This window comes from Camarhynchus parvulus, chromosome 1 (assembly GCF_901933205.1).
Source record: "Camarhynchus parvulus chromosome 1, STF_HiC, whole genome shotgun sequence".
NCBI lineage: Eukaryota > Metazoa > Chordata > Aves > Passeriformes > Thraupidae > Camarhynchus > Camarhynchus parvulus.
This window is the reverse complement of record NC_044571.1, coordinates 90,796,391-90,861,131: the sequence shown is the minus strand read 5'-3', so window position 1 is coordinate 90,861,131 and position 64,741 is coordinate 90,796,391. Positions and strand designations below refer to the sequence as shown.

At 45.4% G+C, this 64,741-nt stretch overlaps 1 protein-coding gene across 1 annotated transcript; it reads right to left on the bottom strand.

Moving 5' to 3' along the window:
- Nucleotides 1-37,241: 37,241 nt before the first annotated feature.
- On the bottom strand, nucleotides 37,242-63,797 carry LOC115905029 (T-cell surface antigen CD2-like). Its single transcript, XM_030951075.1, has 10 exons — nucleotides 63,727-63,797; nucleotides 53,936-54,229; nucleotides 52,973-53,227; nucleotides 50,903-50,998; nucleotides 48,559-48,615; nucleotides 48,328-48,384; nucleotides 44,093-44,140; nucleotides 42,621-42,692; nucleotides 41,641-41,706; nucleotides 37,242-39,443 (listed from the first exon to the last, which is right to left on the bottom strand). Exons 1-10 carry the CDS (start codon nucleotides 63,767-63,769, stop codon nucleotides 39,430-39,432), a joined length of 1,002 nt encoding a protein of 333 aa, XP_030806935.1. The 5' UTR covers nucleotides 63,770-63,797; the 3' UTR covers nucleotides 37,242-39,429.
- Nucleotides 63,798-64,741: the final 944 nt, after the last annotated feature.

The window sequence follows — 64,741 nt, the reverse complement described above, 5'->3', positions numbered from 1 at the left end:
ATTAGGCCTCTGAATCAGCTGATTAGCCAAAGTAGAAAGCAGATTAACCCCAATTAGGTGAAAATGTATAAACAATTATATTCAGTAAAGCTCTGTGGATAGGCTTCCCAGGAGTCTGGCTTTGAACATGCATCCCAGGGACCTTCCATAGCTTACACTCACAGCTTCTTACTCCATCACCTCCTAAATTGTACCAATCCTTACAGCCCCTTCTGTGCTCTCCCACAGCTCACTGCTGCAGGCTTGCTCAGATCCTGCCTGCACTTGCTTCACATGTTGCTTTGTTCCTCTACCTCTCCTCTCCTCCAGTCTCTGCAGCCCTTCTTCTCTTCCCCATCACTCCATGTGCCATCCCAAGGGCCTCTGGACTCCTGGGCTTTGATGATGAAAAGGATGGCAGAAGGTCTGTGTCTATGGAAAGTTTTTACTGCCTATATGGAAGGATAGAAATCTCTCTCATCACACTCATCTTTGCTCCCATGAGATCATCTATCTCCCTGGTTCTTCCATCTGGCTTTCCAAGCACAGTAACTTCTTCACTTGGGTGAACCTTTATGCTCTCTGACTCTTCAGAAGGCTGGAAAGAAATATGGATGATTTGCACAGCTCGGATAACAGCAGCTGTACAATCTTGCATTTATGTGCTTCTTTTCCCTTTAGGAAGTCCCACACTTTCCTGCATGGTGCACAGAACTTTCCCTCTGCCTCTGGGAGGCTTATGCTGCTGTCCGGCAAAGAGCCAGTTCAAACAGCCCAGCGGGGAGATCTGATCAGGAAGGAGATACTGAAATACCCCTGGTGAAATGCCACCAGAACTTTCCAACTATAGCTGGAAAACAGCTGTGCTTCCTAGGCACGCCTGGGAAGGTCGGTGTCACCTCCCAGAGGTTTGCCTAGCCAGCACCCCCATGTCCTATGTGCTCACTTAACTGGATCCCTGGTGTGCTGGAATAAGCCAGAAAGTCAGGGATGGCAAGAAAATTGTCACCCACAAGAATGGGAAACCTCTCCACAGGCACAGCAGCTCACCTTTTCCCTTTACAGCGGCAGAGGACACTGAACAGCCAGCAGAAGAAAACCCCACAGCTGTTTTTTAAATGTTAAAGGGTAAAAAACAGGGATTCTTGACAGCGTGTCACATTCATGGCCTGGGACCCACAGCTGACAGGAATCAGGGCTAAAAATAGACATCAGTGCTAATGGGCTCGGAGGAGCCTTTGGCAAATGAGTCCCAAGGTGAATTATGAAATCTAACACTCATTCTGTCCCTAACAAGTGTGGTTTCTATTGAGGCTTATTTACTCTGGGCTTCATACCTGCTGGACATAGGATACGAGGGTCGGGTTTCACAGCTAAACGGATGGGGAGACAGCCAAGAAGTCAACAGGAGCACTGTTGTGGAGGATGCAGCTCCACACAGCTCAGCAACAGCGCTGGCCAAAGGAGTTCTGGTGGTGACCCTTGCTCAGACAAACGGACCCAGCTCAGTTGTGACTCCCCTTGGTGACTTGGCTTTCACACAACCTCCTGAAACGCTTCATTCATACAACACCTGCCAGCCTATCCACACATATCTTCGGTGACAGGTATTCTGTGGTGACCATCTGATAGTTTTCACCCAGCCAATGCCCTGCATTACCCATCCCTATAAATCTGGTCTGGCTGAGGCGTGGTGACAGGGCTCCTTTCTGTTGAATAAACATTGTGTGGTGCTCTTCACAGCTTCATCCCATGTGTGGGAGAACGAGCAGCACCTGACCCAGAGGAAAAACAGAGCAGCACAGGCATGAAGCTTGGCTGTGCAAGAACTATTGTCTCAAAAACTCAGAAAGTATTTTGAAGCAACAAGTTTATACTTATCTGCCCTGTGTATGGCATGGCTGGGGTGTGCTTGATCTGATGGCAGGAGGTTTACCACATTGTCAAGCTACAACCTGAAATGGCTGAGAACGGTCTTCCCACAGCTCCGTGCTGCCCCAGCAGACAAAGCTGGGCCCATGGGCAGAGGAGAAGGGAAAGGGAGTGCTCAGCAGACAGCTGGGCTTTTTCTTTCCAGTTAGGGTATTTTCTGCTGTTTTTAAAAGTTATATCTACAGCTAGTCATGCACGAACGTTTTTCCGTTCCTTTTTAATGTTTTTTTTCCCTTTTACAAAATACTTTCTAAAAGCAAGTCTGTACAACAGCCAGTCTGAAACATGGCTGCCCCCAGCCTATCCTTATCACACGTGCTTGCCTGCATGCTCTTACTTCTCTGCTCTTCCAGGTTTTTTTTTAGGAGGAAATTAATCCCCAGAGAGATTAAAATAGAAATGAAGGGAGTTTTTTCTTGGAGCGAACATTTCCAAGTGACCTTCCTTCTCCTCCACAGTGAAAATTGACCATCTTGGACAAATCACTCCCAAAGCAACAGATACCACTTGAAGGCTTCCTGCAAAGCCTTCTAATTACCATAGGCCAGGAGTCAGGAACAGCTCAGCTGCAGTTGGAACAAGCTAGTGGGAACAGTGTGATCACCTGGAAATAATGAAGGTATGATAGGAAAGAAAACTTAATACTGAGATGACCACCCTCAGGATCTGCTGGGGAAGGTCTATTTTGGTCACAGACAGAGCAGTCAGGGCAGAGTCCTCACTACCTCCTCTGGAAGCAGTCACATAGCTACAGCTTGCCCGAGCCTTCCTCTTTTTCATTCTGGATTTCAGCGTGGTTTTTGTAACCAGCTGCCTGAACTCATCCATGCGTCATTACTGGAATCAAGGAACTTGCACTGGTGTCAGCAGGGTCATGCCACGGGTGAGATCCCCAAATTACAACCAAATTTAGAAGAAGCACCCAGAACCTCTTCCTGCCCTTGGTGCCTTATCCATGAGTTACCCCCCACATGAAGCTCTCCACCCAGTGCTGCATGCACGAGGTTGCTGGATTCTCAGCTGACATCCATGAGCCCCCCTCCCCAGAACACACACATGGTGTGTAACAGCCATGTCAGGAGTTTTCTGTTGGTGTTGTCCTGAAGGACTGTCCTGTATTCACTCATATCAGTGGAATATTAACACCTGAACACTCAGGCAAGATCTAGCTGTTTAAACACATGCCCACAGGTGTCTTACAGCTACAGCTGTATAAATACAGCTACATAAATACTCTTTTGCCTGACCACCTTTCAGGGTTGAATAGGCTTGTCCTGCTGTCTAGGGAGAGCTCAGCAATGCTATTGCTCCCAGGGTGTCACTGGGGCTTGAGTTCCAGCAGCTCAGCATGCCAGCTGTGCCCTACGGGGAACAGGGAGCTGGCTCTGGATACCCTGCAGCAGCAGTCTGGGAAGGCTGAAGCAGTTCCCAGGGACAGGGATTCCATTGTATGTCCAACAACACAGGGAGAGACATGTATTCTACTCAGGGTTCCACAGAATTGACTGAATTGCCAGCTGATCTGAGCAGCAGTTTAGGACATGCCTGGTTGGGCCATAAGTATGTGATGGATCACAAGGGGTGGAGAAGCAAAGCCTCCCAAGCCAGTCTTAGGAAAGACACCCTGCTACAGTCAACCTTGAGAAAGGAAGGAGTAAATAAAGGCGTTTTCTTTCACAACTTCATGCCTCTCAAAACTTAAGCATGAAAAGGGAGGTCAATCCCTCTGAATTTCAAGCTAACATTAGTGATTCCATCCTAACAAGGCCTGTCCCACCTTACCAAGGAACAAAAGTATCTTCAGATGCCATGTGTGTGCTACTGTTAGAAAAACAGCTCTTCACACATCTGTGGGATGAGCTTCTGCACCTGCTGGATGTGCTGGTGACACAGGTCTCCAGTCCTGCAGAGGTGAGGGGTAGGTTTGATGGAAGGAGATGTAGCACGGGCAGGAGAAGAAAAGCCCTTGAGCTCCTGTGCAGTGTGTCCCACCTCAGTCTGTTGGTTCCCCTTGAAGCTGTTCCTCCCCCTGGTGCCTGTTCTGACATCTCCTGTGTACCCTGGACAGTCATGGTGTAGGCTGAGGCTGTTCAGCAACACACAGCTCATATCCTCTTTCTTGCCAAAATAAGTGAGGAAGGGGATTTTTGCTTTGCTTCACTGTGAAGAACTTGGGAGAAGATAGATTTTGCCATAAATGGCAACCTTTTTCTGCTCTGTGGGGAAAGCTTGGCACAGGAGTACAGAGCTAGACAGATTAGAGGTATTCCTCTGTACTCACATCATTCCCAGCTCCCCAGACCTCCCATCACCAGCCAAGGCCATGCATTAGGGAGCACGGGTCAGGAGGTGAGAGGCAGGAGGGGAAGGGGTTCTTAGAAGAAGATCAAATCTCAAAACATCATATTTGCATTCATTAGGAAGCAGTAAAGAAGCTAGGCAAGCAGGGCAATTAGAGATAAGGGTGAGCAACACACTGTTCCCAGACCAATGTCCTGCCTGCTGGTAAAAGTGGGGGTGCAGTGTGATGCATTCTTGACATTTTGTTCTCCCAGCTGATGCCAGCCCAGTTCTTATCAGATATCTCCACGGCCAATGATTTTTCATAGTGGATAATACAACTGAGCTGCATAGAATATATCATAGACCTCTGTCCAGGCATCTGAGCAGAATGTTCCCTTCCTGGCTTTCAAATATTTGTGGCTTTACCTTTTCCACTCTTCTCACTTAATCTCTTTCCTGCCCTGCACATTCAAGGCTCTGACCCACACCCTGAGTTACATGAAGGTAATGAACTTCAGACGAGATCTTTCCTCCACTCCTTGGATCCAGTCTGATCTCCTCTTCCACAAACAATACAGTCTTGTCTTTATCTTGAACACACTCTTTGGTGGTTCCCTGCTGGTCAAACAAACCTTAAATTGCAGGGACAGCACAGCGAGCATGCAGACTTGGAGCTGTGGCAGAAGGGCACAGCCAGAGAAGGTTGCCATCAGTGACCAGCATGGCAACAGGAGAGGCCCTGTTTTCCTCCTGACTCCCCAACTCTCCACAGCAAAAGAATGCCTCCATCCACCCTCTCTAGTGAGGAAAGCTATTTCCATGCTCAAGGATGCTCCCAGCTTGATAGTTCCCATGAGAAAATATTCCACACTCTAGGCAGTGCTGGATGAGGTGGAGGTGCCTCCACTGCCCATCAGCAGCATTTCAGACTCAGTGTGGAGATCATCTTGCAGCCAGCAGAGCCGCCTCTGACAGGAATCTGACCTTGAGCACGCTGGCCTGACCTCCCAGCAGCAGTGGCACCTGAAGTTCCCTCTTGGGCGGATTTTGGCTGAGGCTCAAGGATGCTTTTGCTGCTATTCTTCCTTTATGCTGAACCTTGTGAAGCTGGGCTCTGTGTCACCGAGTGCAATAGACACCCTCCTTGTTCTGCTCTGTGTCCAACTCTCTGCTAAAGCAATATTTGGGGAGCTCACTTATGTGTGCCAAAGCCAGGGGAGCTGAGGATGCAATCCCACTGCTTCCCTTTAGATTCTGCACTCCAGGGTAAGGAAGTTTTCCAGTAAGCACTCACACCCTGGTGATAACAGTGACAGAAGCACACTCCTGCCCAGGTTAACACGTGATGGTACTGTTAACTCAAGCAAGGTACTGCTCTGCCCTCCTCATGTGCATAACACAGCTCTCTCAGAACTCCCTGGGATGAGTCCTACAGATTAGGCAACAAGGAGCATGTTAATTTTGGCCAGGAAGTGCTGGCTTCAGCTTACCCTGGGCTGCTCTGCCCTTGGCTATGCGCCCCAGGGGCTCCCCTTTTGCAGTGCCCTCACTGCCAGGGCACAGAGCACACCCCGCTGGGGCTGCCAGTGGTTCTGGGGCTGTTCAGAGCCCAAAGCTCTGTGAAAGAGATTTCTGTGTGCCACGCATACATGCAGACATACACATTCGTACAGACATGCATATATCTATGTAATCTGGGTCTGTATTCACACACATGACATTACCCTGTCACATCATAATTGCCCTGCATTGGAAAGCTTCTTGACACTGTGATAGCCAGGTTTCTGGGACATGAGCTGTGTAGCAAGTTTCTGAGCCAGTGTAGGCCCTTTTTGGGGTCTTTTTCAGAATAAGCAGGATAATTTCCCATTTTGTCCATTCCTCCGTTTTGCTGGCAATGATAGCCATCAGCAGCCATCAAACTGAATCTCTTCTATGCCGTGTGCTCTACCACAGCCCCACTGAACTGGAGCTAGTCTCATGCACGATCATATTATGGCATCAGCTGTATCCAGCCATGTTCCGATTTTTGTGGCTTGCGTGGCTTCTGCAGGGCCCACAGGTTTGTGTGCAGTCATCCTTTGTCAACACACTCTGCTCTGCAGGTCCTAGCTCCCTTTCTTGCAGTGCTGTGGATTCCCAGCTCTGCAAACAGTTTCAGGACACTATTCACCCAGGCATAGCCGTGTTTTTAGGGGGGATGCACTGTGTTGCTTGGCACAGCCAGGGTTAGTTCTGGCTCTCCAGCAGTCCTTGTTTTCAGTTCCAGCCATGGGCTGGTCTCTTCTAAGGGAGCTGGCTATGCTCCTCTTTTCCTTTCTCCTCCCCTAAAACTACCAAACTAACAAGCACATCAGAGCCAGCCAGTGTAAGAAATAAGACTATTTCTGGAGATCTTTTTATTTGCTCACATTTCGTGCAGGCACTGACTAAAGCAGTCTTTGACCTTCCTCTGCTGCTTCCCATAGCCCCAGAGCTCCTCTGGAGCTTTAAGACCTCCATCCTTCTGCTCTGATGTTTTCTTGGTATGTCTGGCACTGTGTGACCATCAGAGATTACTCAATAATTCAGTTATTAATTTGCAGGACAGAGGCTTGCCTGTGGTCAATAAGGAGGCACCTTTGTGTTTATTACATGCAAACTCTGCCCGTTCTCTGTCTCAAGAAATCCTTCCCAGCACCTCTAACTGATGGGCACTTTTCCAAACAAAAGCCTGTAAGCACAGGAGTGCCAGTTCCCAGCTCCTTGCAATAGCAGGACTATATCTGCCAGATGAAATCCTGGGCAACCAAGTCACATTCACACAATTCTTCCCTACCCGACCAGAACAAAGATTTTTTTCCTGTCTTTAGTCTGGATACTGGTTTACCCTTGAATTCATGAACAAGAGAGATCCTTGAGAGGTTTCCCAGCTCAAGCTGTACACATCTCAGCTCGTCCCTCTATCTGTGGCCAATCCCTAGAACTCCAGAGAGTCAGCCAGAACTGCCCTGATTTTACAGGAATATTCACCAATGGGAAACAGTTAAGCAAGTTTTTTACAGACAAAGACAAAATCTAGGCCAACAGCATGTCTTCCTCTGGAGCATGCAGACAGCAGGCACATCTGTGATGGCGAGGAAACTTCAGAGTGATCTTCACACCTGGATAGAGTTCAAGAGAAAAGGGAAGCTGTAGCTCAGCACGGGCTTCTGTGCACCAAGTGTGCACTGCCACAGGTGCCACAAGGACACTGGCAGTCAGTCCCACGACCCGGTGACCTGTCCCCTCTCCCTCACCCACCAGCTGCCTGGGGCCTTGCAAGTGGGAGCCACAGGGTCAGGACTGCATTTTTCAGCAGGCAGGGGAAGGCACCCTTTTGCCCAGTGTGGATGGGTGGCATGGGCAGGGACAGCTCACCTCAGCTAGCTCCTGCACATGGAGCTCCTGGCTGGCTTTTGTTCCAGGGGTTATCTAATGGCAACACAAGGTCACCAGCTGCCAACCAAGCGTCACTCCACAGGCTGGCTTCCTGGCTTGTGCTCCCTGCCAAGGCCAGCCCCCAGCAGGGACTGGCTGTGGCCTCTCTCCCAACCTCAGAGGAAACTTACTGGAAGACCCTGATCCAGTGTCCAGCCAAGATCCTGGCAGCCTGAAGGAGCGAGGTGCACTGTCCCACTCATTTGGGTGGATATGACACAGCTGATGCACACCAGTGGTGGTTTCAGTGGTTAACATTGTTTGTTTCTCTGAGAGCTGTGTTGGAAAAACATTTGATCTCTCTAGCAAGATAAATACGCAGCTGTTTCCTCCAAAATAGGAGCTAAATAGAAGGGAGAGGAGTGAAAGTGTGTGTGTGCATTTGTGGTGCTTGTGCTTACAGAGAAAAAGGGGGAGGAAATGAGGCTTAGTGCAAAATACAGGAAGTGGAAGAAAAACAGCACAAAGCAAACGTTGCATCCATTGAACGGGACTTGAATTGCTATCTTGGCTGCTGTTTGACTAACTTATGGTATCACTAAATCCCATTCTCCTCACAGGGAGAGAAACCCTGCGACTGTGCATTGTCAGTGTGACGGAAGAAACAGCGGCAGCTGATGCTGGTTGGGTCAGCATTGCCCTGGGGCTCACAGACCAGCCTTTGTTCCCAGGCGGTGACAAAGGGCTCCCTTCTTTCCTTCACCTCCTGCAAGTTGTTCATGGGCATGTTGGAACAGGGCATGTTTTAACTATATCAGCTATGGCTGACATGCCTTGGCCAGCTCCCATCAGGACCTCAGCCACCTCTGCCCCATGGGAGGTGTCCCTCTCGTGCACCAGAGCCCTCCACGCAGGGTTCAGCCAAAGGCTCATTTCCTTATCACCTGGTGGAGCTGTGTGCTCCCAAGTCTGTTGGTACGAAACACGACCACAAGCCCTGAGCCAGCAGGTCCACAGGACACCAGGAGCACACACAGTGCTCCTATCACTTCCTTGGTGACCTCTCTGGTTACCCTCAGCACTCCTAGACTTGTCCCTTGAGCACTCTGCTCCCCCATCTTTCTTGGCAGATGAGGACTGGGGAAAAGGAGCTGGTGTTGGTGAGTCTTAGCTGGTGTTCATCAGGGTGACCTCCTTCTCCCTCCACCTGGAAGAAGAGATTTTAGAAGGTTTGACCAGTGCCTGAAAAGGGGCAAATTCTGGCTGTTAGTGTAACCCCAGCCTGTGGTGCATCCCTTTTCTAGAAGAGGTAGCCTCTCAGCCAGTGACTTTTTGGCAAGTGAACGTGCCCAACCTCTGGCAGAAAGAAAGGATGCAAGGCATTGTGCTGGATGGCAGAGCTCTCCCGACAAGGAACTCAGCTGGAAAACACACTTCCCACATTCAGCCACCCTCTGACTGGTGGGTTCTCTGCCAACTCACCGCCAGGGTGTGAAGGTCTCCCCTCCCAGCATCTCCCTATTGCAAAGGGAGAGCATGCACAGTGGTGCAGTACCTGAAGACCTGAGATGTGATATTGCACTTGCATGACCATTTGATGTGATCCCTGCATTCCCCACCTCTGCACTCTGAACAGTTCTAGTCTGGGCTATTAGAACGGCAGGATTATTATTTATTATTATTATTATTATTCACATTTCTAGTGCTCTTTAACTTGACAGCATAAGGATTTTGCCCTCATCACCTTTCTAAGGTCCTTGGAACAGAGGGTTGAACCTGCACAGAGACACAGAGAGATACAAAATAGGACCCATGTCCTGATGCACGCAGGTCCTGACATGCAAAAAGACATATTTAGAGACAGAGACACAGACACCCACTTGCAAAGTGATTCTGTGATCTTGCATGGGCATGCAGAATAGTACATGGAGATAATGACACAGGCAGACATCTTCTCGTGCTCTACAAGGAATCAGAAGTGTCATTGTCCCCTAAGGGAACCCGGAAAAGGCAGCATAGTACATTAGTTTAGAAGCTGGACTTTCAGTGTCTCCCTTTTAGAAAACAGGGAAATAATTTTCAACTTCTGAGAGCATCAAACAGCAGCATATGGAGAAGTCAACACAGCAGCCACTGCTTCAGCTGGAGTTCTGGTGCAAGAAAAGGCCTCATCAGGAGCACCATGTGCTGGCCACCATGCCTGCACACAGGTCCCACCACTGGGAGATGCCTGCAGTCAACTGATTCCAAATCTTTTTTTGGAAATTGTGTTTCCAGGTCCCGTTAGCACAACCACAAGGAGCAGTTCCTTGAACAAAAGAAGAACATTTCTGAGCGGCAGCTGAACAGGTGGAGTTGACCACATCAGTCACGGGTTCAAGGGGTTTGTGACCAATGTTCTCCTCTATCCTTCTACTTCCTGGGAGCTTATTTTTCCCCTTAGGGCTTTGTCTGATGCCAAGCAACACAACTCAGTCATGAGGCCTCCACAGGCAGCCCAGAAACACAGCTCAGACTCTCCTATGGCGTTTGGATCATAGAGTGCTGATTTTTGACAGCCGGGATTAGCCAGGTGACTCTGTATATAAGTAGTGTAAGTTCAGGAGAAAAATGAAAAGGCAAGATAAAAGTTGTTTAGGGGTGCAAGACATCCTGCTTAACTCATATGTGTTTATTTCCCTTACCCCGTGTAACACTGTCTGGAGGAGCTGTGGTAACATCCCCACTTGTGTCAGGGACTGCTCAGTGGTGAAAGCTGTGCCAAAGATGCACACTTTTGGGAAAGTCAGCACAGAAGCTTCTTCTGTATGCTAACAGGAGCCACTTATGCATTCAAATCCCAGGAGCAATGAGACCAGGGATTGTACTCCATAGCTCATGTGAAGCTGGGCAAAAAACCATGACCTTGAATCTGTGATGTTTAAAGAGGAGGTGGGGATTGACCTGCGGCAGGAATTACGAGTTGCCTACAGCTTGGCTTAGCTAACATTTCCCACAACAGAGCAGACAGAAGGGCTTGAGCTTGTTTGAGATTTTTTGAGGGTGAGAGAGAGCTTGTCTCCAGGGCTGTTTTTAATGGCATACGTATGAAAACAGTTTACATGTGGCTAGAAGGAAGCCTCTTTGTTATTGTGGTTCAAATGACCTCCTAGTATCTAGCCTCTATTTTAAGCAGGTGATGCATGTGTGTTCTCATGCCAGTACTCTTCAGCCTTTTAGCTGAAATAGCAGCTCCCTTCATTGGGATTTACCCATCTGATGTATTAATAGGCAGAAATCATATGCCCTCTTAACATTCCTTTTGCTAGGCTATAAAAAGCAAAGACTGTTTAGACTTCTACCATCACCTCTCTTTTTGTCCAGAACACTCTAGTGCCATTCTTTCCACTTGTCAGAAATTTCTCTCTCCTTCTCCAACTTTTTTGGAAGGCATTTTTCCCTTTCTCTGTATCAGCGATACTTCTTTGTTTTGTCTCTTCAGCTAACATTTACATTTCTTCTCCAAGGTCATCAGTGAAGATACGGAATTAGCTCGTGACAAAACCAGTCCCTAAGGAATGTCATTAGCCCACAACTTTATATTTCAGGATCTCTTCATTAAGCAATTTGTTACCCTCTTTTGAGTTAAAGTGTGTATCCCTGCACTCCCCTGCCTTCACAACTTTCCAGCCCCCCTCTGTGAAACTCAGATATCTTTCATATATCACATAACCAGTGCTTTAAAATTATTTATTCTCCTATCCAAATATAGAAATAATAAAAATACTCTGCCTGTCATACAGCCACATCAATTTTTGTCTGATTGTCTGTGTACTTCCATACCTTTAATTATTCCTATTTTGTTCTAGGATAAAAAGAAAAGCTGTTCTAAGCTCTTGGATCTGTAAGTAACTACCTCCTTCTTTTTGTTCCTTAATTAAATTCAGGTAAAATTGTGGATACTAGGCAACTGTCTGGTCCCCATCCAACCTCCATCTGTACAGACTGATTGTACATCAGTGCTATTGGATTTACCACTTGATCTGTCTCCAGGAACCTTCTGATCTGAAAAAACCTTGCAAATTTTGCCTTGACCTCTGATGAGATTCTTTCTGTGTCCAGAAACTTTTAACCATCAACTTGTAATCCCCTTCTTCTGCACCATCTTTTCAGCAAAATGAAGCAAAACTTCTGGCTCCTGAAACATGCCTTGATCTTCTCTGCGCTGCACAGAAGTGTGATGCCTTCCCTGTTCTTTTTACCTCTACAAAGAACTTAATTCTGCAACTCTGCCAGCTATATCTCACCTGGATTTCTGCTGACTGACGTGTCTCTTTCTCTGAACTTTGTGACCTCTGCAACATAGATTTCTTTGCTGACCACTCCCATTTTTCACTGAGGAATTTTTTTCCCCAGTCAGCCACATTTTCTATACAGTCTCCTCCTGCTCTTTGTTTGGGAAAGTAAGTTAGCTATTGCCATAGTGAGCCTGAATGCCTTCCACATACAAATACTTAAGAATTTTAACTCAAATTGCTTCATCACTTCAGTCTTACAACTTCTCTGACCATTAATGTTTGGAGGCTGAAAAATCTTAGCTGTGGCCCCACGATATTTACTCTTCCATTTAATTGAAACCGATTCAGCCTGTGCACAGTCAAGGTTAAAAGTTATCTTCTGCACATTGTTCTGCAATATCTCACTGGCTGTCAAGACCAGGTCAAACACAACAGCAGCTGTGGTTCGTTTGCTGCCTCTTTAGTGAAGGAATGTCAGGCAGTGCATCCTAGAAATCCAAGGCCCAGCCAGTGTTAGTAGTAATTTTTTCTCCATGTATGAAGTTAAAACTTGTAGTAATGGCAACCCCTGGTTCTGCATATCATTCTAAAACCATAAGGGACCATCATCAATACCCAGACACAACCTTGGATAACAGCAGCAGAATTACAGCTGTCTTTCCTCAAGGTGATTTGAACCCAAACAAAATCTGTTTTATCACTTCTGCTCCTGCTTTTGCCTTCACACTCAACAATGTCATGCATAGGCAATTCTACCACATGCTCCACTGGTCTTTGCTCCTCTGAGCAGCACAAATGTTTCAGTCTCAGAGGTCCAGCCATTCCAATTGTCTCTCCAGCCCCTGAAAGTCCTAGCACACACAATCTGCATAGTGCTTATGAGGTCCTTGTCTTAGCAGTCAGGTACTTCCATTGCTTCTCCTAGTTTCCCATATACATTGGTAATATAATCTTGGACTGAGTACTGGTTTCCTGCTCAGATTAGTATTACACTCCTGCTCTCATATGTTCTTTTAGTCATCATTGTATCTTAATATCTATGCTCTCCCTTCAACTAAATATGAAAAGCCAGGATGGAAACCACACAAGTCTCACCTGAAAAGCCCAGACAAAATCCCAAGCCCTCCTCCTTATGTGTTAGTCCAAAGCCTGTCTGGGATGTCTCGCTCCCAGCAGGCTGTGCTCTTCCACATGCACACTCGAGCTGCCAAGGAGGGTCCTCTTTCTCTGGATGACTTCAAAGAGAAAACACACTGCTGGCAGGAGTTCCCAAAGAATCTGTAATGTCTGAGCCATGGATTTGCCCTTCTTCTCTTAGGACATGGTTTATTGAGGTATGTAAAGCGCCTTGAGCAGTATCTGCAGTCATCCTTCTTCCATTTCAGTGGGAATCTAGCTCCCTCATTTGTCTCAACATGAAAGGAATCACTGGATTACTCTTTTTCCTGACAAGAGCCTTTTCAATTCCAGATCCCCTTGGTTACAGAATTTGTTTTAAAATGTTCCCACTCACATAGGCCTGTTTTTCCTGGTGCTCCTCCTGGTCTCTATAGCTTTGTTTTGTCTCTTCCCCTTGCCCTTTGCAGTGCTTCCTACAGCCTCTTCTTCTTTCCAGGTTTATGCTTCCCTGGCATCTGACCTCAAGCCATCCCTATCTCTTCTTTTCATTTTCGTCTAGGTTCAGTTTTTCTCTTCTTCTTGTTGCTATTCCACGAGCTTTTTCTTGAACTCCATATGAAGAAGCTGCAGGGAAGAACTTGCATGTGCCTGATAAACTCCGCTCTGTTTGCTCAGAAGGTATGGTAGAGATGACCTGAGTGCATTCCTGTCTACACTGAAAACCTGAAATCTTGAAAAGAGATCTCAGATTTCAGCAGTACAGAAGTTGTAATCCTAGTTTAGATTTACCCAGGTCCTAGCTCTGAAGTGGCCTGCTGATTTAAAGTAGAAAAGCAGGCTGTAGCAGCACAAGGCCAGAACATACAACAGCCTTTGCTTCAAGGCAGCAATTACAAGTTTGAATGGAGAATCTCATTTCTTCAGGAAGTGGGCAGCTACTACTACTTGCATCGTACATCACAGTGACAGAGGTTAAATAACCTGCGTGTTGTTGTTGACAGAAGCCAGCTCCAGGCACCTCTGCTGCCTGCCCCTTGGCACCAGGTAAGAGCTGCCAGGAAGATGGGGAGTGTAGTTAATGTGCCTCCTTTGTAGATATCTCAGCCTAACTGTGCTGCCTTAGACAACACAGGTGGAGGCAGAAATGATGGACATAACTTCAGCACTGTCATCCAAGAGTTTGAGCTTCCCATGAGAACTACAGTCCTGCCCACAGCTTGGGTACAGCACTGTTTGGCACAGCACCATTGGGTAGCATTCCTTAGGTGGAAAATGTGTGTTTCCTCCACAAAGTTTCCATCCCAGATCGATAGGGTTGTGTTGTCCAAGGTGAGTGACATGATGGGCTGAGGAGCAAATTGTCACAGCACAGCAAAGGACATTCTTGTCACAGACCCATCTCCCCTCACCTCCTGTCGGCCTTGCTCAAGGTCATGCTGCATGGCAGCAACAGGAATAGAGCTTGTGAATTCTAACTCCTTATCCCACTTGACCCAGAGCCAGGCTCAGCCGGGAAAAAGCAATATCCGTCCAAGCGCAGCGGCGGCGGTGCCCGGGTGTTGTTGTGCAGCTCGGGAACAGGTTAACACTCGTGCTGAAACCCCCGCCGTGCACACAATAGGCAGTGAGAGGTGCCAGCTCTGCAAGCTGGAGACCTGGGGACACGCTGTGCTGGAAGCGCTGGGGCCCCATCCAGCTGCACCAGCACTCCCTTGCCCGTGGGACTGCGAGTTCCTCCCTGGGAAAGCAGCAACGCCCATCTGCCTGCACTCCAGCCCTGGCAGGAAAATGCTGATTTTATGGACGGTGCCCAGCTGGGGTGATTAAGGCTGCTCAGCAATCATGGCCCCACGGGTGAGCGGTGTGCACACCTCGGAGCACACCTGCACTCCAGGATGTTTTTTGTGCTTCTTTTTCACTAGGTTCTGTGCATTAGGGATGCTTTTTCCTAGAGAGGCAAGGCAGTAGCAGAGTGTGCTACCCCACTACCCACCAAGCAGTTTCAGCTCTGCCCCAGAGGCCTCCTGGAGGAGGATGTGGGTTGTTCCCCCTCAATGAGAGCTAACAAATCTGTTAGCATGGACCTTGGACAGCCTGAGGGATTTGGGCACCCAACCACTAGGGAGTAAAATGTGCTGCTTTGACTTCGGTGGAAAAGGTCAAGCATCACAGGCTAGTGCCAGCTAATGAGAAATGAGCCTGGACAATTAATCAATACACAATCTCCTCCGCTAATCATATTGATGGAAGATGAGCTCCATCCCCCAGGAAGGGCAAAGGCCATTGAGCTAAGCCATTTAGCAGCATTTATTTATATCCTTGGTGGTTCAATAATTTGAGTCTTGCCCAATAGCATCAGGGCCCTGAGGGCTGGGTAATATTGTCCAGCTGGAAAAAAAACCACAACACAACAGGTATTACTTAGCAGAAAAATAGCCTTTTAATGGAAATGAACACTTTTAAGGGGAAATATACATTCCTTTTCTCTACATTTCAACGACACACGTACATACAAAAGAAATTCTGAAATATTCCATGTAAATGGTCATAAAAATATTTTCTAGAGGGAATACATAAAAGAGTTGTCAAGGTCTCAGGACATGTATTACTCTCAGTTGCACCAGAATGCCTTTCTGTAGAAGCCTACCTGTTCTATTAAAATAGAATTTGTCCCCCTCTCATCCATCCTAAATCCATGCCTTTCTTCTGGCAGGCATAACCTATTTTGTAAAAATGCTGGCCCCGTAGGTAAGGTGAGTTCACACTTGTGTAACTAAAGCCTATGTTGAAACACACATACACACCGAGGGACAAAGATGATGTCATGGCACAGCTGTTTCTGCGACACAGCTGGTTTCCTAGCTTCCCCATACAAATCCTGCTCTTCCTGAGCTGCAGCGAAGAGGGTGGGAAAACTGTCAATTGGGAGCTGCAGCTTGTCCCTGCCTGGTGTGTGGTGCTTGGGCTGTCCCTGCAAAAGCTGACAGAGCCCTTCCGCTGCACTACGTAAACTGTGGAGAAAGGCACTGGTGCTCCCAGAGAAGCTGTTTACTTACACAGTTGCCTGCTGGTACTTATTTACAGAGTACTACTGACAGCCACCAAATCTGCTTGTATAGCTCTGGAGACAGTTCAAACTCTCTGTTCCCAGGCAAGTGATTAATGGTGTATGGAGAGAAGTTGGGACTGAGGATAAAACTGAGCTTTCAAAACAAGAGCCTCTGATCTCAAACTGAACAAACATTTCCCCTTGCCTGTGTCAGCTAGTTTGATTTCCAACAAAAGAGCAGATTGCTTGGGAAACCGCAGTCATGCCAATGAATTACTTTCCTACAAGCCAGAGAGAGTTCTCCCAAGCACCCTGCCCGGCTCTCTCAAATGAGGTTGAAGGCAGAGCTCCCTCTGCAAGCAGCTAGGGCAAATGACGCTCAGAGGAAGGTGTCCCAGCTCAGACTTTGTAAGGAGCAAGACAAAACTCTTCAGAGCCCCACCTCCTTATTAACCCTTAATTTATAAATAGCCATAGGGCCAACTTGTGCTCAGAAGATGCACCCAATCCTGCCAGCAGCAGATCCAAACATGAGGGCACCAAGGGAACAGTTAACTCACCCTTTGAAAGGACTACAGAAGCCAGAACAGTATTTTCTCACAGTTTGAAAACATTTCTGAACAGGAAAGAATTAATGGCATTGGCCAAGAGGTGCTCCATGCAAACAGGTCTGTGGCAGCAGCACAGAGGGCACTGAGATAGCAGGAGCCCAAGGCACAGTGTCTGGATGGAGTGGTCAGACAAGGCCAGCTTTCCCCTGTGCCCCATCCACAGAATGTATGAAATGTGCTGGGTGATTAATAACAGCTCTGAAAGCCTGTGGGTTTCAGCCTGCATGTACAGAGCACACATGCAATATAGACTCATATATGTGCGCACACACACACACACACACACACACACACACACACACACACACACACACAGACACCATTGTTCACATACTCCTGCTGTGGAAAATGCATCCAGCCCGAAGCCATTGCCTCAGGCTCTGCCAATAACTGATGGGATCTTGCTGAAAAGTGCTCTAAGCACAGGTTTAACTCTGTGTGAGCCTCTTCCAGCTGAGCCCACAGAGAACACTGCTATTGTGAGGGCCAGAGCCCTGCTGCCATGCCAGCACACGCAAAGGCTGACGTTTCATAAGCCGCCTGCCATCGGGAGGACAAAGTCCCGTTGAGTGGGCATTGGCTCTGCCTCCCCTTGCAGATAGCAAGGGATCAGCTGAACTCGAGCTTGGCAGCCTCCCAGGGTATGGCACAAAGCTAGCCAAGCATGTGAGGCAGAGCCATCATCAGTGCCCTGCTCCTAACAAAGTGAAGACATTCTCTTTCATCTCAAAGTAATATTTGTCCCGGTTCTTTCCAAGTAGAGGAAAAAAGACTGGATGCTGTGCCAGATCCCCTGCTGTGATACATATCTCCTAATCTCTGGCTTGTATGGTTACAGGGAGGCTGCAGGCATGGGAAAACACTTAAACATCCGAATCCAGGATAACATCCTGAAATCAAGGTGTACAGTAGAAACAATAAATAAAGGTTCTTCGGGAAGGAGGGAAGATAAAATCACTTAATTCTGTATGTTTTCCCACCACAATGGCTAAGGAAGCTAAGGTTTACAGAGGGCAAGTGAAGAAGGCTGGTCCAGTCCCTTTTAGGAGAAAGGTGCTGATTGCCCAGATTCCATATCTTGCTATCTCCTCAGTCGCCGTTATCACCAGAGGCAGGAAAGATGAAGTTCTAGGACTTTTCTCAGCACTTTAGTCCTGATTTAGGGCACAGACAAATCAGCCTCATGAGTTAGCCAAGATGCTGAGCGCTGAAGGAACTTCTTTCTGCACAGAGTAATCCTAATTCTGCATGAGCATTGTGTATTTTCTTTATAACTTGAACCTATCCATGAACTAGATTCACCTGAATTTCTACTTAAAAATAATCCACCTGTAAACACTGACTAAGAGCTAAGCTGAACCTAAGTGATGTGACATGTACTAGAGACACCCTTTTCCTGCTAGGATGCTGAATATTTTACACAGAGCAGTTCTGGGAAGCTGCTTGCATGTCTACTGGCCATGATGCAGTGGAGATGCTGAGAGTCCACAAAGCACTGAGCTGCAAGGTCCTGGTTCCAGGCAGGCAAAACAGGATGCCTGGTTACAGAGGGGTGTCTGTTCCTCTGCAAAGGTTAGACCAAGACTCTAACAAGCAGGGAGGCAGGAGAGAGGCACAACTCCGGGGGGTCACTGGGAACTGGTTCAGAACGACCTGAGGATGACCAGACTGCCCTCGTATCTTCAATCATGTGAGCTCCCAAGAAATCCCAATGGAGAACGGCACAAGAGAAGATTTTGCTCTGTGTGATTGCAGCTCCCTGAGTCAGCCAATTATGGAAATAGAGGACTAACATTAATTTAACACATTTTGCAGTTAGCTCTTGTCCAGAACCAGTTGATGACATATGGCCTCTGAACTGCTCAGAGAGGCAGAGAGGAAAAAGAGAGGAAAGTTCCTGTATGGCTCATGCCAGCACTAAACAAACAGAAGTGGAAAGATGCCAAGAACCTAACCACCAAAGTGGACTACAGATACCAAGAGACAGGTTTCAAATCAGTCTCAGGTCTTTTGCACCTATGTCTCCCCTGAACTGGACCTATTTCGCATCCAGTCAATGCAGAGCACAGGCAAGGAGATGGGCTTTGCCCCCACTCCCTGTGGAAGGATGTGCCCTTGCTTGCTTCAGGAAGGAATGAAAAAGTGCAGTGAGCCTGAAGCAGGTCAGGCTTTTGGCTTTGCCTTTTATTCATGTCCAGGCTTTCCCCAGTCTTTGCAGATATGGGCCCCTTCATACCATCTCCCCGTGATGCTGTCTGGAGGAGGGGAGGACGGGGAACAGAGTGAAGGAGAGCTGGTGATAAAATGGACCACACAGCCCTGGAGTGCCAGGTGCCCTTTACTCACCAGCTTTTCTTTCCCTTAGCAGCCTGCTGAACTTTGATCTTTGCAGGATACCACAGACCTCTGACACAGCACCTGCACCCCTGAAGCAAAGGCAGTGTTTGGCTGTGTGACTCTGGAGGTGTGAGCAGGTGCCTCATCAAAGGATACATCAGGAGTGCAGAGACACCCAGCATCACATGGGGAGTGAAGTCCAGCATCACAGCCAAGAGGTTACAGGGCAGGCTGGGTAGTTGTATGCAGCCCCTGGGGTCACCACAGGAAGTGACCACAGCACAGCATTGCTGTGGTGTGTAGTACACGACAGGGAGTGGGACAGGCCCTCATCACACATCTCACATCCAGCTGTGGCTGGGCATCCGCAGGCCTGCAAAACACAGCTAGCCAGCATGGAGCATGCACATTTCTTGACTCCTCAGTCCATTCCAGGCACTCCTTCTGCATCCAGGGGACAAGGGTCACTGCAGTCCTTTCACAGGGTGCCAGTGAAGCAGTAGGGAAAGAGCCAAGGTAAACTCTTGAAGAAAAGCAAAAGCCACCACAAACACAACTGACTGAGCCCAGCAGGAGCAGGCGTGTGCTCTCTGTTGTCCCTTTAAACAACATTCAGAGAAGTAGTATTATAAGCCAGTGGCTGCCTCCCAGGAGGCAGGAGTCCTGGCTGCCATGGCCAGCCTTGCCAGTCCCTTTGCTTTTTGGCTTTGCCTAGGGCACATGACCTCTATGTTTCTCTTTCCTTGCTATTACAGCATGTGGCAAAGCAGAGGGACTCCTTCCAAAACCTTCGCCCTCTTTGAGAGAGCAGCAAAGGACCAACTCAGCTTGGCACTGGCCAGCAAAGACAAGGACAGCAAAACACCAGCGTCAAGTACTCAGGCTGCCTGCAGAAGTGCTTGGAGCACAGATCCTCAGGAATTAAATCCCCAGGGAAACAGCCACTGTTGCCCATCTATTTACTTCTAGCCACAGAGCTGCCTCCACAGGGCCACTACGCTGAGTGGTGAAAAGCAGAGACTTGGGCATCTCTCTCCACATGGTAGCTGGACATGATGGACAAAAGCCAAATATTTAGGATACCCTGAGACCCATGGCCTGACCCACCCTCTGCCAATATCTCAGCTTCTACCCCTCAGCCAGGGCACTTCTGCAGCTGTGGACCCTCATCTGCTGGGGTCTCAGCCCATGCACCCTGTTTACCACAGCACATGCCCTTCATGGGCCTCCCACGTCTGCCAGGGTGAGCAGCCACAGAGGAGAGACCCTTTCCCCTCTTGTAAGAGAAAAAGCTTCAGAAAGGCTTCAGAGCAGAGAAACCAGACTGGCTCTCTTCTGTCCCCTCCCAGGGCTGAGATGACTGGCTGTTTCAGCTAAGGGGACCCTTTTCTGGGTGGCTGGCATTTGGGGATCTCACCTGTAAGTCTTCATTTTTTCCTGTATGTCAGTCAAGTGAAACTATTCACAGATGCTTTTTAAAGTACTGGATGCTATCTCACCAGAGACTGTCTTCTTAATTATGTTCCTGGTTGGCAGCCTGCCAGGGCCTCTGCACCCTGTCCAGGAGTCAATATTTTATCTAGAAGTGCAAGGGAAGCTCGGTGGAAATTGTGCTAGCCTTGAAATGCCAAAGGTATCTCGTAAAGATTTCCTTCCTTTCCTTCCTGAAATGTTGCTAGTAGAAATGTATTTTCTGAAAGGAAATGGCTCCAGACCTAGGCTAGCAGCTGGGGAGATTATTCATGGAAATCAGTGCCCTGAGGCTCTGTATCACTTTCATCTGTCTTTCCAAAATCCCCCACCTTTATGGAGACCAAATGCATCACTCTTCCAGGGAGGTGAAGGGAGAGCAGCTCTCCAGCAGAGGAAAATGTGCTCATCCTGAAAAGTTTTCTTTGTTCTCATTGCACGGGATCGTTTTTCTACTGTGCAGCAGATTTATGTGAGGAACAGCAGTGGCACAGGGCATAATGATTCCATTTTGTTTAATAATTAACTCACATGGTCTCCGGGTGGCACGCGTTCCAGCGGACGCTGCAAGGCTGTGCCAGGGAGAGAGCCAAGCAGCAGGTGGGCAATAAGGAAAAACCCATTTCTCCTCCTGCTCACTGATGTTGTGCCCTGAGCAGTTCTGGGGTCCTGTTACCTGAAGTGTGCTGTCCCAACAGCTCTTAGAACTCTGCAGGCTCAGAGAATTTTACCAAAACAACTGATATTGCGGTGAATTTTTTCAATGGGGAGCATACAGCAACTATTTCAAAGAGCAAAGCCAAACTACGCAGCAAGAGTGAATGGAAGCCAAAATTCAGCTCATTGCATTTTCCAGCTGCCATCAAGAAGCTCTGTCTTTCAACCCATCACTGCTTGGCTTGCAAATGGCCAGGAAGTGCTTTACAGTGAAAAGATACATGTTTCAGGAGAATTTGCTGGGAATTTTTCACCAAACTTTTCTCAAATGTATTGCTGGTTCCTCAGAACCAGAAAATTTTTGGAGAAAAGATGTTTTCAAAAAACTTGTCAGCTTGAAATACTGGTGAAGGAATCCCTTTTCTAGGTTTTATCATAACATTTAGATATTTTTTTAAGAAAAAAAAATACTACAGATATACAATACTTATACAATACTTAGTTGTTAATACAATACTTAGTTGTTAAAAGCCAAAAGGTTAGATATAGTAAGATGGTTCTAAAAAGACCATTTTAAGGTTACTGAAATGAAATATTTCAAAAAGGGCTTCCTTTCCCCTAGAAAAATATCAATTATTTGAAATGTTAGAGATTTGAACTTTTTCTTTAAATATAAGGTAGACCTCTTTCCACAATATTTCAAACATTTGGGAAAGGGGAAATCTATTTCAGCTCAGCTTGGCTTTTAGAAAGCCAGAAAACAATAAGTAGAATGGAATTTGGCTGGAAAAACCCAAAAATCTCAACCAGAATCCTTTCCTTGAGTGAAAGCAGCCCTAAGGTTATCAGACACACTTGCAGTCAAGGTTGAAGCAGCTGTAGTTTCAGCAGCACTTCCCTTCCTGACCAAGCGCCTGAGATGCCATTGAGTCCACATTGCCTGGGACCTGAATTCTGTTCCTCCATCTCTGTCTATTTTAAGGCATATCCCATACACGGTCCTTTCAGCTTCTCACAGTCAGGAATGTGGCTCTTCCTGGAAGCCACCTGCTCGGGGAGCCAGCTGGGCTTTTCCTGAGGGCCGGACCTACGCCGCAGCCCCTCCCGGGTGGGTTAAGGTGTCCTCCTCTCAGGGCTTCACAGCCTCAGCACTCAGCAAATGTGGGAGGCACTTTGGTTTACACAGTTACAACTTGTGACCAGCCCTCAGGCATGAGATCACAGTACAGGTACAACCTGGCACCCACACTCTCCCCACCTGCCCAACACGAGTTTCCTCTGCACTCATCAGGCCGTGAGCGCTGCTGATGGCTGGAGCCAGGTGACTGCTGCTCCATGTCCTGTGGAGACTGCCAGCCAAGCTTTGTGACCCTGCCTCTCCAATGGTCTGAAATGACCTTCAAGAGATTGGCTGCAAGGTGAAAGTACACTAGCAGGTTGAAGCCGGTCACTCAACATCCAGGGATTAGAGCAAATGAGCAAACAAAGCTGGTTTGACTTGTCTGCAAGACATCCTTGTCTAAAAGTCAGAGCTGCAAGCCCCAAAGAAGAAGCTAAGAGCCAAGGGCCAAGGTAATCCAAATTCAGAGGACTGGAGGACTCTTGACTGGACTGCCTGGGACAAGGATGAGAGCTGGTGAGAAGTGGGAGAATATTATTGCAGACCGTGTTTAACTGGGTACTGAAGTCTGTATGCCAGTCAGTGCCCTATCTTCTCTCCTACAGTCAGTCCCACGGAAATTCTGTATAATGGCATCATCCTTGGTTCAAAGAAGGAGAGAAATAGTCCAGACCACTTCAGTAATGGAAAAGTTCCAGAGGAGATCCTTGAAAATCCTCTCCCAGCTGAATGTCCTAATAATGTTCTAGTGGTTCCTGAGAGCCCTCATACAGATTTTATCTGCCCTGTGACTTCTGAATTGAATCATGTTCCTTACCCTCTGAGTACCCAGTCAAGAGCAGACTGGCTGGGGGGATGCACAACTGCACACTGGCACCCCAAGATCATCAGGTAGTTTATTAATTCCTTCAGAGGACGGTTGAGTGATCTGGGAAGAGGAAAACGTGGAGGATCTCAAGAGACCTCAAATCCCTGCTTTTTTGCTCAGCAGCACCACATGCCTCCTGCAATGCCAGGTCTGTAAAGGTGGTGCCCAAGCTCAGGGCATAGTGAGGAATTACAGCTAAAGTTCTCCCTCTTCAGTCCTTGAACATGCAAAGGGTGGCTCCACAATTCCTCCCAGGGCCATCCAGCTCAATGATGTGTGACTAACTCTTTCATTGACCAAAGACCAACCACTTCCCTCATGTGACCTTACATAACTGTTCATCTATTCCATTAATGAATGGAGCTTGAGAAAATTTCCATTGCCTAAGGCCCTTAGGGGAAAATGTGCGAGCACTGTCTCCACCTTTTGTGCGCCGATGTGGGATTTTCCTATGGATTAACTGAGTACAGTAGTATTATTTTTTGATTGCTGTCATTGGTGACTGAAATGGTAAGCTAACTGTCGGGTGCCAAGGGGGTAGGGGAAAAAAAAAAAAAGGAGTCTCTGCCTGAGCCAGAGGAAACAGGAGACTCCCCCTGCCAGGAGGAGCAACAGGGACGTCATTGCGTCACCAGTGTGCTCAGGGACTGCACCTATTCCCAGGCAAAAGCTGCTCTGTTTATTCAGCCCTGAGCAGAGCCGAAACACCTCCCAGCTTCTCCTCACTCCCTGCAAAGATCCAGCCAACCTGGCACCAAAATGCCAACCTGCTGGTATCCTGGGGGCCAGACCCAGTCCTGGGGCTGGCAAACAGCTCTCTCTGGCCTGCCATGGTCAGGATGGAGCAGTCTGATGCTGGGCAGCAGCAGAGAGGGGTGATACATTCCTCTTGGGTATATTGGCATAGGTACCCCCTATTGGTCAGAGGTACCCCCCTCCCAGCATTTACAGCAGTAGGAACTTGAAGGAAGATGGGAATACCCCAGTATTTCTAAAAGCCCCTACCAATGCTTCAGATTTTCTCATTTTTACCACTTCACTGTGGTGCTGCCTAAGATAGAAATTATTTCTATTGTAAAAGTCTTTCTGCCAGTGGAAGACTGGGTAGGGGAGAGCTCAAATTCTCCCCAAGCAATGTCATGCAAAGGTGCTTGCAAATGTTGGAGACACATGATTTTCAGAAATAGGATTCATGTTGTTGTCTGAGGATGTACCTTGGAAGCAAGGTGTGGGCTACAAATCTCCCATGGTGTGGGCTACAAATCTCATGGTTTAGGAATGTTGCTGAAGCTAAGAAGGCAGCTAGGTTGAACAGGACATGACTGGACTACCCTAATGGATAGGAGTGGCAGCAATGAAATAATGAAGGATGCTCCTTTTTCAGTTTATGGGGAGAAAATGCAAATGTTGCTCAGGCTCCTGTAATGCCTGGTCCATGCGCAATGATAAGTAAATATTTAACTGCACAAAGAACATTGCCTTCCAGAGACTGAAGCAGTCAAGTTAATCAGTTCCAGAATATATTCAAGTCATGGGTGTCAAGAGGACAATACAGGTTCAAAAGCCTTGAGGATGTTCAAAGTCTGCTATTACACCTCAGCAGTTGCCATGTCTTCCCTGGGATGCTAAAAAGGAGGGTAATTTCACCTGCTGAGAAAGCAGGATGATGAACTCACTCAAAGCCATGCTTCATAGGGCGGGGGAAGGGCTGAAGATGTGGCAAACAGGAGTTTGAAGATCCTCTTGTTGCATCCAGATGGTGTTTCAGAAGCCTGGGAGAGGAGGCTGCTGCAGCAGCTGGACTGGGAAAGCCCTCAGGCAGGTCTGGAGACATTCCCTGCCCTGGCAGCCCATGGGATGTTCGCCATCAGAAATGACAGAAGTTGCCACTGGTAGGAGTTCTCAGGCTTTGGAAAGTGCTCAGTTTCTGCCAGACCCTCCTCTTACACAACATATTTCCAGTTGTTCTTTTATCCAAGTATAGTTTGTTCTCATCTGTATCCCCCTTACAAAGCCAGTCTGTTTCTTCCAGAGATTATGCAGAGAAGGTTGTTAGTACTCATGTCCCTAATAAAACAAGTTTCTACAGATACGATGTAGTTCATATTTTCATATAATGTCTGTAGGGCTTGTGCTGCACTCCTGGAGCATTGGAAAGAGGCTTGGCTTTCAGCACCCTTTCTCCCACCAGTATGAGCAGTTGATGAGCTGGGATCTTGGCTGCTCTTGACTGCTAATTCACCTCTGACTGCTGCTGCTGCTTTTGGAGTTGAGACATCTCTGTGGAGAAAAAACACTTCAAGAATATATTTATCAAGAATATATTTATCTTTGGGTCCATCTGTCCTCTGATGTATTCCCCACAAAACCCCCTGAGGTTCAAGGCACATATTTTCAGTCCCCTGCTCCAGACACAATTCTCTAGAGCCCATTTTGCTTTAAAGGGCTTCATTTAAAGCTGGGAGGAGAAAGGAGGAAAAGGATCCAGTATCCTAGCCCATTTGGATGACTGAATGTCTCTTAAATGCTTCAGCTAAAGCACTCAACATTTACTATTTGGGGTGGTTTTTTGTTAATAGTCAAGTGTCCTGTATTTTATCATGAAATTGCAGTCTTTGTGTACTATTCAAAGCTCAACTCCTCTTACAGAAATGACAAATCAGAATAATGGTAAACTCAATTCTGGCTACAAAACAAAAAAGCAAAAGTCTGTGTTGCTATTTCTCACTTTGGATTTAAATCCTCTGGACTGAACGGCCCTTACCAGGCACTGTGTAAAGTTTTTTCCTAAAATAAGATGACAGGGGTCAGGGGCCCAAGCTAAGCTGATTAGCACAGCTAAAGCCGTATCACATTGCTACAGTGGGGTCATATGATTGATCACTGGGATAAATATTTAGGAAGCTTCCCAAGGGAAGGGGAATAGATGGGACTGGACATAAAAAACAGCCAAAATGGGCAATTGGATTGTAGCTAACGATGGGTCTGATACCATTCACCTGTCATAATACAGATAAAAAAGCAGGGGTAGCTCTGCCATGGGCATTACCTCTGCCTTCAGCTTCTCCTTTGAACACGTGTTCTGCTCCGCAGGACTGCATCACCTTCACTGACATGCAGCTTTTTCAGCAGGTGGGACAGAGAGCTCTCCCTGCAGGCACACAGTCCCCATCCTGCCAGGCTCTGCTGGCTCAGGTCACTCGTGCTCCCCTTTCCCTGCAGCCAGGCACAGCCCAGTGCTCATCAGCAGAAGGACAAGTGGCCTTTCCGTGGGCTCTGACCTTCCCAAAGGCAGCAAGGGGCCCTCCATGAAAGGCAGGTGGGCCAGGACGTATCAAAGGGGCTCTGACAGACCCCAGACCATGGCAGTATGTGGGGGAGAGTGGAAGCCAGCTTGACTTAGCCCCTGGTTCTCCTCTAGGGCCAGGTTGTGCCCCTTGTTGTGCTGGGTCTCCGTTAGGAGGGAGCGGACTGCCCTCAGGAGCCACCGAGGCCTCTGGGCCCCTCTTCCTACCATCAATGCTGGGCAACATCCTGGCCTGAGCCCAGGCCTCCACAGGCACAGCCAGGGTCTGACTCAGCCATAAACCCTCTCACCATGAGGCACTCAGAGCCCTGACATGAAGAGTTTCCCAAACTCCCTCCATAACTCACAGCAACCAAAATTGTCACCGGGAGGGCTGAAAGACAGGAGGGAGGGAGGCCCTGCCCCAGTGACCGCCTTGGGGCCCTGCTGCAGCCCCAGGGAGGCTCCTTCATCCTGCTGAGACATGGGTACCTAAAAGACACAGGAGCAAAAGCAAGGCACAGGAATTTAGAAGGATAAACATGAAGACAAGGAAGTTGTGGGCAATGGAAAGTGAGCACATGGCCGCCCTGGAGAACCTGTATTATTAAACAGGTTTGAATGCCAGCTGCCAGCTGCTCTGGAGGGGATGGAGGGCATTCGTTTTCCATACGTGTGGTGCTTTTACAAAACCTTTCCCCCATCAAACTTAAAAAATGAAGCTGCCAGAAGTTAACCTTCTCCTCTAACCTTAGTTTTGCCAGCTCTCATTTCTTCACTGTTTGCCTTTCCTGCCTTGTTGCAGACTGAGGTTGTTTGCCAGAAAACAAGACAAAGGCTTGTTGCTGCCAGAATCTGCCCTTCCAACAACAAGGAATAGCAGTAAGCGAGCAAGTAGGAACACACAGAGCTGTACAGAGAGCAGAAGAGAATGGCTCCTATTATTTTGGTAAGTTGCTGTTGACTTTGAGGCAGGACTCTCAGGGAAAGGTAACAGCTGGTGTTAGACAAATGATACAGCTAGAAAAAACAGAAGATCTTTTAGACACACAAATCCTTCTTCTGAGCTGAAGCAAAAGGTTGCAAACATTAGCCTAAGCACAGATTGGAAAAGTTTCTTCTAAGTCTCTCTCTTTGGGGAAAAAGGAAGCTTCACAGGGAAAGAATTTGCCTTTCTTCAGGGAGCAAAATGGACTGGATCCTCAATCCCAGCTCTTCTGCATTGGGATGGTGCTTCTCCATCTGTAGAAACCATGGCTGTTGCTGAATCCACCAAACAAAACCTGTTAAGCTACTGCAACAGCACCCCAGTACTTGTGAAGCATTGGCAGATGCTCTGCCCCACTGCATCGCTGCACACGAGCAGTTTGCAAGTGCCACTCAGACACAGACTTGTGGAGCTGAGCTGTGATTTACACTGGCCCCAGACATTTCAGGTCAGCTTATGCAATTGCCTAATTCAGTCTTTGGTGCAAACATTCATTGTATTTTACAAAAAAAACAGAAAAGAGCAGTTTTTAAGGAGAAGCACCACAGTTGAGCAGAGCTCAGGAACTTTGTTAGCACTAGAAGAAGCAGGTGAATTATGGAGGCACAGCATGAAAATGCTTTTGAGCTGAGACGTGATGGTGGTCAAAGAAGCAAACTATGCTCTGCCAGGTTGCAGGGTCAAGCAGCAGCAGTAAATTGACTAATGATGTTAAAATGGCCAAAGGACTGGTCTCAGGAACAGCAGACAGTTCTGGGATCTGTACATCTGCTTGATTTGAACCGCAGCGCTATTTGTCCTTGGGCACATGCCTTGGCTTTGACAGAGTGCAGTGGGGTTCACACAGGAGACTGCACTCAAGTGTGATCACGTTGTGTGTCACGGACGAAACCCAGCAGCCTGTGGGTGGCAAACTCTCTCCCTGGTGCTGAGCCACACAATTTTCCTATTGCACAGCACAGACACTTTCCGACTTGCTGTCTCACACCTGCCTCACCCTCTGCCTTCCCTCTGCCACAAAACTCTAGAAGTGCTTCTCCAGAAACAATATTATTTTGTTCAGGAGGGAAAAACCTAGGGCTGATCCACCCTGCTATCAGCAAGCAGGTGTCTCAGATAGTAACAAAAGAACCAGCATCAATAATGGAGAGGGGAGAGAGAGATAGAGGTGCAATGAAGTGGAGAGAGGGAAGCCAATCAACCTAATGAAATAAGGTACAAGGTTAGTGAAGGGCTATTTATAGACTCCAACTGGTTCAGCCTCGTGCACTTAGAGGCTGGTTCAAACTGGCTTCTTAACAGCAGTAATAATCATTACCGAAAAGAAAGAGGAAAAAAAAAAGTGAAAGCTTGGAAAATTCACTGCCGGAGGTAAGGCTTTAGAGCTGGGTCTGGCTGGAGTCAGAAGTAACTGCATTACTGAGAGATTGAAAGGTTAATAGGAAACCAGCTGACACTGAAAGGGAACAATTAGAGAGGTTAAGGGGCTTAATATTAGATTAATGGTTGCCTGGAGGAGCAAAAGCAGAGATTTCAGGAAAATGAGAGAATGGTGTGCAGAAAACTGGTTTTTTTCACAGATGAAGAGCCCCAGGTCTGCTCCTGCCACTCTCTGGATAAACTGGAAGAAGGTGGCTCTGTCATCCATTGCCTGTCTTGCTCAGTCTTCTGTTTCCATCTTTCTTCCTCTTCTCCTATCTGTTTTTCTCTTGAAGTTTCTTTGAGTTTGTTCTCCCCAGCGTAAGCACCGTTTGTGTGGTCTTATCATAGTGTTTTCTTTGTGTTCCTCCTCTGTCGCCACTCTGTCTCCGTAATAAAATAATGCTTAGTATTCCCATGGCCCTTCATTCCTCTCCAGTATGCTGCTCTCTGGAGTCAGGGGTGGTGGGAATTGACACTTTTATTTGCATTCCTTGTAGCCAGGACTCAACACTTTATAAGAGAAGAAAAACAAAAGGGTTGACAAAGATCAGGTGACATATCTGTTCCCCAGCATATTCTCCACAACTAGATGGACAATAATAACACTGGTGAGGTCCCTGACTACAAAAGATGAACCGTTCTCCCTTTCTCCTCATTATGAGATGAGTAGCAAAGGATTTAGGATGGACTCATTGCATCTGTTCAGTGCAGACTCCCCATCCATGACATGTCCTGTTCCATTTCCCCACGGTCACCGCAGGGACACAGTCAGTCCCCTGACAGTCCCTGTACCTCAATGCCACGGGAGCCCTGTCACACAGCACCACCAAATGCTGCTTAGGACTGTGGTGGGAGCACTGAACTGCCTGCACCACCCTGAGGGACTCCTGAGGTACAGGGAAAGATTGGAAAGATTCTTCCCTCCCGCACCTTCAGTGGCTGCTGCACTCAAGGACCTTCCCAAATGCATGTGCTCCTCCCACAGGACAGGGAGAACTTTCCCCAAGTGCCTGGCCCTTGATGGCTGCCTCTGTAGTCAAACAAGTGCATGCTGGCTGGATCCATTTTAATCTTCCACTGCTTCCCACAGTAAAGCCTCCCCTTTGAAAACCTCCGCTGCAAGATTAGAAAGCAATGCTCTCAGCACTTCCTTCTAGGGCTGTAAAAGCTAGATTGGCACTCCAACACTTTGCAGACATCTGACAGAAAAGTTTCCTCATTTGTGATAATGACAGAAAATGTCCCAGCCTAGAGAAGTTGCGGTTATTCATGGAATATTAGCCCCAAAGACTTGAAATGCAGTGTTCTGGCTTAATGCAAACCCATGGGGTCCTGAGGAGAAAAGACCAAGGAAGCTCTGGCTGGCATCAGAATGGAGCTCAAGCTGTTTGCTTCTTATATCCATGACAGCTGAGCACTGACTTCTTACCATCTGGGACACTGCTAATCAGCAGAAAGACCAGAAAGATGGCTAGAGAAGCATTCACTGGATGTGTTTATCCTCAAGTCCCCCTTTCAAGCAGCCTCACCTACTTAAAAGAAATGAGCCTGAAGGGACAGGTCCTCCCTGTCACCTTCCCATTCTACATAGGAGCACTTTTCAGATCTACAATAAACCTCCCCTATGAGCCTGGCTGGCCACATCCCTGGAGCTGCATGTCTGCTTCAAAAGACGTGATATACTCTGAGTACTGGCCTCTGCCAGAGCCTGGGGGTACCCATCACCTGCAGCCTGAAATGCCCCAGAGTTCAAAGCAGATTTCAGCTAAAGATCTTGAAGTGCTGTACAAACAGCCATTAATCCTCAATACATCCCTGGGAGCCAGGCCTGTAATTATTTAGCTCACCATTTATCTCTGGAACTCTCTGTGCCTGTTCTCCCAGCCTGGGGATGAAGAGAGGTAAAACAATACCTACCATTTCATAACAAACTGCAAATTAAATCGACCACAGCTGAGCCGTTAAGGGAAATGTTACCTTTTCCATAATCACCTCCTGCAGGCAAGTGCAACAGCTATTCTTTAACAGCTAGGTAAACTTTGACAAAAAAAAATTGCAATCTCTGAGTGAGACTGCCAACAAGTGGCAAAAGATTTCCAAGAGCAGAAATCAGGAATCCTACCTCTTGGTTTCTTGATTTATCAACTGAATTGTCTCTGCTCCACCCCTGGCCCCCCTTAAAGAAGACCACCAAAGAAAAAAAATGCTGCCTATGCCCTTTATGCGACTTTGTAATAGATTAAGGAGCCTGTAGGATTTCAGTCCAATGGAAAAAGATTAAGCGTTTTTCCACTTGTTTTCTTACATTAGCAACGCAGGTCTTCTGGAGCCTAGAAGTCTCCAGTCTGTCTAGATCATGACAAAACTGGGACCAAACAAAGACAAGAGGGCAAGAATGGGGTGGATAAGGGGAGAGGGGAGAGAAGATGGAGCCAAACTCACGACGTGCTGTTTGCAAGCAACAACTGCATAAACACAGTAACAAAATGACGCACAAAATATCAGTAAGAAATTATGTGCTATTCAAGAGTTGACTTTCCTGTAGCTCCAGACAGGGTGTGAGAATCCACAGAGGTCAAACTGAGTGCCCCAGGAGATCAGCAGAGCAAGAAGAAGAGGAAAAAAAAGAAAGAGATCCTCATACCTCTTTTTTTCCTTCTCAAACAGAAACCTTAAGTGGCCTGAGATCTCAAAGACAGACCCAACATAGAGGAAGGAGGAGAACTGGGTAATAAAAGCAGATCAATGGCTGTCCTTTCTCTGCCTGCTGTGTTGGCCAGATTCATGCAGAGGAATCCCTGGAGAGGAGAAGTTGAAGGGAAGGAGCATGGGGATGGGTGGAGTAAACCAGTAAAACAAAAGGCAATTACAAAGTGAAGCGGAGATGAAGAAAGCGACAGAAGGACAGGGCTGGAGCAAATGTCAGCACACAGAGGAAATGGTCCCACTTCAGTGCAAAAAGCAGAAAGGTCACTCAGATGGTGACAAAGCTGTCTCTTCTCTGCCCTCTCCCTACAGCTCCCTCCCCTACCTGTTCCAAGGAGGCAGCAGGATCCCTGCTCTGATCTAAGCCCAGAAGACAGTAAAGGAAAAATTCAGTCCGTTCGAGCTGTACCTGTTTAAACTACCTCTGTGGATGGGAGGTTTAATTAGAGCTAGACTTCAATATTCAGGGTTTGCACTGCTTTAATAGCCTGGGATCAAATCCTGTTTGACCAGAGGGTGGAGGGAAGGGCAGTGAGGGGTGGGAGGGGGGGACAGGGGGGCAGGGGGTGTTGCAGCAGTATTGAAAGAAGTGCAGTTGAACAGGTCCTGTCTAGATGTGACTGAGGAGTACACAGGCCACGTCTGTTTGCACAAGGGCATTTTGTTGCAAGTCACTGAGTACTTCAGGAGCTAAAATCCAATTCATGAGGCAGAAGCCTTTCCTCAGGAAATCTGTTTTTCTAGTTCTTTGCAGGTAGCTCCTCCAGAAACCTCCAAGAACAGAGCATTAAATAATCACCCATTAAAATTACCTCCCTCCTGTTCAACTACCTGCCAGCAATGCTTCATGGCTATCTCTATGTATCCTGAAACCCAGGAGAAGTCCAAGAATTTCCTGCAGTAACCAAGTGTAAATCTTGTGTCAAGCCCTTCCCTATGTGAGGGAGCAGGTAAATACACTCCAGACTGGTGCCTTGAGCTATAAGGACACCATTCCCCCATAAAAGGAAACTGGAGGGGATTGTGACGAGCTCTTGGTCAAGTGCCACAGCAGCCAAGCAATTGCTGATCTTAGAGCGGTGCCTGCTGGCTAGTCATATCAGAAGCACTTGGAAATATTTCCACAGTGGACAAAGTTGCAGTCAAGTTCAGGAAAACATTTCTAGGGAAGAGGTGCATGTCCTGCTCTGCTGTGCTCCTGCCAGAATCTGCCATCCAAGTTCCCACCTGCTGCAAACAAGCTGTCCTAATTTTGTGAATCAGTCTGGTATTTACTTCTATCAGATCCCCAGCTGCACACTGTTTCTTGTCTTTACTAATTAAGGTTTTATGATTTTCAAGCCAATCACAACATAAGTGATGAGTTTATTATTTCTGTATAACAGATGTTATCTTGATAATGCAATTCCCTGTAAAAGTTCAGCTTCTCAACAGTGTCATCTCAACAAGATCCTTGACCTGTTTGGTGCTGGATGCTGAGAACATAAGGCACTTCACATCACTTCGACCTTTTGAAAATTCTGACATTTTACATACCTTTGCCCTACAGAAACATGCTCAAAACAGCAACAATGCCACTTGCTGTGTGAAACAGCTGCCAAAGCCACTGTTCTTTTACTGTCCTTATGACATGCTGATCAAAGAAATGATATTGTGTGTGAAACAGCTCTGATCACAGAGGTACTGTCTTGCATACTTACAAATAGAAAAATACAAAAAAGATGAAATTAGAAAGTAATTATGTCCAGAGATATAATGTAGCGCTCTTATGCCACCGTCACACATGTATAACAATATTAAACTGGAATTCCTCCTCAGACTGAGGATCTGGAGACAATTTAGATATGAACAAAAGAAAATAGACAGTGTATCCTGTGATTCCTGAACTTATATTATGAGGGAAAATAGAGTTCCATCAGAAGATTGGAATTATGTCCCCCCAAGCCCACAGCTCTTTCAGGTAATGGCACACACCTCTCCATACACAGACACAGAGCTCTACTCCTAAGGCAGGAGTTTAAAATGGCTGATATTGGTAATGGCAGAGGGTTGCATCCATCTTCATGGGTGTTCCAGGGGCTGAGACAGTACAGCAAACTCTCTCTTGGACCATGTTTTCCCACTGATGGCAGGTGGGGCAGCCTCAGGTAGAGATTTCCCATTACTCACATTTGTTTGCTGTTTTGCTGCACTTGAATTGTCAGTTTGACATTTTACATCCTTAACATGAGCAGGGCAGATATAGGTGGGAGGTGGGCAGGCAAACAAAAACAACAAGAAAGCTGCTAAATGCCTTTCTGAAGAACCGGCTGTTACCTGTATATCTGTTTGGGCTCCCCCATGCTGTACATAAACCCAAACATTCAGCTGAATATGTATTTAAGGTAAACACTGGCCAAATGTCTGTGTTGAACTGGAAACTGCACTAATTTGAGCTGTCCTATCTCAGAAGATAAAAGGACTCTCTCCTCACATGCACTCCAGTTTGGGAGACGGTCAGATGCTATGATGTGAACATTATAACTCGAAAACATCTGAGAGAAAGTGAATTACTTAAAAGTACATCTCCAATAGCCCGTGGGTTACACAAGTTAATGCAAAAAAATTAAAATAAATGTTGAAGCAGATTATTTTTCTACCCACAACAGGAATCTGCTGAAAATAAAAGTCTATTTTCAGAACTGGGGGAGTAAGGGAAGACTGCAGAAAATACTGAATTCAGCAATCTTTAGTCTTTCAGTGTTTGACTTTGCTGCTGCAATGAACTTCTGTCCTAATTTATTTGGCTGCAGAAAGACAGAACTGAAAAACAACCAAATGATAAATAATTATTAATGTGGAGCACATTACTAGTGATTACAGTGCTCCAAATCAACATATGCATGTTACCACTGTGACAGTGTAGTGATTAGAAAAAGCATGTTATGAGATCTGGTTGATATACTCCAGAGTTGACCAGAGGACTTTCATCCTTAATCAGCGCTGTTCAGCAAAACTCATGGTTCAGAGCCATGATGGAGCCTGAGAACTGTAGTCTGACTGCATTCCATACAGTTATTTACTTGGAGATCATCTAACAGTGATCCCAAATTAAGTATTGTTTCCCATGACCTTTTTGCCTGCTAGGTTGGCCACAGGCACCAACCAGGTCCACACCACTGGAAGCCAGTGCAGCTTTTCCCAGGACCCTGGCACACTTCAGAGTAGATGTAAAGGGAGATGTGATATGCAGCATCCCTGAGTCACAACACCTTTTCACAGGGAACAAGTCCCCCATCCCTGTGGGCTGGCTCTCAACTTCAAAGTCCCACTATGAGGCAGTTCCTCATAGTTTTCTTATTAAATCTAAGCTTTGGCTTATCCTGCCTGCTGGCTTTGCATTACCCTGAGTCCTGATGATATTGGTGAGATCCGTTCCCCAAGGGTACAGGCCCCTCTTTCAGATGTCCTAAAGATAAGTTAAAATATTGAATGTCTTCACCAATTTCCAATCTCTAGGAAAAAACAGCAACTATATTGGTCCTTGAAAACATCTACAACAACCATCCCACATGGCAAATCACCCTCACACTCACCAAATGCCCATTGAGTAAGTGGACAGCAACCTGCCTCCTACAGCTTTTAATGCAAAACAGCTAATCTACAGGTGATAAATCTCAAGGAACCTTTTTCTCTCCCTCTGAATCAATGGCCTTCCTTGGGAAGCTTCACACTCCACACAGCAGAGGGAAGCTGGGAATAATTTCCTGCGCTGCTGGGTCTAAGTGCTGCCCCAGCAGAGCAATGTCACGCAGACACACAGAGCTCCAGGCTGCCATTCTGGCACTTAAAGCTTCTTGCCTCTTTTTCAAGTGTTGTCCCTCTGAGACAATCCTCTGGCTTAAATGAGAGACACCAGCACCAACATCAAGGTGATTAGTTTAGTTAAATTAGTTGTTTATTTACTTTAATATTTACTTAAAACTGAGAATTTGCAACTGGAAGTGAAACATCTGAAAATGTAATTCTCAACCAGACCTAGAGGAAAAACTGATATCAATGGAAAATGCTGATATCTGTTGTCAGGACTGCAAGACAGCTTATTGCAGTATAAGGTCAGCATTAAAAAAGGTTATTCTGGAATTAATTTATCTTTGTAGCCCTAAAATTGTCTGGCTTGCAGTACTCTGCACAGAATTTCTGGACTTTCTTTGCACTTAGCCCCACCAATCACTGACTGTTCCATTCACTTCCATTCCATCTTCCTGCTCCAGCTCTACTCTCTCTTCTCCCCTCTCTTCCCCAGGAAGCAAAAGAGGATCCAAACTGCATACTTGAAGTGCACTGATACTCCCCAGTGAAAAGCAATGGTAAACAAATATAACTGGGTATGATAGAAGAGGAAAACATGTTCTAAATTGGGAAGAAACTTGCAACTTATAAGGCTAGGAATTATTTTTTTTTCTAGGTAAAGAGGCACAGCTGATGGAAAAAATTAATAAGCTTTGTGACCCACAAGCATCTCCTCAGACATCCAACAGGGATAAAGAAGCAGCTGCATTTTTCATATAAAACTTCATAGATTAGAAATTTAAATGTGTCCTTGAGCACAGGATACACGGTTTCTCCCATGACTGCACTTGTTAAGCCACACTGGCCAACATGATGCCCCACAATCAACCCTATTCATCACCTTTTAAGGAGGAAAATTCCCTTGAGGTCATGCCTAAGGCAAAGTTCCTCAGAATTTTGCTACATGCTCATTAGGGTCCCTAGAAATGTTTCATGTCCTTGTACCTGCCCCACAGTTCAAACTGCACCCAGAGACGGTCGAGCAGACACGCTCACCTCTCCCTTTTGCTTTGGGTGTCCCTAAATTACTGCTCGAAGAGGATGGCAAACCTGTGTTCCAGCAGCAGGATGCCACACACGGTGTGTGCCACCTCCTTGCAGTCTGCCAGGCAAAATCATTCCCTGGTTTTAAGGCACAGATACAAGTCAGCTCACAAGGCAACCACGCTGCCTTCTGGTGCTCCTGCTGCCCCAAGCTTTAGCTGCAGTCCTGCTGCTGGAAGCCAATCCTCTCACCTCTGCTTGTGCAGCTCCATATGAAGCTATCTCTTAGGCACTGATAAAGGCTGTCTCAACTCACAGGACTGCTTTCCCACTGGAATCTGTAAGAGATTGTTCCCAACGGTTGTGCAGCCGATGCTAATGCATGGAAGATGCAACTTTTCAACAAGCACAGAGAGAACCAGCACAGTGTGTTTGCAAACAACTGACAGCTGGGCATGTCAGCACAACACAAAGCTGCCTGCACAACTGTGGGTTGAGTTTTGTGACCAAAATTCACACTTTCAGCTCTGCAGCAGATGTCGAGCTCTGATCTCATTTATTCTGGGATTAAAAAGGAGCAACATCTCCTGTAGGCACTGCTTTCATAGGTTAAAGCCAGTATAAAGCAAGGAGAGTCAGGACCAAGGAATCAGTCAGGCTGTGTCTTGTGAGCACAACTACTTAGCAGCAGCTTCTACTCACTGTGAGTTTGCTTATCAACAAAAACAGGTTTTACCACCAGCATCAGGGATGTCAGAGAGCAGATTCACTTCCTGGAATACGATCAGCATTTCCTGGGTTCAAGTTGCTCACAGGCCAAAAATAGCTGCATTTCAAGTGAGCTTCTACTCTCTGCTATTGAAAACTGTCTGGTTTTCCATTTACTGCAAAGTAAGATCAGACACAAGCTTTCCACAGAAAAACAAAGTTTATTCTTGTTTAGTTACTGAGGAGACATTTGAGGAGAAGGACACAGGGGATGGCACTGCAAATACTGTCACCAAAACCAGCAGGAAGTGAGGTGAATTTATTCTCCCAAATGTCTGACTTCACATCCTTATAGGAAAAGAAAACCCAAAATCTACCCCTCATAAAACCCAAAGAAACAACAATACCAATTAAAAAACCAAAAAGCTTCACTGTTGCTTTGAAAACTGCAGTTTGCAGTTCTACCAGAAGTTCCTCATGCACAGAAGAACCTGTGCAAGGTAAAAGGGTGAAAGCTGGTAGTGAGAGACTGTCAAGCTTGTAGTTCTTGGTCTTATGTCAGCCTCCCATGTAAATGGGTTTTTCTACTTCTGATCAAGCTCCAAAATCCCACAAACTATTCTGAAGACTTCCAGCAACTGAGGTTAATTAACCACAACTGCTTACTATTTTTGAAGGCTGTTGCTTCTTGCTTTGGAAACAATGTCAGTTATAACCAGGAGCCAAAGAATTTTCAAAACCACACTATATGAGACTCTTCTGTGTTGCTTAGTATGAAATTGCATGGGATGAATGGAGACCATGACACAAAGTGGTATAGTTTCTGGGAGTAGTTTCAGCCAGTTTCACCAATAATTTTTTTACTATTATTTCTCACATTAATAACAATAAATAAGACTTTGCCTAAGCAGGCAAACAAGCTACAGGTTTACTTTTACCATGATAACCACAACAAAGGGTATCTTTGTGTGGAGACTTGTTAAAAAGTTATTAACAAGCAGACAGCATTATCCTGATAAATTTATTGAAAGTGGAACAGAAAAGGACATTTGGGTCAGGAATACTGACCCCCCCCAAAACACAGCAACCAAACAAACAAATAAAAAACCCGTATAAAATACATCACTTTGGTTAAGATTATTTTGGGGATCAGTTAGTAACTTTTAAGATTAAATTAAAAAATGCATGTATATGTTACAAAAAGACATGACAAAGTTTTTTACATCTTGAATTTTTTTAAATAAATTACAAATATTTACAGAGAGAAGTAGACATAAAAGGTCTAGTCCTATCAAAAGTGACTTTTGAACATTTGCACAGTGTAAAGTATACAAGTTGCACACTCATGCAGTACAGCTGCAAATAGAAGAAGAAATTGTGGGAGTGGAAAGGGCAAAAGTCAAAACAAAGGGAAAGCTGAAGGTTACCAGTGTCTTCTGATCTTCAGTTACCAGTGTCAAACCTTCATGATTCTTTACACAAGCCATGTTCAAAATGAACTAAACTGGCTTTCAACTTTCATAAACAGTCAGCATGTAAACATAATGAAAAGCACTCCATAGCTTGATGTTCTGAAAACAGTAATGCATGGTGGTTTTCTTTTTGATTCTTTTAAAAGTTCATTATATACACTACTTCAGTTTTCAAGTTTTTGTTCTAGTCTCAAGCAACTTAAAAACATACTATTATTTCCTAGGAATGAGTAGAAGTGAGATAACATTCTTCAAAAAATATTAAGAGCAAAGGCTTAAGAAGTCCTAAAAGTTTAAAAAATATAAAAAGTTTTAGGAAAAGCCCGAATCTGCTGATAATAACAGCTTAGTTACAGAGCAACAACAAGCTGAAGTGTAGTTTTATCACAGAATGAACCACTGTCAGGAGATGATCCATTTGCCAGGCATCTGGCAAATCTAAGACATAGCTTTGTCTAGAACCAAGACTAGAAAATGCAAACTTCCACTCATCTGGGCCTGCTGAAGGATGAAGTTTTTTTCTGACTGTAAAAAGGTACTGATAAAAAAGTGAAAGCGGATCAGTTTTTGATTTGTTCACATTCATGCAAATATATAAAACTTTGTAAATCTCTAAATGTTAACTACAAAGAGGCTTTAGTGTGTTAGTAAAAAAAAACCCCTATACAAAAAACCATATACAAAACAATTAAAAAGATTTTGTACATGATTTGGCCTATTTGTCTTCACATAGTAGCACTAGAAAATGAAGCTGTTTTTCCTGAGGAAAGAAAAATAGGCACTGGAAACAGTTCAGCCTGTCTTCAAAGGGCTTCTTGATGAACCTCTGACAATTTCATTGCTTGTGGAAGGGAAAAGGTAGCACCTCCTTCATCACTGAATTCTCCTGTTTCTCTTCCATGTTTGTTTGGGCAAGAAAGCAATTATTTGCTTATGCTTTAAGATCTGAAACAAAAGAATAAGAAAAGCACACAGGTAAATTACTATGTCTTTTCTTCTAGAAATTGAACTAGGTGCATGAGAATACTGCAGGCTTTAGATACTAATGAGGGTTGTGAAGATGCACCAAGACACTGTCACATGATTTGTTAACAATCCAGTCAGAGCAGGTACATGACCAATGGTAGCTGATAGCCTCTAAACATTTTACCCAAATTTTCTGTTTATGATTAAGCACATTCCTCTGCAACTGGACCACATTTAGAACATTTATTACTTACTGCCAGCCACCTGCTAAGCAGCTGGTAACCTGTGAAGTTGTTCTGACTCCATGACTTTGGATCACATAATCAGGCAATTAAGACACCACTTCTATTCAAATGTTTTATGTCCATGATCTCAATATCAGCTGTGCATCGCACATGCTTGTGTTGCTGCTGCTATTTCTTCCACACAATAATGCCAGGTGCTTTTGGAGTTTCCTCTTTTGAGGATGGAAAATACAGCTCTTATTTGACAAGGAGACTGAAGGCCAAGGGAAATTACAGTGCAGGAAGTTCAAGACTACATGCCCAGCCTAACTCACAGCATGAAACATGCATCAGCCTCTAACCAGGCTGGCTTCCAACAAAGCACCCACAAGCCCACTTACATCAGTGTTTCCACCTTGTTGCACACATAGCAACTCTGTAAGGGGAGCCACCTGGATGTGCCAGGACACGTCCTTTGGTCGTTGCTCCCATTTTGATAGCACTACCTGTCCCTTCCACTAATCTCTAGCTCAGCATCACTCCAGGATAAGATGTCAGGAGACAGTGTAGGAGAGCAGAGGATGGCGACATGGTACACAACTCTGTAGATGATGACAAAAAGAAAGCTGTCCCTAGTCTGGTTCTCACAAGGCCCCTGGATAGGCTTGAAGTATTTTTATGAGTCATGTGTTTAAAATCCAAGCAGATTTACTGCTTTACCTTAGTGATGATACTAAAGAACACGACCAAAAAGCCAGTTGTGTGCGTGTGTGTGCTATTTCCTTGTGTCTGTGCAGTGAGAGGGTCTGAATATGAAATAGGATTCTGTCACTTTATAGCTTCAAGGATAAGCATCAGGTCTCATAACCACCTCCTACCCCCAGAACACACAAAATGCTCTGTTCTCATCTCACATGGTTTGCAAACAGAACCGAAGCAAGCACAGCTGCATCTGGTGCCTCAGCATGACGTAAGAACAGAGCAGTTTCAGATGCTAAACCTTTAAGGGTGACTCAGGAGCACAGTTGTTTAGCCCAGCAAAGCAGCACGTCACATGGACCAGGAATGATACACTGAGTTGCTTCATTTGGCTTTCAGTATTACTCATTGTCAACTAACAGGATCTTAGTTATTACAACACCACACCTTCCTCTGCAGCTATGCAGACTGTTCCAAGTCCATTTCCTGGTTTCATGACAAGTTCATCAGCAGTTTTGTCTGCATCACAGTCAGGTTTTATATACTCAGTCCTAACTCCCTCCCAGCCTCCCATTCATCCATGTTTTCTCACATTCAGAGATTTTTTCACCCCTCTTTTCAACATTGTCTTCAGCAAATACCAGAATTTATAGATGCAATTGTTTGGCTGGCAATTCAATAGAAGTATCAAACTTGGCAGATAAAAAAACCCTGCAGCAGTAAGGTGCCACTTGCTTCCACACTGTTGTACATTTTGAGAATGTTTAAATGGATTACCTGCACCAGCAGACTCCAAAGTGGGTGTGCACAACGCAATCCATTGTGGTGCAGGAAAAAAAGTATTTTTGCACCAGTCATAAAATTTTAAAAATATAAGTCATAAAATTTTAAAAATAAATACTATTTATTTCATCATTATAATTTTTAAACCTTTATTTTGTGCATGTTTTATAATGTATGTCATACTTGAGTATGGTAATAATTGTATATAACTTATAAATACACATAAACTGGGTGTGCATGTTCAAAGCATTTTACTGATGTGGTAGACAATCACAAAAGGATTGGTGACCACTCACCTACAATACAAATATCAGAAATTAGTATAAGAGGCCCACAGTTACACCACTCAAGTAAGGACTGTATAACAGACAAAATGACATTTTTCTTTTTTTTTCCAAGAAAGGAAAATTATTCACAGTCAACCTCATTGTCAGTCAGCACACAAGACAGAGAGCTTCACCCCCACATACCTTTAGTGCAGTTGGAGGAGTTGTCTGGGTGCCCCCCATTTTCACCTTCTGCATCCTGGGTCACTTCTGCAAGGACAAAGGCAATACTCAGACAATCCTGGACCTCACAACGCTCTGCCTCTCTGCCCCAGATGGATCAAGAACAATTTGATTGAAATCTGGACCATTTGTTTGGCAACAATAGTAACCCTGACCAGCATGTCTCACTCCCATGGGATCACCATCCAACACCTCCCTTCTCTCCTCCATTCCTGACTCTACACTGGCTTCACAATCCCTCACCCACCCTGTGAAGGCCAAGCACAGGAAATGCTCAGTGCCTGTGGTGCCACCCATTAGGTGGCATGAGGCCAAAGTCACACAGAACAAAGACTGCTCCCCAGTCCAGGCACTACCTCCTTCATTCATATCACAGCCATCTGCATGGTTACTGTGTGCATACACAATATCAAAAGGCTCCTGGAGAGCATCCAAAGGAGGGCCATGAGAACAGTGAAGGGTCTGGAGGGGAAGCCTTATGAGGAGTGGCTGAGGTCACTTGGTCTGTTCAGCCTGGAGGAGACTGAAGAGAGACCTCACCACAGTCTATAACTTCCTCGTGTGGGGAAGAGAAGAGACAGGTACGATCTCCTCACTCTCATGACCAGTGACAGGACTCAAGGAAACAGCATGAAACTGAGTCAGGGGAACTTTAGGCCAGATATCAAGAAAGGTTCTTTCACCCAGAGGGTGGCTGGGCACTGGAATGGGCTCCCCAGGGCAGTGGTCACAGCACCCAGCCTGACAGAGTTCAAGAAGCATTTGAACAACACTCTCAGGCATATGGTGTGATTTTTGGGGTGTCATCTGAAGGGCAGGAGCTGGAGTCAGTCCTGATGTGTCCCTTCCAACTCACCAGATTCTATGATTCTATGAAGGGATCATGGCCAGTTTGCCCGCTGGGTCAGTAGCACTGACTGCTCCATAGAACAGGCACTTACCTTCCTGACTTACACCATTCTTAACTATCTGCTTGTCTTTCGGGGCCCCGTCATTCCCATTCAATGCTCTGTCTGAAAAGAGATCAGAGAGCAATAAGAGATCAGGGAACTGCAGTCCCTCAGGAGCACAGTCCATGGCTTCTGCCCTCCCCACCACAGGTCATACCTTCCCCTCTGCATGTCCAGTACTGCTGTGCTATCAGCAAAAGCCCTGCTTGAAATTGCTTTGTTCAGAGGACATCATAGCCTTGCCTGCTATTTCCCACCCCTAGAGCAGTGACTGCCTGCTCCCCTGGTGCTGCTGGCTGCACTGCACAGGGGTGCACTGACTCCCCTGCCTGATGTTCCCATTTTACTCTGCAACAAAATAAAGGATTTTATTTTCTGCATCTCATGTCCAAACGGACAACCTTTATCTATGGACCTGATTTCTCTTGCCTGAACTGTGTTTTCCCTCCTTTCTACTTTAACTCAGGTGTAAAATAAGCCTTCTTTTCCTATACCCATGTCTATGTATATGGAAACAGTTACACAAGTGATGCCACAATCCTGCAATGCACCACACCTTCACCATCAACTACACAATCCCTGTTTCTTTAGATGAAAGAAAGCTGTTCCATACCCACTACAATACATGCAGGAAGAATAAACAGCAAACCCCAGGGGCTTCTGATTTTTTTAGTTTCTTTTTCCTTATTGTCATCATTGGTGATTATTTTTCCTTTATAGGAAATACTTCTGCTTTCACCAATCCCTTATTATCAGCCACTTGTGGAAATGGTGGAGAAGTTAATGAGTGAATGAATCACTAGTGCAAAAGACTGGGGAAAAAACTGACAATTTTTCTCAAGTTGAGCAATAATGTTCAATTTCACTAGCCCTTTGGGTTAAAAGAACTTCTAGAAAAAATACAGGTCCCAGAACTTCCTTGAAATTTACACTGACTGGACTAAGAAAACAAAACTGGGGCTTTGCTTAACTGCCTGACAAATGCAGTCAAAAGACTTTCCTAAAGCATAAAGCAAGAGGAAGACACAGCAGGCTTTGTTCCTTAGAGAACCACATTTCTGGATGCAGTATCTCCCAAATATGAATTTTGCAAGCTGATAAGCATCCCATGTCTAGATTGGCGTGCTAAGGCTCTTATCTTTCCTCCATGCTTAGTTCTTCTCCCCACAGATGGCAAAAGCAGCATCATTCTCATCATGTCAAGAAGGAAGGTGAAGCCCCAAGAAGGTGTTTGCTCTGTGCTGTTTACCAAACCCAGCCTCCAGGTCTTTCTGATTTCTCCTCTACTGATCTACTCATCAACATTTACTGTTCCTAAGGCAACAGGTTCTTCTAGGCCAACAGGGGAATGGAAAACCCTATACTCAGGACATGTTACTATGGCTTGGACTACAAAAGGCCATGTGCAAAAGTACTTTCCCCCTTCATATTCTTCTGTTTTAGAGCTCCATCTCACTTGTTACCTGCTTCAGGCTCTTCATTATCATCATGAACAGTGTGTGAAAATGCAGCTGCAAGAAAACAGAAATCCTTTTCCAGAAACATGTATGGAGGTGGCACAATAGTCTGCAAAATATGCAACTCAGCCCTAAAGTGACAACTTCATTATAACACTTTTTAAAGATATTCCTGAGAACCATTATGTTATGCCACTTTAAGGACTCACAATTAATTTCAACTTCAGCTTCCCTCCAGCAACCACTTAAGGTCCCAGAATATGACCAACACTGTTTATATTTGTGCCTACAACTTCACAAAAGTGTTGCCCATGCAGATCTATTGGTAAAGCTGCACAGATCTGCCAAAAAGAGCCAGCGTTAGCTGAGAATCAGCATCTACTTTTTTTACTTCATCTGTGTTGCACTAACGTTGTAACTTTAAACCCTTGCTCTTTGCAGACCTTAAAGAATCTTTAATAGAAACATTATAAAGCAAATTTAAGTGCAGTACCAATATGAGTTTTTGGGGGGTTTATTGGGGTTTTTTTCCTACCCATCCTCCTCATTTTCTCACTTTCAGATTCATCCATAGTCTCAACCTCAGCAGGCTCTGAACCATGGCCTAGAACCACAGCTTTAACAAATGTAAGGTACCAGACTGAGCACCCACATGAAGGCACTGTGAGCTCAACACCAGAACAGTCCGAGAGGGCACTGAGCCTGTCACCTGATGGCAGGAGTTCTGGCCATTCCCCACTGAAACACTGTTTGGGCTGGGAATAGAACGTTTCTTAAGAATCTTCCCCTGGTTTCCCCCATCTGCTTGACTGTCTTGGGGGTTAATTTTGTTTGGTTCTGTCATGGTTTGACACTGGCACAATGCCAGTGCCCTATGAAAATATACTTCTCTGGTGTTCGCTGTGAGATGTGACTAGGAAATAAGCAAAGCAGGCTTCTACTTTAGAAAAAAAGTTTATTAACTAAACTACAAAAGGAAAAAAAACTACACACACACACACACACACACACACACACACATTTGGAAAATGAAAACTTTACAAAAAGCATTTCCTCCTGCCCCCCCCCACATTTCTAATACATCTTCTAAATTTCAAATCTCTATCTATCACTTTGTAAATACTCAATTCTAGTCTATCAAGAGGAGAGGAGTCTTTCTTGGGGCCATGGTGACTTCTTCTTTGCATGCTCAGCGCTCTTACTACTGGACAAGGAACAGAGCTGCTTCAAGGGTTATCTTTTTAAGGGTGCTTTGACTAGTTCTGAAAAAAAGCACAGTTTCTTCATCACCTCGGACTTCTTGTCCCCCATACTGTCTACCCCTGGGGCCGGGAGTCTCTAAAACTGAACCCTCTCAGTTCTGAGCCATCGCCTCCCCCCTGCATGCAGCTTCTGTGTCGCGAGGAAGCACGATTCTGTCTATAGCTGTACTAAAAAGAGTCTAGCAACTAGCTACTCCATCATCTTTTTCTGGCTTCTTCTTTACTCTTCTAGCTTCACTCACTACTCCGACTGTCATTTACTTGCTCATTTCTTCTTTATCATCTACTCCATCTCCCCTCTGGGAAAGGTCTAAATGCTTTGTGAGGTCTTCATTGTCCAGAAAGGGGTTAACAAACTCTTGCACTCGGCCAGGCTCCTTCCCTGCTGCACTCCCCCCTTCCCCCTCTTTCTCCACAGGCCGATATCACTTCAAGGCCACAGGCCCGTACCAGCTTTCTCTCTCTTGTCTTCTGGCTGGGGGCCGCCCAAATCTTCTCGGGGGCCTCTCTCTCCCTCTGTCTCCAGGGGCTGCCCAACACCTCCTGGTGCCCCCCACCACCCTTCCATCTTGAGGGGTCAGGCCTACCTCTGCCAGGCGCAGGTTTCCCCTCTCCGCCCAGCTCGAAGCCGGGCAGGGGAGGCCTTGCCTCTTTGCTGGCCGGAAATCAAAGAGAGAGCCCAAGAGAGTGCTCTGCTTCTAACCCCTGTGTTCTCAGAGGCGCATCTACCCTCAGTGGCCAAGCTTGGTGTCAATTTAAAATCTGGACACTTATTGGCCTCTGGCCACTCTATTCCCAGAAAACCTGCTTCCTGTAAACCCACGACATTCCACCTTTCGCTTCTGAGAACACATTTTTAAAATTATTAACAAAATTACATACAATACATCAAACTTCTATCTTTAGATTTTACTATCTATCTACTTTTACTCAGTACATGCTTTGTTCTTATTCTTTTTTGATCTCATCTCACAGCTTTAGCTTCTCACTCTCCCTATTTCCCGGGCGGCGCAAAAATGTCATGGTTTGACACTGGTACAATGCTAGTGCTTTATGAAAATATACTTCTCTGGTGTTCGCTGTGAGATGTGACTAGGAAATAAGCAAAGCAGGCTTCTACTTTAGAAAAAAAGTTTATTAACTAAACTACAAAAGGAAAAAAAACTACACACACACACATACGCACACACACATTTGGAAAATGAAAACTTTACAAAAAGCATTTCCTCCTGCCCCCCCCCACATTTCTAATACATCTTCTAAATTTCAAATCTCTATCTATCACTTTGTAAATACTCAATTCTAGTCTATCAAGAGGAGAGGAGTCTTTCTTGGGGCCATGGTGACTTCTTCTTTGCATGCTCAGCGCTCTTACTACTGGACAAAGAACAGAGCTGCTTCAAAAGTTATCTTTTTAAGGGTGCTTTGACTAGTTCTGAAAAAAGCACAGTTTCTTCATCACTCTCGGGACTTCTTGTCCCCCCCATACTTGTCTACCCCCTGGGGCCGGGGAGTCTCTAAAACTGAACCCTCTCAGTTCTGAGCCATCGCCTCCCCCCTGCATGCAGCTTCTGTGTCGCGAAGAAGCACGGTTCTGTCTATAGCTGTACTAAAAAGAGTCCAGCAACCAGCTACTCCATCATCTCTTTCCAGCCTCTTCTTTACTCTTCTAGCCTCACTCACTACTCCGACTGTCATTTACTTGCTCATTTCTTCTTTATCATCTACTCCATCTCCCCTCTGAGAAAGGTCTAAATGCTTTGTGAAGTCTTCATTGTCTAGGAAGGGGTTAACAAACTCTTGCACTCGGCCAGGCTCCTTCCCTGCTGCACTCCCCCCTTCCCCCTCTTTCTCCACAGGCCAAGCCGATATCACTTCAAAGCCACAAGCCCGTACCAGCTTTCTCTCTCTTGTCTTCTAGCTGGGAGAGGGGGGGGGCTGCCCAAATCTTCTCGAAGCCTCTCTCTCCCTCTGTCTCTCCTAAGGGAGAGGCTGCCCAACACCTCCTGGTGCCCCCCACCACCCTTCTATCTTAAGAAGTCAAGCCTACCTCTGCCAAGCGCAAGTTTCCCCTCTCCGCCCAGCTCGAAGCCGGGCAGGGGAGGCCTTGCCTCTTTGCTAGCCAGAAATCAAAGAAAGAGCTCAAGCGAGTGCTCTGCTTCTAACCCCTGTGTTCTCAGAGGCGCATCTACCCTCAGTGGCCAAGCTTGGTGTCAATTTAAAATCTGGACACTTATTGGCCTCTGGCCACTCTATTCCCAGAAAACCTGCTTCCTGTAAACCCACGACAGGTTCTTAAAACAGACCACAGTCCTGGCAACAAGCTAGAATATGATAGCCAAATTCACTCCTAAGAAAGGGCACAGACTAAAGGAGTTGTCCCCTTCCCTAGCTGCTCACTGTATAAAGTGATTTCCACACCCCAACACACAAGAAGCCAGAAAACAGCACAATCTTGCTGCAAATTAAGGAAGTAAAAAAACTCCAAAACACTTCAACAAACCACTAAGAAAAAAAAAATTCACAACCAACCAAACAAAACCCCTCCAAATAAAAAAAAACAAAACAACTCAATGCAGATTAGAATTGACAGCAGAAGCCCAGGCAGTGATCTAGACAGGAAGAGAGGAATGACAGATTGCCCTACAGTGTGCACTTTTCTAGCTCTCAATCTGAGGCCAGCCCAAATTCTCCATTGTTAGAAAGGTAATTCACCTCCAAAGACAGCTGCTGACCAGGAAAATCTCAGGCCATTCACTGTCAGTAACTTTGCCAGCCCCACTAACACATTCACTAGGTGCAGGTCCCTATAATCATCCAATATTGGACCTCTAGTGACATTTTGACTCTGCGTGTGCCCACTTTGAAAACCAATTCAAAAGCTCAGACCCTGCAAAAAAGGAAATAGCAAATCAGAGTCCCTGCTCCAACCAAGAGCAGCTGTTTAGAAACATTAATACCCCAGTACAGGTTTCTTACCTCTCTCTGAGTTAGATTGTTGTTGGCTGTTCCCAGGGTAAAGTTGCTCATGCTCTCCTATAAAGAAAGTTATTTGTTTTAGAAAGTATGTATGAATGACCTGGGAAAAAATAGCTCAAAGAAAACTTACTCCTTTACCTCTCCAATGAAAGACTACACTGACACAATAAAAACTGACAGGCCCAGACCAAGCACCAGTCTGATTTCCACACATTTGTGACACTATCTTACCTGAACCATTCAGTGGACTATTATTCTGAGCAGTCTTTCTTCCAAGTTTAATTATACCTGCACACAAATAGAATATTTGGAGAAATTACAAAGTTTTGCTCCTTTGGAAGCTTGTTGACAGCCTCCATCCATTCCATCCCCCTCTCCAACCCCCGAACCAAAAAAATAATACACTTCACTGAAAACATGAAACTGAATACTTGACTTGGAGGAAGAACAAAAAATGAAATAGTGTTTTGAGGGAAAGACAGTCAGTGAGAGATCAACAGAATGGGTCTCCTGTGACAGCAAGTCAGAACACATCTAATCAAATCTAAGGTGAAGCTTAACAATTTATGATTATATGTCCTGTACTTAAAACAGCAAACTTCTGCTGTTTGATTATACCTGTGTAATGCTTATCCTACCAAGGTATAACAGATTTATTTTCTTGCATGTTCAAACCCTTATTGTTTCAAGGGAATTCAACTGAATTGTTTTGATTCTAACTTATGGTCAGCTTTAAATGACATTCTTTGTGTATTAACACCGAGAGCAGTTTGTTTAACATCACCAACATGAACAAGGACACAGAAGGCACTCTCAGAAAGCCTCCAGATGACATCAAACTGGGGAGAGTAGGGGACATGCTGGAAAGCAGGCTTGCCACTCAAACTGACTTCAACAACCTGGAGAAACATGCTAGCAAAAAAAGATGTGCTATTGAAAGGCAAACGAAGTCCTGAATCTCTTAAGTCAGCCCATGGACCACCAGGGGCTGGGCTCTGCCTGGCTAGGAAACAACTCTGCAGGAAAGGACCTGAAAGCATTAACAAGCTCAACATTACACAGAAAAACGTGCCCTTGCAGTAGAAGGCTTCCAAATGCTGGGCTGTGTTAGCAGAAGTGCAGCCAGCCCATCAACACAAATAATTCCTCCTCTCTATTCAATATTTGGGACACCACATGTGGAGTACTCTCTCTAGTTTTAGTCTCCCAATTAATGTACAAACACCATGTTTCTGAAGTTAGTCCAGCAAATGTCCACCAAGATGTCTAGGGTCAGGAGCTGTGCAAGGAGGTGCTGAGAGAACTGGGTTTGTTCAGCCTCAAGAAGGAGGATAAGAGGATGATGGCTCACTGCAGTCTACAACTAACTACAGAAAACAAAGGAAACCCCTCTCAGAAAAAACAGGAGGCAATGGCTACCAGTTGCCAAAGGGTAATCCCTAACAGAAATAAGGACAATATCCTTCCCTACAAGAGTGATTCAGCACTTCAACATGTGCTGAAAGAGGCTGGGAAATTCCCACCCTTGGAACTATGCAAAGTTTGACTGGACAAGGCCTTCAGCAACTTGATCTAGCTTTGAAGTTCATCATCCTTTGAGCAGGAAGTTGGATGAAACTTGCAGAGATATCTTCCCTCCCAGTTTATTTTATGATTCCATGCCAACAGAAACTAAATGGACAATGAACAGGAAAGCAAAAGGTCCACATGCAATATATATCTATTTATGTCCTGATCAGAATATCATCGATTAGTCCTTGCCAGATGGAAGATACTCTTCACCCTGCAGCCACCTCCAAGTGGTGGCCCCATTTGGAAGTCAACATGAATCTTCCATGCAGAGCAGGCATAGGATGAAGAAATATATTCATGTTTGGGACTCTCTCCAACACAAGGAGAAAAGATGGTGTGCCCCTCTTTTTCAAGTCAGAAGACAATTTAACACAGAAATTCAAAAACGTGGCAGAAAAAGATACAGAGTGATAGCCTATAATTACTATTTCTGATTAAACTGTCAGATTTACAGAAAAGATACTTGAATTCAATGTAGGGATGGATCAAAAAACAAATACAGAACTCCAAGATGATGGCAACACAAGCTGTCAGGAAGCACAGAAGGTCCCATTTATCAGTTGACCACACTGAGTTGTCAGATTGGACTCAACATATGATATTCAGATCTGGTACAAGCCTGTCCCAACAGTAAATGGGATCTTGAGGGCAGCTTTATAATGCTTTTAAAAATTAGGCTGTGAAAACACACTCAGGTAAGAACAGGAGAGGCTACAAATACTTGGTAAGTAGAAACACACTGCAAATCAAATGCCCAGTCTGAAGGAGAACTATGCAAATGCCAACTGCAGTGTTTCCTAGGACTCAGAGCCCAGTGTCAGAATGCAAGGAAGTCCAGTACATTATTTCCTTCAAATCTATTCATTTTTGCCTAAATTGGATTTGTTTCTTCTACTGATTTTACAAAACACTTGCTGGTCAGAAATTTTCACACATTCTACAGAACCTTAGATGAGTATAATCTGGAAGCACATAAAGCTCAGTTAGGAAGTGTTATGCATACCTTTCCTGCGCAGGAGTTCTAGGATTACCAATAGGATAACAGGCGTAATAAGGAAGCAAATAAGAATAACTCTATGTCGTATGTAAGAACTGTATCCTTAAAAAAAAATAAATAGAAATCATACTGGTTAGTTAGAAAATAAATGTATGATACACTAGTTCAGTAGAGCTACAACCCCAAATATGTTTTATAGCTATTTTTTAAAAAGTAACCTCAATAAATTAATGCAGCAGAGTCAGTTATCAGCAAAACCCTGAACCATCTCCAGGACAGTTACATGTTAAGTACCTCATTTCAGGGAAGGCACATCACCCCTTGAAAGGCAATGGCTATTCCAGTTCTTGCCCTATGAAAGGCTGAGCCAGATTTCAAATAAATGACATTTCAGCAAATATCTTGTATCGGGTTTTCACTGCAAGGTTTTGATGGTTTCTGTGAGAAGATGCCAGAAGGGCCCCCCATGTCAGATAGAGCTAATGCCAAGCTGGATCTGCTGCTAGCCAAGGCAGAGCCCATCAGCGACTGTGGCAGTGTCTCTGGGATAACACTTCTAAGAAAAGGGAAAAACTGCTGGACAACAACAGCATGGGGGAGAGGGGAGAGACAATATGTGAGGGAATCTGCCCAACAGACAGACAACCAAGGTCAGTGCAGAAGGAGATGCAGGTGCTGGAGCATGGATTCCCCTGCAGCCCATGGAGGTCTCCACATCAGAACAGGTGATGCCCAAAGGAGGCTGTGACCCCATGGGAAGCCCACACTGCAGCAGCCTCCTGGCAGGACCTGTGACCCCATGGGAAGCCCACACTGCAGCAGCCTCCTGGCAGGACCTGTGACCCCATGGGAAGCCCACACTGGAGCAGTTCATGAAGAACTGTGGGAAGGACTCATGTTGGAGAAGTTTATGGAGACTGTCTCCTGTGGGAGGGAGCCCACATTGGTGCAGGGGGAGTGTGAGGAGGGCTGCCCCTGAGGAGGAAGGACAATGTATAATGAGCCGACTCAAGCCCCGTTCCCCATCCCCCGGTGCTGCTCAGGGAGACCTGCTCAGGTAACAATATTGGGAGTGAATTTGAGTCTGGGAAGAAAGGAGGGTGTTTTACATTTGCTCTTGTTTCTCATTATCCTGCTCTGATTTTGACTGGCAATAAATTAAACTCATTTTCCCAAAGCTGAGTCTGTTTTGCCTGTGACCGGAATGGCCAAATGACCTCTCTCTGTCCTTGCCTCAACCTGCGAGGCTTGTATCATATTTTCTCCTTCCTGCCCCACAGAGGAGGGGGAGTGACAGATTAGTCTGAAGGGCACCTGGCAGCCAGCCAGGTCAATCTACCACATGCCTCACATCTAACAAGTTTCTCCAGTAAAGGAAGAATTCTGTACTAGTAAACCATGACAACTACTTTTACACAGAAATGAGAACTTTTGTCATTAGGGACTGCCTTACGCACCCTACAAACCAAATGGTTCCAAACATATTCTCAGTCTGTGTTTAAAGAAACCCTAAAAATTCAAGCCTCAAGCTGAAGGCTGTCCCAAAGCAATAAGCAACAGGAGGAAAATTCTCTTTTCTATCTTATCTCCATGAAGGAGAAAGGAACTATGCTCATTGACTCACACACATGCTAGATGAGAAAATATTTTATCTAATTTATTTATCATTTTATCTTATGGCTGCTACATGACTCATTGGAAATGGCTGAATAGTTTCACTCTAATTAATGGAGAGCAGTACAAAGAGGACAAGTTCCTAGCATTAATTACATAAGACCAGAAGGTTCAGAAGAGATCTTCTAAGACCTTCTAATCTTTATTATTACTCAAATCAAGTCACAGCTAAAGGTTTTATTCTGTGGAGATCCCTGCAAAAAGTATCTTTCCAAGGGGATCAACCTGTCATCCTCATAATTTTCACAAACGTTATACAAACTTTTAGCCAACAAATCACTTCTGGTGCATTTTACTCTTTAAATTCAACTTCCTGGGAAGTCAGGAGAAACCTTACAAAGGCCATGCTGCTTCCTAAATAAACCCCTCAGACCTATGTTTGCAACATGACACATTTATTACCTTTTTCTTCTGGAAGGCATTGAATCAAAGAGATTTCAGAGCTCCTTTCTGTTTGTGAATATTTAATGATACATGTAGCGTTGGTGGTAATATCAACATTCTTCAACGGGATGGAAAGCTCCTGGTTCTGATATCTGTGTGGATTGTTACCAAGCTTCCAAGTGTAATTCAGAGATGCCTGAAAATTTGCTGTACAGTTTAATACAAGTTCATCATCACTGGTGCTGCAATTTATTTCAGGTTTTGGAAGAGAATCTAGAAGGAGAGAAAGCATTCTATATTACTTTCATTTCTAAATTCCTTTTACTAGTTTCTAAAACATTCTAATTACTTTAGTTATTACTTTATAAACTATATAGAATTTCAGCACAGGACAAGGGCTGGAGCAACAAAAGCAGCAGGAGAGTGCATAGACAAAAGTGTGGGGGTATGTGCACACATGCCTGAGAGAGAAATGTATTTCTGAAAGTGACCTCTAAACCACCTGTTTGTGGTTCTCCCATTCCTAGTCCAAGAGTCCTTGTGGTTCACCATCCACAGGACTAATAGACACACTGGTCACATATATTTCCCAAAGACTACTAGTGAGGCTGAGTAGATCTGCACAGGATGATGCCACAGGTGTTCAGGCATGTGTAATATGCCTGCAGGAATATCTTTAATAGATACATAATCCCTGGGATTACCTGGTCAGCTTGCTCAAAAAGTTTCATTGTCTACCTGAAAGTGCAGTGTGCCATCTACACACGTTCTAGAAGTCATCCCAAGGTGAGTAATGGTGGGCACACAAATGAGATGCCACCTTTGAAAATTTGTTCAAAGTGGCTAAGCAATTTAAAAATAGAGACAAAGAACAGCCCCCTCTGCTTCTGTTTGCTTCCTTAACAAATATACAACACCCTTTCTAGACATTTTAAAGTGAATAATGCTTCCCATTCTTTATGCAGTTCTTCCAGTACTTACCTAACACAACAAGTTCAAAGTTTAAGCTGTGTTCTTTCACAGAATCCCAGTACACTAACTCATATATGCCAGCATCATCCTTCTCCAAGTTAACTATAGTCAAGGATCCATTCTTCATAAGTACACTCCTGCTGCTAAGACGACCATAATATATCGGTTTGTTTTGATCTTCCCATTCAGCCACTTTATGCTTGTTTTTCTTCCAGACAATTTCCACTATTTTTTGGTCTATTTGTACTGGAAAAGTAAAATTTTCTCCCATGATGCCAACTATTTCTTTTTGGTAGCCATGTGCTATAGGGGGGGAAAAAGAGAAAAAGTTACTTCAACAATTGTTTTATAAAACATTGCTGGACTAATGCCCTATTCAATATCAGATACATTCAAATTTAGGTTAGAAGCACATCACAAAGTTGCACACATCAGTTAAGAATTACCCAAATCCAGGCTGACAGCACAATTGTATGACAGGCATGACAAAGGAATCCAGTTTCCACATTTTAGTCCCAGGCAGAACAATTGCTCCAATGATCTTCCCTATCCTATGCCCCTCTATCCTCAGTACTTTCCCTCTGTTCACTTGAATTAGGCTTCCTGCCCATGATCTGGCGAAAAATATTAAATAAGAATTGTCACCACCAAAATCTGTTTTAGGATCTTGTTGCAGAACGCCCACACTGAAGCTCCTGCTGATCAAATAAACTGCAATTTTTCCAGTAGGAAAATATTCACAGTTAGTAAAAAGCACACTTCTGACGCAAAACTGTTACTGAGTTCAAAGCACCTGCTCTGAAGTCATGGGGGTATTAGGGATTTCCCTTGAAATGTCACTTAAGCAAGTTTATTTCACAGCCAGTATGTGTGAAACAGCATCCCATCCTCTCAGATCTTGCAGAACTGTCAGCAAGAATGGAGCTGTTCAGAAACCTCCACTGCTCTCAGCTTCAAATCAATTACATTCTGCTAAAAATGCCCAGGCATTCAATATAAATAAATAAAAAACAACAGAAGAGAGATTAGAGATTTTCCCCTAATTTTCATTGGAAACAGCTACATTTGTGAGAAAAAAAAACCCTTCATACTGATCTAACACACAAAATCCTGCTGTGGGGAAGGGACCACAACCTTTAAACCATCAGCATCTCTGTGTCTCTGCTTCAGTCTTCAGCAATCACCTCCCACTTCTAAATAGCTCCAAATGGCTCTAGAACAATTGCAAGATCACTGCCATGGCAAACAGGAACACAGACAAAACCACTTTGGTATTGAGTTCTAGTTACACTTGCATTTAGGAATCGATTTTGGTCCACAGTAGCTGGTAACTTTTTACTTCTATGTTGAAGGGAGGGCATGGTTAAGCTACAAATGAGGTCTCACATTAAGGATTCCCAATCTGCATCATGTAAAACTTCCCTTTAAACAGTTGCTATACATGGTGAAACAAATATTTCAGATGTCTACTCCTCAAGCCAACTGGTTCCAAGAGACAGCTAGTATTCTGGGTTTTTTTTTTTTTTTTTTATTCCTAAATGGCATCAGTTTAAGGACACACCAATTCCTATATCCTGGCAGACAGAACGTCAGCTAGGCCTTCCTTTCTCACTGGCAAAGGACAGTGCCCATCAGCTCTTCTGCCACACCACCGAAACACAGACTTTCTCTGACAGCACAACAAACACAAGCAACACAAACACACTTCCATGTGTTTGGCTAGAGAACTGCACACACGTCTCCTCCATGCCTTACTTTCTATGGAATATCCAATTTGTTTGCAATTTACCCATGGAAGCACTCTTCTCACACCACTGGAGTTTGCAACTTCTTGTTGTCTGCACCTACACCTTTTCCAGGCACAAGGATTGTAGAAGTAATCAGGGTAAGCTAGCAACACCCACATCTTGCCTACCTGCTTTCTTTGTATTCTCCCCTGTTCAAGTGGATTTAAACATTTTACTTGAGCATCTCTTTCCACCTATCTCAATTAATGATTTCCAGAAGAAAAAAGAACTCAGGAACTCCAGACTTCATGTCTGGAGACCACAAGATTGCAAGACACTGGGTAGGGTGGAACACTATTTTGATCTGACAAAGCCTGAAGTCTTGTTAGAGACCTTTGTTTCATAAAGACAAATTCTAGGAATGCATATTCCTCAAGAAGCCATCCCTCACTGCCTAAGGACCTATGGTATTCCTAGTATGGAGAAATCCTCCCTGCTCTTCCCACTGTGAACTTCTACCTCTAGGTAGCTTTGGCTCACAGACACAACCAGGCTGTGGTGGCTTGACATCAGCATAAGCCAAACCACAGTGGCTGTTGACAAGAGCCTCCAGAAGGGACAGCAGGTGCTTGCTGGGCCCTGAGAACACAAGCAAGGACAGCCACCACTGCTCAACCAACCACTTAAAACTTCCTACATCTGGGTGTTGACCCAGGTAAATGCTCCGTGTCTTTACTCTCTTTCAGTTAGTCATAAGTGCTAGGCTGGAGTTATGAGAGCAAAGTTCTTGCTTCAAGCCCAGGAATGAAACTGAATGAAAGCAGAGCTGAAAAAAACCCACATTTTCTCTGCACAGGTTCTGCATGGCACAGGGGGACGTGCTGTTTTCAGCACACTCTCTTCTTGCTGGCTGGTGGAACAAAGGCTTGGCAGCAAGGAGCCGATGAGCTCCTCCCAAGGGCATTCAGGGCTCCCAGCAGCAGGACAAGGAAAAGGTTATTCCTCAAGGATAACAGTAATCTCCTCCCACCTTAGAACTCCGATCTCTGGGTTTATTTCCGTGTTCCACTGTTCTAGTGAAAATGTGAAGAAGTCTCCCACTCAGTGCTGTCAGCTTCCTTTTTTCAAAGAAATCATACAGAAATATTGCATAAGCTCATAACCACACATCTTTGAGCTTCTGGAAAAGCATGCGTCATCATGTTTTCTAAATTCCTGAGAAACCCTTCCCCATATTTTCTACTTCATTTTATATGGAAACATATTTCCTATTCCACAGTGGTGAGCAAAGAGGGAGAAGTGACAACCAAACACTCTCTCACACACTCTTTTTGGAAGGCTAGAACTGCCTTTTCTTTAATTTCTCTGCCTTCTCCCTCTCTTCTTGCTGTAGCCTATTATTCTGAGATAAAGTTCACACAACAAAATAGTGCTGTGCTAAGGCCTCCAGTAGCCTCTACAGAAATCATCAGACTACCAGCTCCAGTAGTGTCTCCAGTAGTGTCTCCTAAAACCCACTCCAAATTTCTTCTTATGCCAAGTCTTTGCGTTCTTTCCTTCCAGTCAAATCACATACTCAAAGTGGCACAGATAAAGAGGAGCTAACATTGGGTGGGCAAAGCCTCTTCTGCAAACCCACCATCTCAACTTGTCTACATCATCTGCTGCTCTCACTTCTCCAGCAGCCAGATGCACACATCCCAGTGCTGTACTCAAGTTTTAATACTCCCCAGACTAATTCTGACTCTTTCAGCATTTTAGCAGCCTTTAGCCTGCTAAAATGCTGAAAGATTCGGCTCAGACTAATACTCAGTTCAGACTAAGTAGAACTTAATACTCCATTTACCAGCAATAAATGCTTCATTACTGTATTTGTCTACCTGGTTTGACCTGCTTCACTACTTTTCTTGGAGCTGACATAAAGCCTAGTTATTTTGGAGAACAGCTTACAGAAGACCTCTTTATCTTTAATGCTATCATTAATACTTTTGGTCTCAAAAACCTATTTGAAATGCATATAGGTATCTATTAGGTCTATACAGGCAGCAGCTAGATTCTCCTATTATCATTAAGACACTAACATTCCACCTGCTGAAAATGGGTGGAAAAGCCTTTATAAGTAGCTTATGGCAAGGAACTATTTGCTTCAGGAGTAGGACTTTCTAAAGAGTAGATTTTTCTTTTAATTGTTGTAACTTCCCAACTACCCCTCTCTCTTCAGCTTTTTTAGAATTTTGAAATCCCCCAGCAACTGTAACCACAGACAATCATGTTCCCTCCTAACCGTGAAAACCACCAGGTGCAGAACACCCTGAAATAAATGTTCAGTCCAGAAGGACTATGAGAACATTCACCAACCATAGTCCTCTGAATTCCCCCACAGGCCACAAACACAACCCACTTCCCAAACGCCAGAAAGAAAGCACTTAGAGCCATGGTGTAAAAGCACAGACAAAAGCTACAGCCAGGAGAGAGAGAGCACAAATAACCATAAGCTGTAGCAGCAGCCCAGGCTGTTGCAAGACAAAATCAGATTTGTGCAGGAATGAATTCAAATCCTACATGTAACATCCAAATCAGAGGTGTTCTCCTGAACACTGCAGCACATGCAGAGACATGTGTGTGGCTCTCCTGGACAATATGGGGCTGCATTTACAGAGCTCTACACATCAGCAAAGGCAGACCCAAGGGTGGCACCTACCAACAGGCCTGGGTCCTTCCCTAGCACAAAACCCATATCTTCAGCCATGTCCCTCAGCAAGGGCCCAACAACAGGCAGCATTCCCATGTAGAGGCCACTCAGTAATTTTTAAACTATGCTGGTGACCAAAAGCATGGGGATGACTTACCAATTCCTACTTCTCCCTTTTTTATCTGCCTGTTCCTGCAGTGGAATAGGCATGCAGAGAGTACAATCTGCTGACAGATTGTACTTCACACACATCCCCACTCCAACTAAGGAAGCAACAAAAATACCCACAGAAGGACTGTAATTCCCGGATGTGACTCACTGTGGGTGGGTGCACCAGTGCTCATGCATGGAATGCAGTGGATGTGAGAGAACTGTGGAAGAACGAGAGTGAGAGCATAGAGGAAGGGCAGGCACTGATCCCTTCTCTGTGGTGACCAGTGACAGGACCCAAAAGAACAGCCTGAAGTTGTGTCAGGGGAGGTTTAGGTGGGATATCAGAAAAAGGTTCTTCATCCAGAGAGTGGTGGGGCAGTGGAACAGACCAGGGAGGGAGAGGACTGGGAATCGCTACTTTTTGCACTGGTGAACTATTACAAAGGATAATTGACTCCTGCAGATTATTGATTATTTACAGTCTTTAGGCTTTGCTTAGGGACAGAACTGACTTGCATTTAAGCCTGCCTTGAACTATGAAAAAAGCAGCTGATTGAGAGCAGTCCAGAGACACTGGAACAGATTTCCCAGAGAATGGATGCCTCATCCCTGGCAGTGTTCAAGGCCAGTCTGGATGGCACTCTGAGCAATCTGGTCTAGTGGAAGGTGTCCCTGCCCACGGCAGAGGGTTGGAACTGGATGGCCATTAAGGTCTCCTCCAACCCAAACCATTCCATGATTCCAAATCCTCTGGTCACTTATTCCCAGCATCCAGACAGCAACACTTCGTGTGCTGTACCAGCACATCTTCATGTAGGTTCTGTGATCAGCAGCCCTGGGAAAATAATCTGTCTTGGTAACTCTTTCCTTCAATCAGGTTCATTTTCAGCCAGATCATCTTTGCAGTTCTACTCATAAGGGATGGCACAAACTGATGCCACAGACAGGAACTGTTCCCAACCTGTGGCAACACCAGCTTAAAAAGACTCCAAATTACAATCTCTGTCCCTTACAAACCCTGTATCACCCAGCCAGCCCACTGTCCCACAGCCAAAAGACTCTCCTGAGGCTGAAAACAGATAGAAGGACCAGTAAGGAAAAAACAACAAAAAAACCCACCAAAAATAAATAAACCTACACCCATTTTTTATGAACACCTTTAACACACCCAGGATCAAAGGGGTCAGTGTATGCAATCCAGAGATGATCTTCACTTTCTAAAGTCTAAGAACATTAATTATATTAAGGCAAGAAACTATCTGAAAAAAATCTCACTCTGTTCATCCTGTAGTGTTGAATAGCAATGGCAAAAATATTGTTTCATTTTGGTTTAAATATGACATAACAACCTCAGCTCTTGTCAAGAGTTTTTAAGCAGAGGGCAAAGGTTTAGTTTGACTTTTTTCCCCTCTGTGTGTGGAATTTATAACTGATTATAATTCCTCTGTTTATTCAGGAAGATTCAAGGGTAAGGGGACAGAACAGCACAAGTAGGTGTCAGCTTCACAGTGCTGATAACTGATTTTTCCATTTATACTATTTAATATTGTGTTTGACAATTCTATTAGCAACACACAAAATAACCACATTCCACAAACAACCGGAATTTGTTAGGAGTCCAGATTTTCCCACATCCATCTCAATGCCTTGCAGTTTAGTTCCTATGACACCTCTCATGGAGTGGAGAGACGCAGAAGAAACATTGAGCAACCCCAGTGTTTTTTTGATTTTTAAAAATTTAGAAAGGAAGATATACTTGTGTGTAGAGAGAAAAAAAAAAGACAGGAAATTTAAAAATAGTAATAAAGCAAGCCCAAACTTGTTGAACTGCCTAATGACACAAAAATCCACATTGAGGGAAGTTTGGTTTCTATACTGGTCACTCTCAGAAGAAGTCTGAAAGAAAAATCATTTTTATCAGCTCTCAGGTTGTTAGTGTGTGCTCGGTACTGGAGATGGCAACTTCTGCTTTTAGGTGAACCGGGTTTTCTCAGTCTAACTCAATTTTTACAAAGAAGTTAACTTGAGAAACAAAGCAACCATTAATGCAAACATACAATGAAAATGGCATTAGGGAATAGATCTGAATATGCAAGAACTAGAAGGCAAGAACTAATACTGCCTAAAAAAGAGTTAATGCTCAGAACACTGAAAGAGTTGTGTGGCTTTCAGATGAGCCTTACTACTTATCAGATGAAGAATGCTTCTAGATGCTCTAGTTCACATATCCAGCTTACTTCCCATATCCTCTCTCCTTTTGGGGCAGGATCTTGATGCAGCTAAAGCAAGTTCGGTTACCATCTGCAGTGCAGCAGAACATCCTCAAAGTGTGGTTTGCACTGTGATCTCCCTCTTGGTATGGTATTATTTAACCACTTCCTCCACAGGGAGGACAAAAAGATCTCTCTGTTGTTGGAACCCAGGAATTTCCTCTGGCTGCCCTGGAGGACTCAAGCCCCTGGCTGGGGGGCTCAGAGACCTTGGCACAGAGCCCAAGACCCCTGTGCCTTTGATTTAGCCCTTGGAAAAAACAATTACCAACCTTTTATGAAGAATTACAAGTCAAGAAAGTTTAAGTAGAATGATAGTGAATTTATCACAGGGTGAAAAATAGATTTTTGGGGTTTTAGAATGGGAGCTCAGGGTCCCAAGATGGAAGAACTTGGGCATGCCCTGTCCTTCTTCTTTATTCTTCCTAGGCTCCATGTTCTGGGCGATGCTGGCACTTTTAGATTGGTTTAAGGTAGAAACTCACTGTCTAACATAGGGGATAGGTATTGGAAAGTTATTGTAAATAATGTTCATGTAGTTTTTAGTATAAAAAGACAACACCACCTCTGAGGCGGGCAGTGTGCCTCAACCCGGCCTGCCAGACAGACCTCAGTGGGTGGGAGAAAGAATGTTATAGATAAGAAACAATGAAAAACCTTGAGAATGAAAACAGAAAAATCCTGACTCCTTCTTCAATGGCCAGGCTGGGAAAAAAGAAGCTTGTATAGATCTCAGGGTCACTCTGACCAGCAGAAGTCCTGAGACTCTGTGGGTTCCTTCACCAAACTAGGCCACAGATACCACACTGACTTTCTTTCCACCCACAGACAACATCCAGGATCCCAAATCTGAACAGTTTTGTCTTGAACTTCCAAGAACTGAATGAGCATGCTCTTGGTAGGTCTAATATCAAAGTCCTTCCATAGCCTGGAGGTGAGGTTTTGTGCTGTAATTGACAAGTCTGAGGTTTCATCTGATAAAAAACTGACTTAGCCTGGCATTGTGAAAAGCAGGAATCCCTATGTGGTGAGCAGGAATTCTGAAGACACCAAAGCTACACTGCAACTTCTGGCTTCCCCAGGGGAATGAAGAAGGACATCTTCTCCCCTACTCCAGACATTCAGCAGCGTGACTGGGATAAGTGCAGTGCTTTGAGTTTGGATGGAGAAAGGATTCTGGAGGGGAAGGCTGACAAAGGATGAGGATCTACCAACAGCATCCTGGTGTTCAAAACAGGCGCTTGCAAGGCTAGAAATTTGCAGGCCAAGTTGAACTGCTACTGATTTACTTCATGCACTAGATCAGTCTGATTTTCAGGGCCTTGATTTTCACATGGAGAGATGATGAATTATTTTACCTTGTTAAAATTAACAGGAAATATTTACACATAGTCAACATACACATAACAGTAGTAATACAAGCATACAAACAAGAACATGGTGTGAAACCATGGCTATTTAGTTTAGTGAAGAACAGTAAAGTGCTTGCATTCCTGATCTCCCACCCTGATCAACCACTTGAGAATCAAAGTTTTACAGAGAAGACAACAGAACTAGCTAAGTTTTTCATTAAAGGAGGATGTTATGATACCTGCAGCCACAATTACCCTCTCTAGCTATCCAAGCACCATCACCTCTTCCTTTCAGTTGTAAGTTCTTTGGAACCTGGAATCTTTATTTCTCTAGGCAGATCTATAGCACGTGGACTGAGTGCTCAGAGTAGCAGCAGCATGCCAACTAACATTATGCAAGGTAACAAAGTGCCTTGACTCACAGAGAAAGTTACAAGACGATACTCAGTTAATCATGCCTTAGTCATACTCATTTAGAACTCTCAGCAGAGGAGCTGCAGGCGAGATAAGAAATTGCAGCTAACGCTTGACATGGGCAGACTCATACAGTGTGTAGTGTCCCGGCTTCTGCCCTGATCCTCCCTGCACACCGGGACCCCTAACGCTCTCTTACAGAACAGGATCTCTCCATATCAATTAAATAAAGCAAATTGAAGACCTCCGGAATAGTATGAGGAGGAAATCACAGGGAGTTCCTCTGAACTCTCAGCAACAGAGAAGTTCCTTTTTAAACAGGGGAATACAATAACTCCTATATTTGGCACATTCATGAAACTCCCAAAGCAAAAAAAAACCCCAAACCAAAAACCAAAACAAAAATCCAAAACCCAAAGTCAGATGAAATCCCTTAGACTAGAGGAATGATAAGGTCTTCATAGATTAAATCATGCTTTTTGGCCCATCTAGCACTAGCAGCTCACTCTGATGACAACATGAAAGTTTGCACATCCACCTTCAATTTCAAAAATGAACAGATTTTGTTTATACTCGTCATGTTCACTGCCCAGTGCAAGGGCTGTGCGTGTAAGGATTATGCTCCTAAAGCATAGTGGTGACATTTGGATTAAGAAGGCTTTTGACTAGTATTTCAGCAGCAGTCGATGGCAATCATTTACTTGTACCACAAAAATCACACACATCCCCACCCCAAGCTTCCCGTTAACGCAAGTTTGAAACAAACGGGGCACAGGAACCTGCCGACAACAGGGAGGGGAGCTCCTGAACGGGCGGATGGCCGATAGACAGCTCTGGTTTTAGGCGCGGGACGGAAGCAGCCGCCCGGTGGTCCCGCCGCCCTGGGCAGGACAGGGCAGGGCAGGAGCGGCCGGGGACGCCCGTGTCCCGCAGGGAGCCACTGTCACACGGACCGTGAAGGGCTGGCGGCGCCGGGGGCAGCTCCCCGGGCACCTCGGGGCTCCTGGCTCTCCCAAATCCCTGCCGCGCCCGGCTCTGTAACACACCCGCCCGAATGCCCGGGGAGCGGTGGCCGAGGGTGCCCCGCTCCCGCTGCCCCGGGCGGCACGGAGACAGGGACAGAGGGACAGAGGGACAGAGGGAGGAAAGCGAAGGAGTCGGGAAGGATCCCCACCGCGCTCTCACAGCTTACCCGGGAGGAGCGACAGGCACAGGAGCGAGGTCAGCAGCCACATGGATGCCCGCGCGGTCGCTGGCCCGGCAGAAACCCAAAGCCGGCAGCGGCCGCGCCCGTCCCGCCCTAGCCCGGCCCCCGCACCGCCCACAGCGGCTTCCGCTGGGAGGGCCCCGAGGGCGCCTGCTGGGAGCTCCGGGGCCGTGGGGAGCGGAGGGTTCAGCCTCCCGTGCGCCCTGAGCGGGGCCGGATGCCACGCACGGCCTTGCAGTGCCAGCGAAGGGCGTTTGCGGCTCGTGGGGCGCGGCTCCAGGAAGCGCTGGCGACACAAGTTGACGTGTTGGTCTTACCTAAGGGAGGTTCAGCTCTGATAATTGAAAGCCTGAAAGTAAATCGATTTAGTGTGGATGGGAGCCACGCGGATTAGGTGAAGAACGAATTTCAGCAGGTGGCACGCAGCTCCGCCACCTCAGAAAATGATCGCAGAATAGATGGGTCAGTTCCAGCCCCTCTGCCATGGGCAGGGACAGCTCCGGCTCCGAACGCTCCCTGGAGCCTGGTGTTTGACCACCCTCGTGCTCCCAAAAATGTCCCCTGTTCTCCTCGAGGGACACCTGGTAATATCTCCTTTTGAGGGGTGGGCTCAAAGGCTAAGCCTGGCCATGCTCTCCTGTTCCACACAAGGTGAGGTTGATCTCTGGGGCAGGTGAGTGAAGGAAACTAAATAGAACAGAAACCAACTCTGACTTCTAGGGGTTTTCTTTGACACCAGCTGCTCAGCAGCCCATTCACAAAACTCAAACACACTTAGATTCCCTTTCATGAATGGATGACCGGCCTCTTGACACTACTGAGCGTTTTTGAGAAAGAAAGGGAAAACCACAACAGTTTGGAAAACATGAGTACTCAGCAGCTACTGAAAAACTGCTGCTCTGACAAATGTTCCAGAGGCAGCTTGAGCCAGCTTTCATGGCAGTGAGCTGCTATGAGTGGATGCTTCAACCTCCTTCGCCTGCATCCCACTCCCAGCGCA

Coding starts and splice junctions, on each gene's coding strand:
- LOC115905029 (XM_030951075.1), bottom strand. CDS start 63,769: ATGTGGCTGCTGACCTCGCTCCTGTGCCTGTCGCTCCTCCCGG. Junction 53,228..53,935: donor CTTTGAACTTGTTGTGTTAG/GTAAGTACTGGA, acceptor CTCTCCTTCTAG/ATTCTCTTCCAAAACCTGAA. Junction 42,693..44,092: donor TAATGAAGAGCCTGAAGCAG/GTAACAAGTGAG, acceptor ATCTCTTTTCAG/ACAGAGCATTGAATGGGAAT.